The 72,089-nt window shown below is 44.5% G+C and overlaps 2 long non-coding RNA genes across 2 annotated transcripts; both read right to left on the reverse strand.

The window, feature by feature from the left end:
* Window positions 1-13,758: 13,758 nt before the first annotated feature.
* LOC114816231 lies at window positions 13,759-26,209 on the reverse strand. Its single transcript, XR_003763996.1, has 3 exons — window positions 26,114-26,209; window positions 25,769-25,871; window positions 13,759-14,126 (listed from the first exon to the last, which is right to left on the reverse strand). It is a non-coding gene; the product is annotated as an uncharacterized LOC114816231 (long non-coding RNA).
* Window positions 26,210-31,409: 5,200 nt separating this feature from the next.
* On the reverse strand, window positions 31,410-35,493 carry LOC114816230. Its single transcript, XR_003763994.1, has 4 exons — window positions 35,454-35,493; window positions 33,042-33,111; window positions 32,588-32,685; window positions 31,410-32,248 (listed from the first exon to the last, which is right to left on the reverse strand). It is a non-coding gene; the product is annotated as an uncharacterized LOC114816230 (long non-coding RNA).
* Between the last annotated feature and the right edge of the window lie 36,596 nt (window positions 35,494-72,089).

Below are 72,089 nucleotides of genomic sequence, written 5' to 3' on the forward strand. Positions count from 1 at the left end.
TAGAGTAGAGTAGAGTAGAGTAGAGTAGAGTAGAGTAGAGTAGAGTAGAGTAGAGTAGAGTAGAGTAGAGTAGAGTAGAGTAGAGTAGAGTAGAGTAGAGTAGAGTAGAGTAGAGTAGAGTAGAGTAGAGTAGAGTAGAGTAGAGTAGAGTAGAGTAGAGTAGAGTAGAGTAGAGTAGAGTAGAGTAGAGTAGAGTAGAGTAGAGTAGAGTAGAGTAGAGTAGAGAGTAGAGTAGAGTAGAGTAGAGTAGAGTAGAGTAGAGTAGAGTAGAGTAGAGTAGAGTAGAGTAGAGTAGAGTAGAGTAGAGTAGAGTAGAGTAGAGTAGAGTAGAGTAGAGTAGAGTAGAGTAGAGTAGAGTAGAGTAGAGTAGAGTAGAGTAGAGTAGAGTAGAGTAGAGTAGAGTAGAGTAGAGTAGAGTAGAGTAGAGTAGAGTAGAGTAGAGTAGAGTAGAGTAGAGTAGAGTAGAGTAGAGTAGAGTAGAGTAGAGTAGAGTAGAGTAGAGTAGAGTAGAGTAGAGTAGAGTAGAGTAGAGTAGAGTAGAGTAGAGTAGAGTAGAGTAGAGTAGAGTAGAGTAGAGTAGAGTAGAGTAGAGTAGAGTAGAGTAGAGTAGAGTAGAGTAGAGTAGAGTAGAGTAGAGTAGAGTAGAGTAGAGTAGAGTAGAGTAGAGTAGAGTAGAGTAGAGTAGAGTAGAGTAGAGTAGAGTAAGTAGAGTAGAGTAGAGTAGAGTAGAGTAGAGTAGAGTAGAGTAGAGTAGAGTAGAGTAGAGTAGAGTAGAGTAGAGTAGAGTAGAGTAGAGTAGAGTAGAGTAGAGTAGAGTAGAGTAGAGTAGAGTAGAGTAGAGTAAGAAGTAGAGTAGAGTAGAGTAGAGTAGAGTAGAGTAGAGTAGAGTAGAGTAGAGTAGAGTAGAGTAGAGTAGAGTAGAGTAGAGTAGAGTAGAGTAGAGTAGAGTAGAGTAGAGTAGAGTAGAGTAGAGTAGAGTAGAGTAAAGTAGAGTAGAGTAGAGTAGAGTAGAGTAGAGTAGAGTAGAGTAGAGTAGAGTAGAGTAGAGTAGAGTAGAGTAGAGTAGAGTAGAGTAGAGTAGAGTAGAGTAGAGTAGAGTAGAGTAGAGTAGAGTAGAGTAGAGTAGAGTAGAGTAGAGTAGAGTAGAGTAGAGTAGAGTAGAGTAGAGTAGAGTAGAGTAGAGTAGAGTAGAGTAGAGTAGAGTAGAGTAGAGTAGAGTAGAGTAGAGTAGAGTAGAGTAGAGTAGAGTAGAGTAGAGTAGAGTAGAGTAGAGTAGAGTAGAGTAGAGTAGAGTAGAGTAGAGTAGAGTAGAGTAGAGTAGAGTAGAGTAGAGTAGAGTAGAGTAGAGTAGAGTAGAGTAGAGTAGAGTAGAGTAGAGTAGAGTAGAGTAGAGTAGAGTAGAGTAGAGTAGTAGAGTAGAGTAGAGTAGAGTAGAGTAGAGTAGAGTAGAGTAGAGTAGAGTAGAGTTAGAGTAGAGTAGAGTAGAGTAGAGTAGAGTAGAGTAGAGTAGAGTAGAGTAGAGTAGAGTAGAGTAGAGTAGAGTAGAGTAGAGTAGAGTAGAGTAGAGTAGAGTAGAGTAGAGTAGAGTAGAGTAGAGTAGAGTAGAGTAGAGTAGAGTAGAGTAGAGTAGAGTAGAGTAGAGTAGAGTAGAGTAGAGTAGAAGTAGAGTAGAGTAGAGTAGAGTAGAGTAGAGTAGAGTAGAGTAGAAGTAGAGTAGAGTAGAGTAGAGTAGAGTAGAGTAGAGTAGAGTAGAGTAGAGTAGAGTAGAGTAGAGTAGAGTAGAGTAGAGTAGAGTAGAGTAGAGTAGAGTAGAGTAGAGTAGAGTAGAGTAGAGTAGAGTAGAGTAGAGTAGAGTAGAGTAGAGTAGAGTAGAGTAGAGTAGAGTAGAGTAGAGTAGAGTAGAGTAGAGTAGAGTAGAGTAGAGTAGAGTAGAGTAGAGTAGAGTAGAGTAGAGTGGAGTAGAGTAGAGTAGAGTAGAGTAGAGTAGAGTAGAGTAGAGTAGAGTAAGAGTAGAGTAGAGTAGAGTAGAGTAGAGTAGAAGAGTAGAGTAGAGGAAGAGTAGAGTAGGAGTAGAGGTAGAGTAGAGTAGAGTAGAGTAGAGTAGAGTAAGAGTAAGAGTGAGTAGAGTAGAGTAGAGTAGAGTAGAGTAGAGTAGAGTAGAGTAGAGTAGAGTAAGAGTAGAGTAGAGTAGAGTAGAGTGAAGTAGAGTAGAGTAGAGTAGAGTAGAGTAGAGTAGAGTAGAGTAGAGTAGAGTAGAGTAGAGTAGAGTAGAGTAGAGTAGAGTAGAGTAGAGTAGAGTAGAGTAGAGTAGAGTAGAGTAGAGTAGAGTAGAGTAGAGTAGAGAAGAGAAGAGTAGAGTAGAGTAGAGTAGAGTAGAGTAGAGTAGAGTAGAGTAGAGTAGAGTAGAGTAGAGTAGAGTAGGTAGAGTAGAGTAGGTAGAGTAGAGTAGAGTAGAGTAGAGTAGAGTAGAGTAGAGTAGAGTAGAGTAGAGTAGAGTAGAGTAGAGTAGAGTAGAGTAGGTAGAGTAGAGTAGAGTAGAGTAGAGTAGAGTAGAGTAGAGTAGAGTAGAGTAGAGTAGAGTAGAGTAGAGTAGAGTAGAGTAGAGTAGAGTAGAGTAGAGTAGAGTAGAGTAGAGTAGAGTAGAGTAGAGTAGAGTAGAGTAGAGTAGAGTAGAGTAGAGTAGAGTAGAGTAGAGTAGAGTAGAGTAGAGTAGAGTAGAGTAGAGTAGAGTAGAGTAGAGTAGAGTAGAGTAGAGTAGAGTAAGAGTAGAGTAGAGTAGAGTAGAGTAGAGTAGAGTAGAGTAGAGTAGAGTAGAGTAGAGTAGAGTAGAGTAGAGTAGAGTAGAGTAGAGTAGAGTAGAGTAGAGTAGAGTAGAGTAGAGTAGAGTAGAGTAGAGTAGAGTAGAGTAGAGTAGAGTAGATAAGAGTAGAGTAGAGTAGAGTAGAGTAGAGTAGAGTAGAGTAGAGTAGAGTAGAGTAGAGTAGAGTAGAGTAGAGTAGAGTAGAGTAGAGTAGAGTAGAGTAGAGTAGAGTAGAGTAGAGTAGAGTAGAGTAGAGTAGAGTAGAGTAGAGTAGAGTAGAGTAGAGTAGAGTAGAGTAGAGTAGAGTAGAGTAGAGTAGAGTAGAGTAGAGTAGAGTAGAGTAGAGTAGAGTAGAGTAGAGTAGAGTAGAGTAGAAGTAGAGTAGAGTAGAGTAGAGTAGAGTAGAGTAGAGTAGAGTAGAGTAGAGTAGAGTAGAGTAGAGTAGAGTAGAGTAGAGTAGAGTAGAGTAGAGTAGAGTAGAGTAGAGTAGAGTAGAGTAGAGTAGAGTTAGAGTAGAGTAGAGTAGAGTAGAGTAGAGTAGAGTAGAGTAGAGTAGAGGTAGAGTAGAGTAGAGTAGAGTAGAGTTGAGTAGAGTAGAGTAGTGTAGAGTTGAGTAGAGTAGAGTAGAGTAGAGTAGAGTAGAGTAGAGTAGAGTAGAGTAGAGTAGAGTAGAGTAGAGTAGAGTAGAGTAGAGTAGAGTAGAGTAGAGTAGAGTAGAGTAGAGTAGAGTAGAGTAGAGTAGAGTAGAGTAGAGTAGAGTAGAGTAGAGTAGAGTAGAGTAGAGTAGAGTAGAGTAGAGTAAGAGTAGAGTAGAGTAGAGTAGAGTAGAGTAGAGTAGAGTAGAGTAGAGTAGAGTAGAGTAGAGTAGAGTAGAGTAGAGTAGAGTAGAGTAGAGTAGAGTAGAGTAGAGTAGAGTAGAGTAGAGTAGAGTAGAGTAGAGTAGAGTAGAGTGTGTGTGTGTTCCCTATCATTCTTAATCATTAATGTCTCTATTACTTTTATCATAAATTTTATTGGTCTTTGTCAGTGTTATGGTCTTGTCACTGTTAATTGATTTCACTTATTTGGAATTAACATTCTTGAGTTGAAAAAAGAAAATAAAATTATTGAGGTCTATAATCAAGTTGGATTAAAAGTTATATTTCTCTTCTTTAGATTTGAGGCCCTCTTCTTTATTTAGAGCTTTTTATTTTAAATTGTTATGTCAGAGGAGGGATTTGAACCCATGCTTCTATTGTTTAGAAGGCTAGTACTTTTCCCCTGGGCCACAGGAGGCCTCAGGCAGGAATTGGCTCGTTCCTCTTATTTCAAGCAGATGCCCTTGTTAGAGGCAGAAAAAAAAAACAACCAATCTCTAAAGCACCTGTTTTCTCTTGCCGGAGAGCTTAAGGGGCCAAGCCGAAAAGGCAGGAGATGTGAAGCAGCTTGTGGAACACCGGTAAGTCCTCTGTCTTTGAGTTCTAAGGTTGTTGGTTCAAATCTGTGGGTTGGTCTGTAAATGTGATGTGTGTGTATGCCTGTATAGAATTAGGTAATGTGATTGCATAAATAAGGTGATGTGTCTAAGTGTCTGTGTAAAGTTAAATAAGGTGGCATATATGAATGTCTCTATAAAGTGAAATAAGATTATAAATGTGTGTGTATATGTGCCTTAAAATGAAAAATGCATTTCCTCTTTGTCAGTACAATCAGAAGTTAAAATGCTTTGTCTTTAAAGGTCTCTATTCAAAGAAAAAAAATAATTTCTCTCTTTTTTTTTTGTGGAAGAATTTCTAAGTACAGAGAGGGAGATCAAGAAATCCACTTGGACTCTGTCCCTGTCGAATATTTCTCGATTGAGTGCTAAGGGTGTGCAGAGCACTGCAATAAGTGCCTGGGAGAGTACAGTGCAACAAGCAACAGACACCATCACCTTAGGGAGGGAGATGGGCATTAAAATTCTTCGATAAATGACAGATACAGACCAATGAAGCAAGTCTCACGCCCGACGAGGGCAGAAGTGGGACTTGCGTGAAAGTGTCTGCACAGGCGGGACCTTTGAACAGAAATCTTCCTGTAGAGAAGCCATGTCATACATCTTGGGCTAAGTAAACATACACCTGCTTAGATGTTACCTACTTCCCACTCTTTACCTGCCAAGCCTTCTGTGGCATTTTCCTCATCTCTATGTGCACGTCTCCTAAGCGGGAGGGTGCAGAATGCTGAAGGTTGTGCCGCTCAGGTAAAAGTTGTAGTTCTACTTGGTCCGTCATCTCTCAAATTGTGTTTTCTTTTTTCTTTAGAGTTAATGAGGCTCATTGAGGACAGCTCTAATCAATTAACAGTCTTAAGACAATCACATTGACCACTACCGGTTACTACGAGGCCTGCCCTGTACTAAGCTCTCAACCAAGACCACACATCACCTGGAGCTCTAAATGCGAAATTCCGGTCCACCTACCCACCTCGAGACCGAAGGTCGCCGTGGGCCGGGAACATATCCCCCAGTTCCTTCGGACTCTCCCCATGGCTGGGTCCAGCATCCCAACCGTGGCATGGGCTTGAGCATGCCGCCGATGGTGCTCATTATATCATCTCCATCTTCGAGCCCCAATGGTCTATGCCTTCAGGTGACCGTCCTGGCACTCAGAATGGGGCTCGGCGGTTAGGATTGAGCTGTGCACACAGTAAGCACTACATATAAGGTAATCATCGTTAGTACTTGCCTCCCGACGGCTTGGCTCATATCCCCAGAAGTGTCTGATAGTCAAACTCGGCCAACCCGGTGAGTTCGGGGGGGGGGGGGGGTGATGGTTCCCAGGAAATCCAACCTCAACTCACCCCTCCCAACGAGCGCGGCGCTTCTTGGGAAAATCGTCATCCATTCCCTCCTCCTGGCGGGTGCGGTGGACCGCCGGACCAAACGGACCACAACGATCCCCGACCCGATGACCTAAATGAGGAGGCAGACGTTCGTAAGGATGAATCACTGACTCACGATCTATATCACTTATAGATTCGGAGATGGGTGCCGTGGGACTGGGGCCAAGAGCGACTGCCCAGACCTCCCAGATCCCCCCACTTCCTCTACTATCGCTCCCTTGTGCCTCTCACTTGGATCCACTTACTTTATTCTCCTCTCCTTCAGCCCCAGCACACTCACACCCAGAGCCTATGGGAATTGATTGATATCGACTACTATTTCCACCTCTAGACTGTCAGCTTTGTGTCGTATTGGACTTTCCTGACCGCTCAGTATGGCGCTCGGTGCACAGTGAGCACTTCGTCATGGAATGAATGAGGAGATTATATCCATATATATGTTGTTTTACATATATTAAAAAAATGCAAACAGCTACCACGATGATCCAAACACTTATCCAATATCCCTCTCTAACTATGGCACCAACCTCCTCGCTGATCTCTCTTCCTCCTGTTCTTCCCACTTCGGCCCATACTTCACTCTGCTGCCCAGATGATTTTTCACAAAAAAAGCATCCAATCCCTGTCTCCCCACTCCTCCAGAACCCCTGGGAGTTACCCATCCACCTCGACATTCAAAAGAAACTCCTTACTGTTGCCTTAAGACTCAGCTCCTCCTAGGTCACTTCACCTATTCCCCGTTCCGACCCAGCCCACACACTCTACTCCTCTAATGCCAACCCGCTCACTTGTACCTCCATCTCTTCTTTCTCTCGCCACCCACCCCTCTCCCCCATCCCACCTCTGGCCTGGAACGGCCTGCCCCGTCCTGACAGACAGCAGCTCTCCCCAGATTCAAAACCTTATCAGGTCATTTCCCCTGAGAGGGCTTCCCCAGCTAAGCCCCTCGTTCCCTCTACTCCCTCTCCTTTCTGGGTCATCTACCTGCTTTGATATGTACCCTTGAAGTGCTTCCTCTTCACCTCCACCTTTTCTCCAAACCAATGATGGACTTAGCCAGTTGAAATGGATTTCCTTGTCTTTTTCTCCCTCTGGACTGTAAGCTCACTGTAGGCAGGGAACATGTCGAGCAACCCTATTACACTGTAACTCCCCTCCCTTGCCCCCCCAAACACTTATTACAGTGCTCTTACTTGCTCCTTCATTCATCCTGCCTCCCATCCCCCCCCACGCCACACAGGTATCTACCCGTATCATGCCAGGCAACAGCCAGGTAGGAGAGAGTCAAAGGTAGACCGCTTTCATACTTTTACTGAGAATACTCTCAGATATGCTATCAGAATGATGGCGGATGGAAGCGGGTCATTCAGGAAGAGAAGCGTCCGGGGCATCACTACGGGTCAGAGACAACGCGAAGGCATAAGAACGAGTACGGATCTGGAAGTTCTTTATTCACTTGTATTAATATCCATCTCCCCCCCTTAGACTGTGAGCTCCTTGGGGGCAGGAATGTGTCTGTTGGTTGTTAGAGTGTACTCTCCCAAACACTTACTACGGTGCTTTGCACACCGAGTTCCCGAAGGGTTCTTGGTTGTTTGTTCGTGGTATTTGCTCAGCGATAACTGTGTGTCAGGAACTGTCCAAGCGCTGAGTTAGCCACAAGAGAGTCCAGTTGGCCAGACTCCCTGTCCCGCATGGGGCTTCACCATCTTAAGTCCCATTTGACTGATGTTGTCATCGAGGTGCAGAGAAGTTAAGTAGCTTGCCCAGCGTCGCACAGCACTTGAGTGGCGGAGCCTGTATTAGAACCTTCCGACTCCCATGCCCGCGCTCTATCTACTAGGCAGCGTTGCTTCCTTAGGGTCCCATCTGGCCAGGGGCCTGGGGATGGCCCCCATGTCACCACAGACACCAGCGCCCCCAGACTTATTTATCAAGTGCTTATTCTGATGCCCAACGATGTGCTAAGCACCAGGGGAGGTACCCAATCATCAGGCCGGGCACAGTCCTATCAACCAAATGCACGCTATATGCAGAGTGCCGTCCTGAGGCTACCGTGTTTAATTCCTAGCTGAGAAGCCGGACGTGGGCTTCTCTGTCCAGCAGTCCACAAGCTGGGCCTCTGCACATGGAGTCGCTTGTAGGCTCCGTCCCAGGTGGGATTGAATAGGATGAGGGTTCATCGCTACCCGGGGAAGAGGGGGCCTTGGGGCTTCCTGGGCCGTAGACAAAGCTTCTACCGCCTACTGGTCCAATGGTCCTAGTGGTCCAGGCCGGGGCTGGAGGAAAACATGGCCACGGGGACCTTTCCTTACCAACCCACACGGCTTTTCCATCTGCTTCCTGGCGAGACTGCCGGCCCGCCGGGTCACGGGACCCGGGTCCTCATCATGTCTCTGACGCTTGCCGCGCGGTGCGACCCCAAGCATGTCGCTTCACCTTTCCGGGACCCCGTTTCCTCAATTGTCATATGGGGATCCGATGCCTATCCATCCATCGATCCTACTTATTAAACCCTGGCTTTGTGCAGAGCACACTGCACTAAGCGGTTGGGACAGGACGATAGAAGAGTGGGTAGACACATTCCCCACCCATAGCGAGCTTACAGTCCAGAGGAGGAGATGGATGTTCATGTGAATAAATAAATACATTACAGAGATGGAGAGACTGCTGTGGGGCTGAGCGGGTGAGGGGAATAAAGGGAGCCCATCAGGGTGACGCAGAACAGACCGAGAGAACAAATGAGGATGGGGAAAACTTCTCGGAGGAGATGCGTCCTCAGTAAGTCTTGACCAGGCAGGGAGCTGTTGTCCATCGGATAGGAAGAGGGAGGGCAATCCGGGTTGCAGGGGGAGAGCTGTGAGGTGAAGGAAGGGGGTGAGGTGATCGAATGCTTTAAAACCAACGGTAAGGAGTATCTGCTCGACGCAGAAGGGGACGGGCAACCGCTGGAGGTTCTTGAGGAGCGGGGAGACAGGAACTGAATGTTTCTGTAGAAAAATCATCTGGGCAGCACAGTGATGTCTAGGCTGGAGTGGGGAGAGGCAAGAGGCAGGGATTGAGGCGGTAAAAAGGACAAGTGCTCAGCTAAGTGGGCTACCAGTTGGGATGGAGAGGAAAGCCCAGATTTGACTGATGGCATGAAGGTTAAACTGACAGGATCAAGTGACACACTGAATATCTAAGTTGAATGAGAAAGAGAGATGATTTTTCTACAAAAAAAGTTCAGTCCCCGTCTCGCTGCTCCTCAAAAACCTCCAGTCTGTCAGAGGCAGGAGGCAGTCAGTCAGTCATTGGTGTTTACTGAACACTTAACTGTTGTACAGAGCACTGTATTAACCACCCTGGGAGAGGACAACACAGGAGAGAGACACATTCCCCTCCCAGGACCAGCAGGCCCTCCCTGCCAAACCGGAAGTCCAGTGAGGGGTGGGCGCTGTGTCCGACCAGATCATCTGATGTCTAGCCTGGCTTTTGGCGGTTAACGCAGGTCAAGAAGCTGTAATGCCAAGCACTATACTAGCCACCAGGAGAACCACGAGCTAACCCTATCAGACACCACCTGCCCCAGAAGGAGGTTCCGAACTGAGGAAGGCGGAGAACGGATCCTGAATGCCTGTTTTCAGAAGGGGAAAGAGAAGCCAAAGGAAGGGAAATGACTTGCCTGGGGCTCCATAGCGCTCGACTCCCCATGTTGCAGATGAGGGAACGGAGGCACAGAGAAATTAAGTGACTTGCCTAAGGTCACACAGCAGGCACTCAAGTGCTTACTGCACGCAGAGCACTGTACTAAGCAGAGGAAAGAGGCCACACTCCCTGCCCAAAATGAGCTTACCGTCCAGAGGGGGAGACGGACATTAATTTAAATCCCTAATGTACATTAATTCACTCAATTAATTCAATCCTACTTACTGAGCTCTTACTTTGTGCACAACACTGGAGTAACCACTTGGGAGTGGACAAGACAACAATTCTGGACCATAAGGTAATTGTGAGCCGGGAATGTCACTATTCATTGTTGAATTGAACTTCCCCAAGTGCTTAGTACAGTACTCTCTGCACACAGTAAGTGTTCGATAAATACCACTGACTGAATCAATAATAAACGGCCACATTCCCTGCCCACGAGGAGCTAGAGCGGTCTAGAGTAGGGGAGACAGATGGCAATAGAAATAAATAAATGAAGTATTTGGACATAAGTGCTGTGGTGCTGGGAGGGGAGGAATGTGGGGGTTGGGGATGGGGATGGGGGCTGAGGGGGAAGGTCAGATACCCCACTAATGGTGGATAGAACAGGGCAGAAGTTGTTGACCAAACTGTAGCCAGGGAATGTTCCCCAGTTATTTAGGGAATAAAAAGGAGAATGATATTTGTCTTTTACTAGGTCTTTCCCTGTCATGAAAAAGAACCAAGAAAGGTAGGCGCGCGTTTCAGGGGACATCAGATATTCAAGGGCAGGGGGAGTGTCTCCTGCCTTTGGGACTGTCCCAGACATCTCCTATGGTGCTCTGCACCAATAAGCCTTCCCTGACTAAGCCCCCTCTCCTCTTATCCCATGCTCTTCTCCGTCGCCCTGACTTGCTCCCTTCATTCATCCCCCACCTCTTCCCAGCCCCACAACATTTAACTCCAGATCTGTCATTTATTGATTGCTATTAGTGTCTTTCTCCCCCTCTAGATGGTCAGCTCATTGTGGGCAAGGAATATGTCTGTCTACTGTTAGATTGTACTCATTCAAGCATTTAGAACAGGACTCTGCACTCAGCAAGTGCTCAAGAAATGCAATTTAATGAATGAATGAATGATGGGAATAATATTTATGCCGTTAGTTAAGCGCTAGCTGAAAGCAGAAAAGCATTAAATACGACTGAATGAAAGTTCAGAGAGGAAAACAAAAATCAAATCCTTGTAGACAAGCGGTGTGGTCCAGTGGCTAGAGCATGGGCCTGGGAGTTAGAAGAACCCTGCTCTGCCACTTGCCTGCTAGGTGACACTAGACAAGCTGCTTCACTTCTCTGAACCTCAGTTGGACTTTGGACATGGACTGTGTCCTCTGATTAGCTTGTATTGCTCCCAAACTGGCACACTACCTGGCACACAGCAAGGACTTAACAAATACGAATTAAAAAAAAAAAAAAGAAGAAGAAGCACTGGGATTGGCTCCACTTTATTCACCCCTCCCTCAGCCCCATAGCACTTACGTATGTGTCTAGAATATAGTGATTTCTATTCATGTCTAGCAGTGCCTCAGTGACATCTATAAAATGGGGATTAAGAGAATGATCCCCACATGAGACAGAGACTGTGCTCAACCAGATTAACTTGAATCAACCCCAGCACTTAAAGTAGTGCTCAGCACATAATAATTATAATAATGTTGGTATTTGTTAAGCATTTACCATGTGCAGAGCACTGTTCTAAGCACTGGGGTAGATACAGGGTAATCAAGTTGTCCCACATGATGCTCACAGTCTTAATCCCCATTTTACAGATGAAGCAATGGATACAGAGAAGTTAAGTGACTTGCCCAGTCACACAGCTGCCAAGTGGCAGAGCTGGGATTCAAATTCACGACTTCTGACTCCCAAGCCCGTCTTCTTTCCACTGAGCTATGCTGCTTGTCTACATATTAGGTGCTTAATAAGTACCATAATTATTATTAAGACTCCCTTCAGTTCTCGCCTGGGAATTCTTTCCCATTGCTTGGCATGGTGTTCTCTCTGCACAAGGGAGACAATAATGCGTAATAGTCCTCCTTTTCCTCGTCCCTCTCCACCCTACTCCTCCCCCTTCCTCTTTCTTCCACCCCTTCTCCTCTTCCATGCCCCAGTGAGAAGATGCCTCCTGGAAAGATCAAGAGAGCGTAGATGGCACCGTGCAAGACCATCTACACTCTATCATCGACTCCTGCACGGGTTCTCAGGTTCAAAGTCGCAGGGCCGAGAGGCGCCCGCCAGCTTCAACAGGAGACTTTGTCTTTGTAACTTTTGCCTCTTCTATTCATCTCTCCCACCCACTAAGCTAAGTTTTTTGAGGGGCAGTGGGAGAAACAGCCTTGTATTTCTCTTGTAATAACAATTGTCATTATTAATAACTGGGGTATTTGTTAAGTGCTTACGCTGTGCCAAGGACTGAGAAGCAGCATGGCCTTGTGGATAGAGCACAGGCCTGGGAGGCAGAAGGACCTGGTTCTAATTTCAGCTTTACCTCCTGTCTGCTGGGTGACTCTGGGCAACTCACTTCACTTCTCTTTACTTAACTTCATTTGGAAGATGGAGATGAGACTGTGAGTCCCATGTAGGATGGGAATTGTGCTCAACCTGATTAGCTTGTATCAACCCCAGTGCTTAGAAGAGTGCCTGATACATAGTGAGCGGTTAACAAATACCATCTCTCCCATCCACTAAAATCACTTTTTGGAGGGTAAATGGGGGAAACAGGCCTCTACTTCTCTGGTAGGAATTAGAATAATCATAATTCTTGGAATAATGAATACTTGTGGCATTTGTTAAGCACATACAATGCACCAAGCACTGTGAAGCAGCATGGCCTAGTGGAAAGAGCATGAGACCGGGAGTCCCAGTGACCTGGATTCTAATCCCAGTTCCGCCACTTGTCTTCCGTGTGACCGAGGGCAAGCCACTTCACTTCTCTGGGCCTCAGTTCCCTCATCTGGAAAATGGGGATTAAAACCTGAACCCCACGTGAGACAGGGACTGTGTCCAACCCAATTAGCTTGTCTTTAGCCCAGTACTTAGAACTGTGCCTGTGACAAAGGTAAGGGCTTTACAAATACCATTCAAAAAATATTTAAAAAGACATTTCTCTCCAGGGATGCTAGCTGCTCATAGTAGCGGGAAACAGAAGGTCCTCTCCCAGAATTTACCTTCACTGTAGACGGAACCACCTTCCTTCCTATCTCCCAGGCCCTTAACCTTGGTGTTATCCTTGATTCCGCTCTCTCATTCAACCCACAAATTCAATCCGTCACCAAACCCTGTCGCTTCCAGCTTCACATCGCTAAAATCTGCCTTTTCTTCTTCATCCAAACTGGTATCACATTAATCCCATCACTCATCCTATTCTGCCTAGATTACTGCATCTGCCTCCTTGCTGACGTCCCAACCTCCTGCTTCTCCCGACTCCAGTCGACACTTTACTCACCGCTGCCCAGATCATCTTTCTACAGAAACCATCAGGACAGGTCAAACCCCTCAAACCTCTCAGGTCAAAAATCTCTAATGATTGCCTATCCATCGCCTGATATATCAAACAATAACTCCTCACCATGGGTGTTAAAGCACTCCATCACCTGGCCCCCTCCTACCTCACCTCGCTTCTCTCCTACAACTCAGCCCACACACTTTCCTTCTCGGGTGCTAACCTTCTCACCGTGCTTCCATCTCACCTGTCTCGCCAATGATCCCTGGCCCATGTCCTACCCCTGACCTGGAATGCCCTCTCTCCTCAAATCCACCAGACAATGACTCTCCCCTCCTTTGAAGCCTTACTGAAGGCACATCTCCTCCAAGAGGCCTTCCCAGACTAAGCCCCACTCTTCCTCATCTCCCACTCCCTTCTGCATCGCCCTGACTTGCTTCCTTTGCCCTTTCCCCCTCTCCAAGCCCCACAGCCCTTATGTCTAGTTCTGTAATTGTATTTATTTATGTTGTTGTCTGTTAATTTGTATAGATGGCTGCCTCTCCCATCCCTGTCCCCTACTCCCCAAGACTGTTAGCTCCTTGTGACTGTCGCTCTTTATTGTTGTACTGTACTTACCCAAGCACTTAGTACAATGTTTTGCACAAAGGGCTTAATAAATACGACTGAATGACTGACTGACTGAATGAATAAAAACAAAGGCCCTGAGCCCCTATCGAGAGGGCGGATGGGTTTCGAGCATCCTCTTGGGCCAGTCCGTGTCCGGCTCGGCTGCCCAGACTGAGGTGCCTGGGTTGGCAGGAAAATGCTGGATTCCTCATCTTTCCTGGGGGGACCCCCATATCTGAAGTCCCCCTGGGGCCTAGGCTTACCCTGGCACTTCCTCAGTGGTGTGGGGCACGCATCTCAGGATGGCCTCACTTCTTGTCTCCATGTCAGTCAAAAGTTATTTAATTTCTTTTGTAGTAGTCTAAAAACATGCAAATGAGAGTTCAGTTTAAGGCTGGAAACAAGAAGACAGAACCAAGGACCAAGGAAATGACATCTTCCTTTCCCTCCTCGTACTTTCCCCCTCCAACCTGACCCTCCTTGATGATTTGGATCAAATTGATCCCTGCCTAGATTAACACAGGCCCAGCGAATGTCCCGAAACATGCATCCATGTAGCACATAAAAACACAGATCGTTCACCCCCGGATCAGTGCTGGATCCCAGGAATAAATATCCCTTTGGAGTCCAGAAGGATCGTTCCTTGTCATTGCTCCTTCATGGCTTTTCTTCCCAAGACCTGCATGGTGACTTTCTGTGAAAAGAAAGAGAAGAAGAGAGATTAGTCCTGCTTTGCTGAGTCTAACTCCATGCACCCATGCCTACCCTTGGTGCCCTTGAAAAAAAATAAAAGAAGGAAAAGAAAGAGGTGGGATCTGTTGTTTAGAGCTTACTATGTGCCAGGAACCATATTAGATGCTGGGGTAGATCCAAATGAATTGAGTTGGACACAGTCCTACTTAGGGCTCACAGTCTTTGTCCCCATTTGACAGAAGAAGGAACTGAGGCACAGAGAAGTTAAGAGACTCGTCCGAGGTCTCCCGGCAGATGAACTGCGGAGCCGGGATGAGAACCCAGGTGCTTCTGACTCCCGGCCTGGGGTCCATCCACTAGGCCCACCGCTTCCCTGCCCCACTGCTACACAGGCCGACTCCTTCCCAAGTCCCTTCCTGGCTTTGTCTGCCACAGGTGCCAGGCCACGAGGAAGGGTTTCTTCCTTTTTTAGGGCACCAGGAGGCTCACTGCTGAGCCCAGGGGAGGGGACTGCTGAAGCACCGTTTTTGAGGCAGACACGAGCTAAGAGTGCAAAGGCAAGGGGATCCAAAAAAAAATAAAAATCTGTTCCAAGACATCAAGGGGAATCTTTGGTGTTCAGAACTCCCCTGGGTAACTCCATCCACTTCAGAGCCTTATTGAAGGCTCATCTCTTCCAAAAGGCCTTCCCTGACTAAGCCCTCTTTGACTCTTCTCTTGCTCCCTTCTGCCTCACCCTGACTTACTTGCTCCCTTTGTTTTCTCCGTCTCCCAGCCTCACAGCACTTACGAGCACACCTGTAATTGTATTTATTGATATTAATGTCTGCTTCCCGCACTCTAGACTGTAAGCTCATTGTGGGCAGGAACTGTGTCCATTTATTGTTGTACTGTACAATACCAAGTGCTTAGTACAGTGCTCTGCACACAGTAAGCACTCAGTTAATATGACTGAATGAATGAATTTCCATTCCCTTTGATGTGTCTGCTCACAGCTGAACAGTGAACCTGAGGGTTGGTTGATTCTGCCTCTTGCCAAGTGCATGAGAAATTGTGGACACGATCCCTTACCTTCAAGGAGCTTACAGTCAAACCTGGGAGGAGCACTGTCCTAAGCAACTGGGAGAGTCTGATAGCATTAGTAGCCACGATCCCTGCCTTCCAAGAGCTTACAATCTACTATGGGCAGAGCACTGTACCAAGGACTTTGGAAAGCACATTGGAATTAGTAAACAAGAGCCTTGCCTTCAAGAAGCTGAAGTCAGCTGAGTGCAGAGGGCTATGCTACACACTTGAGAGAGTGCAGTAGGATAGCATTGGAAGGCACCATCCCTACCATCCAAGAACTTACAGTCTAGTCAGGGAGACGCTCACCACGTCCAAAGCAGTGTGGTAGACACCGATAGGCAGGCCACTGAACTAGGCATCTATCATGTAGCATGAGAAGCAATGTGGCTTACTGGAAAGAGCACGGGCTTGGGAGTCAGAGGATGTGGGTTCTAATACCGGCTTTGCTACTTATCAGCTGGGTGACTTTGGGCAAGTCACAACTTCTCAGTTACCTCATCTGTAAAATGGGGATTAAGTCTCTGAGAACTTACAACCAACATGTTGACCTTCTATCTACTCCAGTGCTGGCGCAGAACAGTGTTTGGCCCCTAGTAAGATCTTAACAAATAACATCATTATTATTATTATTATGTGCAGAATATTGTGCTATACAGCTTTGTAAAGAGACCTCTAATGGGTGTCTACTGCATGCAGAGCACTATACTGGGCACTTACTGGTTGTAGAATGCTGGAGTGGATGCCTCCCGTGTAGATCTCTCTAATACCAAGCTCCTACTGGGGACGCAGCACTGTACTGGCTGCTTACTGGAGCCCTCAGACTCCTTCTGCCCTCAGTGAGAAAACCATTTTGATCAGAAGCAGCATGGCCTAGGGCATAGAGCCCAGGCCTGGGAGTCAGAAGGACCTGGATACTGATCCCGGGTTCTGCCACTTGTCTGCTGTGTGACCCTGGGCAAGTCATTCCACTTCTCTGGTCTCAGGTAGCTCATCTGGAAAATTAAGACCATGAGACCCATGTGAGACATGGACCTTGTCCGACCTGATTAACTTGTATCTACCCCAGCACTGAGAACAGTGCCTGGCAAACAGTAAGTGTTTAACAGATAGGAGAAGCAGCGTGGCGCAGGGGAAAGAGCATGGACTTTGGAGTCAGAGCTCATGAGTTCAAATCCCAGCTCTGCCCCTTGTCGGCTGTGTGACTGTGGGCAAGTCACTTAACTTCTCTGTGCCTCAGTTCCCTCATCTGTAAAATGGGGATTAAGACTGTGAGGCCCACGTGGGACAACCTGATTCCCCTGTGTCTACCCCAGCTCTTAGAACAGTGCTCTGCACATAGTAAGCGCTTAACAAATACCAACATTATTATTATAATTAATAATTAAAACATTATTATTATAATTATAATTAAAATATAATATAATTTATTTTGTAAAAGTACCATTAGAACAATAGCCCAGGTGATTACTGTCAACTGAAAAAGAAGTCTAAAATGTTTATTTTATTTCATTTCTGTCATTCATTCATTCATTCAATCATATTTATTGAGTGCTTACTGTGTGCAGAGCACTATACTAAGTACTTGGGAAGTACAATTCAACAATGAAGAGAGACAATCCCTGGCCACGGTGGGCCTATGGAGGGGGACAGCAGGTACATCTAATAACTTGGAGAAGCAAGAGACACAGATGGGTTAGAAAATCTGTCATTCAATTCAATGGCCTTAGTGAGCACTTACTGTATGCAGAGCAACTTACTAAGCACTTGGGAAAGTACAATATAACAACAGACACATTCCCTGCCCACAAGGAATTCATAGTCTAGAGGGGGAAATCCATGAGAATCATCAGGCCCAAGGTCTAGTTTCCATTATCGTGTCGTTCCTCCTAGATATCCCGGCCATGATTACCATCCCTCATGTGCACAACCAATAATTGGTCTTTTGCCTGGTTCTCACACTCACAAATGAGCAGAGAGGCCTAGTGGAAAGGACATGGGCATGGCAGTTAGAGGACCTAGGTACTAATCCAAATAATTAGTACAGTGCTCTGCATATTGTAAGCACTCAATCAATAGGACTGATTGATGGGTTCTGTCTGCGCTACTTACCTGCTGTGGAATCTTGACAAGTCACCTGATTGGTCTGTGCCTCAGTTTTCTCATCTTTTAAATGGGGAGTCAATACTTGTTCTCTCTCCTACTTAAACTGTGAGTCCTGAAAAGGACCTGATTAACTTGCATCTACCCCACTGCTTAGTACAGAGGCCTCGACTATAAAATGGGGATTAAGACTGTGAGCCCCATGTGGGACATGGACTGTGTCCAAACTGATTAACTTGTATCTGCCCCAGTGCTTAGTATAGTGCCTGGCACATAGTGAGCACTTAACAATGACTTAAAAATAAATAAATTAACAGTGCTTGGCACTTAGTAAGGACTTAAATACATGATTATTATTATTATTATGGAGGAAAATTGTTAACTCTAGGCTAGTCTATGTCAAATCGGGGTAAACCCGGATCAAATGATCTACACGGCTATTAGATTGTCAGCTCAATTGAGGGCAAGGAACCCAAGTGCTCAGCAAATGCTCTGCAACCACTAGACAACCAGCACTGCACACTACACCCGGAGGTGCCCGTCAGAGTGCTCCGCATCCAGCGAGTACAATGACATCCGACTCTCACCTCTCCATTGATTCTTTCCTCTCCTGACTAAGCACGGACCACCCTGACTATCCCCAGTGACTCAACACGGACCAACCCTCACCCCTGACTCCCCCCTGTCACCCAGCGTGGGCCTCTGCACAACCTCAACTCTTGCCTCTCCATCCCTGACCCTCCCCTCTCCATCACTGACTCTCTCCTCAGTGACCCGGCACAGGCCATCCGACACCTCTGACTCTCCCCTCTCCATTCCAGACTCTCCCCCAGGTGACGCAGACCAGACCATGGGGGCCTCTACATCTCCTTTCCTTCCCTGACTCCTCCTTGAGAGGCCCAACACAGATCCCCTGGCAAACACCCCTGACTCTCCCCTCTCTGACTCCAACTTGACCGGCCCGGCACGGACCATCCGACACCACTGAATCACTCCTGGACCAACCCATCCTCATCTCCGACTCCCTTCTGCGTCGCCCTGACTTGCTCCCTTTACTCATCGTCCCTCAGCACTTAGGTTTATCTGTAATTTATATATTTATATTAATGTCTGTCTCCTCTTCTAGACTGTAAGTCTGTTGTGGGCAGGGAATGTGTCTGATGATGATTATTATATTGTACTCTTCCAAACGTTTAGTACAGTGCTCCAAGCAGAGTAAGTGCTCAATAAATACGATTGACGGACAACCTGGCTGGCAGGAAACAATTCTACTCTGCCTAGAGTCTGTTCCCCAGAAACAGGTGATCCATGAATGAGACCACATCCTCTCATCATTGCTATTGGGGGACATGTGATACATCCCATAAATCCAAACCACCTACACCCTCTGCACTGGCTCTGACTGAGCTCCACAATGCAGTTGCCTCATCACAATTGTGTAGCTCATTTACAGGTCAGGTGTCATAATCCTAAAGGGAGATGCTTCATTCAAGAGTGTCTGACCTGATTAAACTTCTCTCAAGCCCAGTCTTTTTTTTTTTATGCACTTACTATGTGCCGGGCACCGTACTAAGCACAGGGATTGATAGAAGATAATCAGGTTGGACACAGTCCCTGTCATTCATTCATTCAATCGTATTTATTGAGCATTTCCTGTGGACAGAGCACTGTACTATGAGCTTGGAAAAGTACAATACATCCATAAAGAGTGACAATTCCTGCCCACAACGAGCTCATGGTCTAGAGTGGGGGAGACAAGCATCAATATAAACAAATGAAATTACAGATATATACACAAGTGCTGTGGAGTGGGGTGGGAGGGGGAGGGGAGAGAGCAAGTCAGGGTGATGCAGAAGGCAGTAGGAGATAAGGAAAAGTGAGGCTGAGTCTGGGAAGGCTTCTTAAAGGAGATGTGCCTTCAGTAAGGCTCTGAAGGGGAGCAAGTCATTTTCTGGCAGATTGGAGGAGGAAGGGCATTCCAGGCCAGAGGTAGGACGTGGGCCAGAAGTTGGCAGCGAGACAGGAGAGATGGAAGCACGGTGAGAAGGTTAGGACCAGAGAAGTGAAGTGTGTGGCCTGGGTTGTAGAAGGAGAGAAGGGAGGTGAGGTATGAGGGAGCCAGGTCACGGAGTGTCTTAAAGCCAACAGTGAGGAGATTTTGTTTGCTACCAAAGTGGACAGGCAGCCACTGGAGATTTTTAAGGGGGGGGGGTGGCATGTCCTGAATGTTTCTGTAGAAAGATGATCCAGGCAGAGGAGTGAAGTGTGGACTGGAGTGGGGAGAGGCAGGAGGTTGGGAGGTCAACAAGGAGCCTGATGCAGTCATCTAGGCAGGATAGGATGAGTGATTGTATTAACATGGTAGCAGTTTGGATGGAGAGAAAAGGGCAGTTTTTAGCGATGTTGCGAAGGTGGGGCCGATAGGACTTAGTGAAGGATTTAGTATGTGGGATGAATTAGAGAGTAGAGTCAAGGATAATGCCAAAGTGACAAGTTTGTGAGACGGGAAGGATGGTGGCACCATCTACAGTGATGGGGAAGTCCGGGAGGGGTGGGAAGATAAGGAACTCTGTTTTGGATATTTTAAGTTTGCAGTGACAGGAGGACATCCAAGCAGAGATGTCTTGAAGGCAGGAGGAAATGCGAGCTTGGAGAGAGGGAGAGAGATTAGGGGAGGAGGTGTAGATTTGGGTATCATCTGCAAAGAGATGGTAGTTGAAGCCATGGGAGCGAATGAGCTCTCCAAGGGAATGAGAGTAGATGAAGAACAGAAGGGGATGGAGAAATGAACCTCGAGGGACCTCCACAGTTACGGGATGGGAGGCAGAGGAGGAGCCCACCAAGGAGATTGAGAATGAACAGCCAGAGAGATGAGAGGTACAGGAGGTACCTGAAGGTATCGGGAGAAATATATCTATTTATATAGGATGCAGGAAGTATCAGGAGAGGTACAGAATCAGTGAAGCCAAGGTTGGATAATATATCCGGGAGAAGGGGGTGGTCCACAGGGTCAGAGGCTGCTGAAAAGCCGAGGAGGATAAGGATGAAGGAGGAGCCCTTGGATTTGACAAGAAGATCACTGGTGACTTTTGAGAGTGAAGGGGATGGAAACCAGATTGGAGGGGATCCAAGGAGAGAATTGGAGGAGAGGAATTTGAAACAGTGGCTGTAGATGACTCCCACAGGCAGTTTAAAAAGGAATGGCAGGAGGTGAGAACTGGAGGGAGTTGTGAGGTCAAGGGACTGCCCCACATGGGACTCACAGTCTTCACCTCCATTTTACAGATTGGGAGAACTGGGACATAGAGAAGTCAAGTGAGTTGCCCGACATCAAAGAGGAGGCACATAGTAGAGTGAGATTAAAAATCAGGTCCTTCTGACTCCCAGGCCACTGGGCCATGCAACTTCCATGCTCAGAACAGTGTTTGACCCAGAGGCTCTTAACAAACACCATAAAAAGAAAACTGAGACTCGCATTTAGAGATCAAAGGGGGTGATCATTCAGTCCCTTTGCTCGCTGTCACCAAGAACTGTTACTATTATTCTTATTATTATTATCTGTACCGAGTCCGCTGGGGGAGAGAGTCAGGAATGGGGAGAATCAGGAGTCGGATGGCCCATACCTCTCAGCGAGGATGCCGCTGTCAGAGTCCGAGCCCCGGCCCAGCCGGATGACCCGACATCCCTAATATCCCAGTGGGCGCCGGTAGAGGCCGCGGCCATCAGAGGTCGGGACCTTTCACCTTTCCTGCCGGGTGCTCTCAACTTGCCCTCTGGAAGCCGGAAGCGAGGCCTGCCACTCGGTTCATCGCGATGAGGCTGAAAATTCCAGGAGGGCAGAGATTGGGTCCGATCCAATGAGCTTTCATCTGCCACAGTGCTTAGTACGGTGCTTGACCTCGTGGTTAAAGCATGGGCCTGAAAGTCAGAAGGACCTGAGTTGAAATCTCGGCTCCAGCATTGGTCTGCTGGTTGTCACTGGGTGAGTCACTTTACTTCTCTGGACCTCAGTTTCCTCATCTGGAAAATGGGGATCAAACCGTAACTCCTTACCGTCGGCTTTAACGCTCTCAATCGACTCGCCCTCTCTTACCTCGCCTCACCAATTTCCTACTACAACCCAGTCTGCACACTTTGCTCCTCTCGTGCTACCTCGCTCACTACCTCAATCTCATCTATCTCGCCGCTGACCCCCTTCCCCACATCCTCCCTCTGGTCTGGAATTCCTTCTCCCTCCATCTACATTGGACCGCTACTCTCCCCACCTCCAAGGTCACGTCTCCTTCAAGAGGCCTTCCCCAATTAAGACCTCTTTTCCCCAGCTCACTCGCCCTTCTGCATCATCTCTGCACTTGGACCTGTGACCTTTGATCAGTCTAGGAAGAATGTGCTCCCAAGATCCTTCCTGAAGGTGAAATAGGACCAGTGGCTGGTGGCGGGGGAGGGGAAATCAGGCCGGAGTTTAATTGAGGGAAGGGGGATGGGGGATAATCGAGGGAGGGAATAGGGCAAGTGTCTGGTGTGGTCTGGGATTATGAGCCCATTACTATTAGTAATAATTATGATTATTATTAGGGTGTTTGTTAAGCGCTTATTATGTGCCAGACACTGTACTAAGCACTGGGTTGGATACAAGCCAAAAGGGTTGGGCACAGTCCCTGTCCCTCATAGGTCTCACAGTCTTAATTCCCATTTTACAGATGAGGGAAGAAAGGCACAGGCAAGTCAAGTACCCGTCCACATCGCAGACAAGTGACAGAGCTGAGATTAGAACTCATGACCTTCTGACTTCCAGGCTCATGCTCTATCCACCCCATCCAGCCAAACTCCCATCTCTTCAGGATAGGGTAAGTGCTTGGATCTGTGGGGCAGCAGTTTGGATGGAGAGGAAAGGGGAGATTGTAGAAACGTGAACGTAAAACCTCCAGGATTTGGTGACAGGTTGAATATTCAGGGTGAATGAAGAATGGGCCGAGGATAATGCCAAAGTTACTGGCGTGAGGGGCAAGGAGGATGGTGGCATTGTCTACAACGATGGGAAACAATGTGGAAGAGGAGAGTTTGGGTGGAAATAAAGAACATTTGGGTGGGAATACGAGTAGTTCTATTTTGGGCCTGTTAAGTTTGAGGCAGCGGCGGGACATGCGAGTAGAGATGTCATTCATTCGCTCATTTGATTCTATTTATTGAGCCCTGACTGTGTGCAAAGCACTGTACTAAGCACTTGGGAGAGTGCAATACAAGAACCAACGGACACATTCCTTACTCACGGCCTAGAGGTCAAGCTCACGGGAAGGCAGGTGAAGTGAAGCAATATGGCCTAGTGGATAGAGCACAAGCCTGGAAGTCAGAAGGACATAAGTTGTTATCCCAGCTCTGCCACTTATCTGCTGTGTGACCCTGGGCAAGTCACTTCACTTCTTTGGGACTCAGTGACCTCATCCGTAAAATGGGGATTAAGACGAAGAGGCTTATTAGGAGAGGGAATCTGCCCAATCTGATTAGCCTGTTTCTACCCCGAGGCTTAGTACGGTGCCTGACACATAGTAAGCACTTAAAAAATACCATTAGAAAAAAAGAAAGGGAGAGAGAGAGGTCCAGGCTGGAGAGGTATATTTGGGAATCATTCACATAGAGATGGCAGTTAAAAGCCTGGCTTAGTGGATCAACCACGGGCCCGGGAGTCCGAAGGACCTGGGTTCTAATTCGGGTTCCGCTGCATGTCTGCTGCTAGGCTAATAATTAGAATAATCACAATAATGATATCTGGGAAGCCCTTACAATGTGCCAGGCACTGTACTAAGCGCTGGGGTGGATACAAGAAAATCCAGTTGGACTTAGTCCACGTCCCACATGGGACTCACATTCTTCATCCCCATTTTACAGATGCGGTCATTGAGGCACAGAGCAGTGAAGTGGCTTGCCTAAGGCCACAAAGCCCACAGAGGGTGGAGCTGGGATTAGAACTCATGACCTTCTTACTCCCAGGCCCATGCTCTAGCCACTACACCATGTCACTTAACTTCTGTGCCTCAGGGACCTCATCTGTAAAATGGGGATGAAGAGTAGGGGCCCCTCATGAGACAGGGACTTGAATCAACCCCAGCACTTAGAATAGTGCTTGGCGCATATTAGGAGCCCTAACAAGTGCCGTAATTATTATTAAGGCTCCCCTCAGTTCTCACCTGGGAATTATTTCCCAGGGCTTGGCATGGTGCTCTCTCTGCACACCGGAGATGGAGATGCTTAATAGTCCTCCTCCTCCCCCTCCTCTTCTTCTTTCTTCTCCCCCTTCTCCTCCTCCCAATCTCCCTGCAGCTCCTCCTCCTCCGCTTCCGGGAAGGACCAAGGGACCGTTGTTGACACCATGCAAGATGCCAACACTCTCTATCATCAACTCCTGCACGAGTTCTCAGGTTCAAACTTGCAGGGCCAAGGGTCACCTGCCATCTTCAACAGGAGGTGATGTCTTCGTAGTTTTTGCCTTGTTTCCTCAACTCTCCCACCCACTAAGCTAAGTTGTATGAGGGTAAATGAGAGAAACTGTCTTCTACTTCTCTTGCAATAACAATTGTCATTATTAATAACTGGTGTAGGTGTTAAGTGCTTACTCTGCGCCACTGACTGAGAAGTGGCATGGCCTCGTGGAAAAAACTCAGGCCTTTGAGGCAGAAGGACCTGGGTTTGCCACCTGTCTGCTGGGTGACGCTGGACAACACACTTCACTTCTCTTTACTTAACTTGGTTTGGAAGATGGAGATGAAGACTGTGCACCCCACGTGGGATGGGGATTATGTCCAATCTGATCAGCCGTATCAACCCCAGTGCTTAAAAGAGTGGTTGATAGATAGTGAGCGCATAACAAATGCCATCTGTCCCACCCACTAAGATCACTTTTAAATGGGGGAAACAATACCATACTTCTCTTGTAGGAATTATCATCATAATAATACTTGGAACAGTTAAGAATTGTGGTGTTTGTTAAGCACATACTGTGCACCAAGTATTGAGAAGCAACGTGACCTAGTGGAAAAAGCATGGGCCCAGGAGCCCCAAGGACCTGGATTCTAATCCCGGTTCCCGCCGCTTGTGTGTTGTGTGACCTGGGGTAAGCCACCTCACTTCTCTGGGCCTCAGTTCCTTCATCTGGAAAACAGGGATTAAAACCGTGAGCCCCACGTGGGTCAGGGACTGTGTCCAACCCAATTAGCTGGAATCTAGCCCGGCACCTCGAACACTGCCTGGGCTATAGCTAAGTGCTTTACAAATACCATTCAAAAAACATTTAAAAAGACATTGCTTTTCCGGTATGCTATCTGCTCATAGTAGAGGAAACAGAAAGTCCTCTTTCCAGACTTTCCCCTCCCTGTGGATGGCACCACCGTCTTTCTCGTCTCCCAGGTCGGTAACGTTGGTGTTAACCTTGACTCCGCTCTCTCGTTCAACCCACATATTCAATCCGTCACCAAATCCTGTCAGTCCCACCTTCACAACATCGCTAAAATCTGCCCTTTTCTTTCCATCCAAACTGCTACCATAGTCATACAATCACTCATGCTAACCAGTCTAGGTTACTGCATCAGCCTCCTTGCTGACCTCCCCACCTCCTGCCTCTCCCCACTCCAGTCTACACTTCTCTCTGCTGCCCAGATCATCTTTCTACAGAAACCATCAGGACATGTCAACCCCCTCCTCAAATATCTCTAATGATTGTCTATCCATCTCCGTATCAAGCAATACCTCCTCACCAATGGTGTTAAAGCACTTCATCACCTTGCTCCCTCCTACCTCACCCCGCTTCTCTCTTACAACCCAGCCTGAACACTTCACTCCTCCCATGCTAACCTTCTCACTGTGCCTCCATCTCCCCTGCCTCACCCATGACCGCTGGCCCATGTCCCACCTCTGGCCTGGAATGCCCTCCCTCCTCAAAATCACCAGAAAACTACTCTCCCCCCCACTCCTTCAAAGCCTTTTTGAAGGCACATCTCCAAGAGGCTTTCCTAGACTACACTCCATGCTTCCTCTTCTACCACTCCCTTTTGTTGCCCTGACTAGCTCCCGTTACTCTTCCCCCCTCCCCCACCCTCACAGCACTTATAGATGTTTCTGTAATTTTATTTCTACTGATGTCTGTTCATTTGTATGGATGTTTGTCTCCCCCTTCCCTGCCCTGCCCCGCCCGTGAGCTTCTTGTGGGCAGGGATTGTCATTCTTTATTGTTGTACTGTGCTTTCCCAAACACTTAGTACAGCACTCTGCACAAAGTAAGCCCTTGGTAAATGCAACTGACTGAATGAACGTATCAAAGTCAAGGTCCCGAGCCACTCCGAGAAGCCACATGGGTTTAGATCCAGTCTGTGTCCGGCTCGACTGCCCAAACTGAGGTCCCTGGGTGGGCAGGAGGCGCCGGATTCCCCATCCCCCCTGCGGGGACCCCGTATCTGAAGCCCCCCAGGGCCTACCCTGGCTTACCCTGGCACTTCCTTGGTGGGTGGGTCATGCATATTAGGATGGGGAGGAAGAGAAGGTTTCTTTTCTTGTCTCCATGTCAGTCAAAAGTTGTTGAATTTCTTTTCTAAAAGTATGAAAACATACGAAAGAGGGTTTACTTTAAGGCTGGAAAGAAGAATACAGAATTACCATGACTAATCTGACACAAAAGAAACCACATCTACTTTTCCCTCCTCGTACTTCCCCCCCCCAACCTGACCCTCCTTGATTATTTCCATCAAATCGATCCTGGCCTAGATTAACACAGGCCCAGCGAATCTCCCGAAACACACATCCATGCAGCACACAAAACCACAGATTGTTCACCCCCAGATCAGTGCTGGATCCCAGGAATAAATATCCCTTTGGAGCCCAGAAGGATCGTTCCTTGACATCACTCTCTCAAGACCTTTCTTCCCTAGACCCGCTTGGTGACTTTCTGTGAAAAGAAAGAAAAGGAAAGAGATTAATCCTGCTTTGCTGAGTCTAAACCCATGGACCCATGTCAACTCTTCGTGCCCTTGGAAAAAAACTTACAGAAGAAAAAATAGAGGTGGTACCAATTGTTAAGGGCTTACTATGTGCCAGGCACTGTACTAGACACTGGGCTAGATACAAGTTAATCGGGTTGGCCACAGTCCTTGTCCTATGTGGGGCTCACAGTCTTCATCCCCATTTGACAGATGAAGGAACTGAGGCACAGAGAAGTGAAGAGACTCGCCCGAGGTCACCCAGCAGACAAGCTGCAGAGCCAGGATGGGAACCCGAGTCCTTCTGACTCCCAGACCCAGGATCCATCCCCTAGGCCCTGCTGCTTCCCTTCCCCACTGCTATGCGGGCCGACTGACTCCTCCCCAAATCCCTTCTCTACTGTGTCTGCCACAACTGCCGGACGCTGGGGAAGAGTTTCTTCCTTCCTTAGGGCAGCAAGAGGCTCACTGCTGAGCCCAGGGGAGGGGGCTTCTTGAGGTAGACATGAGCTCATAGTGCAAAGGGAATGAGATCCCCTCCCCCCAAAAAAAATCTGTTCCCGAGACATCAAGGGGAGTTTCTGGTGTTCAAAACTCCCCTCTGCATCTCCATCCACTTCAAAGCCTCACTGAAGGCCCATCACCTCCAAAAGCCCTTCCCTAAGCCCTCTTTTCTTCTTCTCCCACTCCCTTCTGCCTCACTTTGACTTGCTTGCTCCCTTTCTTTTTCCTCTCTCCCAGTCCCACAGCACTTTTGGGCCCATCTGTAATTTTATTCATATTAGTGTCCATCTCCCCCACTCCAGTAAGCTCACTGGGCAGGAAATGTGTTCTCCCTTCTTTTTTTTATGGTACTTGTTAAGCACTTTATTACATGCCAGGGACTGTATGAAACACTGGGATAGAAAACAAGATAATCAAGTTGGACATAGTCCATGTCCCACACGGGACTCAGAGTCTTCATCCCCACTTTACAGATGAAGTAACTGAGGCACAGGGAAGTCAGATGATTTGCCCAAGGTCACACAGCAGACAAGTCAGGGACTGTGGCCCACCTGATTATTCCCTCTCTTCCCCGGTGCTCAGGACAGTTTTTGGCTCATATTAAGCATTTCAATAGCACATTGATCTATTATGATTCAATGTAGGAAAGGTCACCACGTTGTCATAGGGGAGACACAAAGGATTCAACAAGAGCAGGAGCGAAAGCGAGGAACGGGAGATGGCCAGTGAAAAAGTGAGCAGTCTGAGTACACTATCATATCCCACCAATCTACATATCAGTATAGACCTACGTGAAGGAGTTAGGGAGACCTACTTAAATTCTAATAGAGCTATTGGGAATGCGGCAACTTAGGATGTGGGGAATTTATCAAAAAAGGCTTCCTGGAGGAAGAGGAGGAGGAAGAGTTTCATGAGGCTTTGAGGATGGGAGGAGAGGTGGTAATGAAAATAATAACAATCATAGTGGTATTTGTTAAAGTGCTTACTGTGTGTCAAGCAATGTAATAATAACAATTATGGCATTTAAGTGCTTACTATGTGCCAGGCCCTGGACTAAGCACTACTGGGGTAGATATTAGTCCCACAAGAGGGACACAAGATAAGTCCCCATCTTACAGCTGAAGAAACTAAGACCCAGAGAAGTGGTTTGCCCACGGTCACATAACAGGAACAGGGAGGAGCAGGGGTTAGAAAGAACTGTGGTATTAGTTATGTGCTTATTTCTATTCATGTCTGTCTCCCCCTCTAGGCTGTGAGCTCATTGTGGGCAGGGAATGTGTCTGTTGTTCTTTTGTCCTCTCTCAAGCACTTAGTACAGTACTCTGCACACAGAAAGCACTAAATAAACACTATCGAATAAGTGAATTAGAACCCTCACCTTCTGACTCCCAGGCCAGGACACTTTCCACTCGGCAACTCTGCTTCCCGATCTTCTTTAGATAGGAAGTCACAGTAGAAGACAATGGGGAGCAGTTTGGACTATTGGTACGAGTAGATGCCTACATTTGGGCTCACAAATGCTCACCAGGTTTTGCTCCAGTGATAACTGTTCTATTTGCCTAGTACTGTAGTAAGCCCTGGGATAGATCCAAGATCATCAGTTTGGACCCATTCTCTGTCCCACATGGGGCTCCCAGTCTAAGGGAGAAGGATAACAGGGATTGAATCCCCATTTTGCAAATGAGGAAAATGAGGCCCAGAGATCAATGGAGAAGGGGGAGTCGGAGGTGTTGGATGGTCCATGCTGGGTCACTGGGGGAGTCAGCAGTGGGGAGGGAAGACACAGGGAGGTTGGCTGGTCACACAGCAGACAAGTGGCAGAGCCAGGGTGAGGACCCAGGTCCTCTGACTCCCAGGCTCGTGGTTTTGCCACGAGGTCACGTGGGTTCTCAGTAACTCCAAATGGTTTAGGGTTACTGGTCAAGGTTTTGTCCAGACAGGATACTAACCATGAGTCCCCCCACACGCACCAATAGGGCAAAGCCCCTGGCTGAGCAGAGTTAGTCAGTCAGTCCTATTCACTGAGCTCTTACTGTGTGCAGAGCTCTGTACTAAGCACTTGGAAAGTGCAATTTGGCAACAGATAGTGACAATCCTTACTCAGCAACGGGCTCACAGTCTCGAAGGGGGAGACAGACAACAAAACAGAACAACTAGACAGGCATCAATACCATCAAAATAAATAGAATTATAGATCTATACACATCATTAATAAAATAAATAGAATAATAAATATGTACAGATATACACAAGTGCTGTGAGGAGAGGAAGAGGGTAGAGCAGAGGGAGGGATTAGGTGCCATGGGGAGGGGAGGGGAGGGGAGGAGGAGCAGAGGATAAAGGGGGGTGGACAGTCTGGGAAGGCCTCCTGGAGGAGGTGAGCTCGCAGTAGCCCTTGAAGAGGGAAAAAGAGGTAGTTTGGCAGATGAGAGGAGGAGGGGCATTCCAGGCCAGGGGTCGATGGCAGGACAGGCGAGAACGAGTCCTGGTGAAGAGGTGAGCAGTAGAGGAGTGGAGTGTGCAGGGTGGGCTGCAGACGGAGAGAAGGGAGGTGAGGAAGGAGAGGGCAAGGTGATGGAGAGCTTTGAAACCAATCGTGAAGATTTTGGCTTAACCAAAGGTTGATAGGCAAACCACTGGAGATTTTTGAAGAGGGGAGTGACACACCTAGCGCGTTTCTGACGAAAGACAACCCGGGCAGCGGAGTGAAGTATAGACTGAAGGGCGGAGGGGCCAGAGGATGGGAGTTCAGAAGGGAGGCTGATGCAGTAATCCAGTCAGGATACGATGACAGATTGTACCAGCTAGGTAGTGGTTTGGATGGAGAGGAAAGGGTGGATCCTGGTGATATTGTGAAGGTGAGACTGGCAGGTTTTGGTGACAGATCGGATGGGGGGGGAGAGGGAGAGTAATTGTCTGCTCCATATGAGGTGGTAGGGTGTTCTGGGCCAGAAACAGGATATGGGCTAGAGGTTGGTAGTGAGATAGACAAGAATCAATGAAGAGTGAGAAGGTAGCATTAGAGGAGCAAAGTGTGTGGACTGGGTTGGAGTATGAGAGTGGTGAGGTAAGAGGAGGCAAGGGGGTCGAGGACTTTCGAGCCAATGTTTGCTTGGCCCTGGGTGGGTCAGCCTCAATCAGCTATCCCCGACAGGCCAAGGGCCAACAGACGATCCTCCCTGCTCCCCCATCTCTGACATGCGGCTCCTCCTACCCATCTCCCTCCTCGGATCACCCCTCCCATCCCCACAGAACAGCTCAGCTTGAGGAATAGTGATTCTACAGGGTTCTGAAACTCCCCCAGATTTTCTAATAAATTCCCACACCCCCAGATCTCTCGGAAACAAGGCAAGTAGTAGCTGGGTGCAATCCTTAAGAGAAACTGACAGATGGTTGTTGACAGATTACCCTCCACCCAGTTAATGAATTGGGCCAGCTAATTTCTCACTCAAGTGCACCTACCAGGCTGCTGGGTAATTCGATTCTGCTGCTTTGGATGCTCCTGCTGATGGCAGGGGTGGGGAAACTTCAGATTTCTAAAGTTATGCAGACCCCAACTCTGCAGAGAATAAGTTATGACTTGCAGGAAAAGCCCTTGGACATCAGGTTCATGGATGAGGATGCATAGACTTTTCATGAATTAATCCGGGCTATTCGTGAGGAGCTCCACCTCGGGACTCGAACTTCTCACCCTTTCCTCAGGCTTTAACTTGGTGAGCCATCAATTGATGGAATTCATTGAGCTTTTACTGTGTGCAAATCACTGGACTAAGCCCTTGGGAGAGGACAAAAGAACAGAGTTTAAAGACCTGTTCCTGACCCACAACAAGTTTACAGTCCAGAGGGACAATCTAGAGTCAATCCATCAATGACATTTATTGAATGCTTTCCGGGGAGCAGAGCACTGTAATGAGTGTTTGGGAAAGGACAACATAACAGAGTTGAAAGACACACTTTCTGCCCACAACGAGCTTACCCAGCTGTATGTAGTGGAAAACAGGATGATTTGGAAGTTCTCTTTGCTGAGAAGTAAGGCTCACATATCCTACCTTTCTGAATGCTCCTTATTTTAAAATGGTATCAGTTAAACCCTTTCCTCTGTGACAGGCACCATTCTAAGCACCAGGGCACATACAAGCTGCTCAGGTTGGACATAGTTGAGGTCATGATCTTTAAAATTCATTTAAAACTCATTGAGGGCAGGGTAGATGCATCTGGATTAACTCATATCTACCACAGCATTTATGTCTGTGGTTGTAATGGTATTTGTTAAGCACTTTATGTGCCTGGCACTGGTCTAAGGGCCAAGGTAGATACAAACTCATCAGGTTGTACACAGTCCATGTCCAACATGGGGCACACAGTCTTTATGCCCATTTTACAGATGAGGTTACTGAAGTACAGAGAAGTGAAGTGACTACCCAAGGTCACAGAGCACACAAATAGCATAGACAGAACTAGAAACCAAGTCCTTCTGACTCCCAGGCCCCAGCTCTATCCAATAAGCCACACTGTTTAATGCTTAACATAGACCATAATAATAATGAGGATATGGTTGCGGCTATCATCAAAATAAATGACTCCCAAATTCATCTCTCCAACAATCTGCCATGTGACAGAGAAAAGATTTCTTTTTCCAGACTCAGGCATGACGCAGAACATATACATTTTATTCCATACAGATGCATTTGGGCTTACAGAGCCCAGGTCACCAAGGGGACCTACGGGGAGGAAGAAAGGAGGGGGCCAGAGCATGCCATTTCTGTTGATAGGATGGGGGGAAACCACTTTGCATCTTCCCTTCCTAGCATTTGCTGCTAGTCCTCTCCCCCCTTCATTCTGCTCATCCAGGAGGGATGGAGGACATAGGGTAGTCACACACGCATACACATAGATAGACACACCCTCAACTCTTCCTGCCCCTAAACCCCGCTCCCCCAGGGGCACCCCCCTCGGGCAGGAAAGGGAGTCTGTACTCTTGAAGCCAGAGCTGGGCAGATAACTCCCAACGGCCCAGGGTGGGAGGAAGTCACACCGACTATAGAATTAAGGGCCCCGGGGCGACTTCACATCCGCTCTGGAGGTCCGTCCTCGGAGCACCTGTCCAGAACTCTAGACTCCTGTTTCCATAACTCTCTACCCATCCAAAGAGGGGAAGCCCCTCTCACCCTGCTCTGGTCCCGGCCCTCGCTTTCATGCATGAGGCACACACATACACCTCCATCCTCTCCTAGAGTTGCAAGGAACTGGTTTGGCACCCATGATGCAGTGTTTGACCCTTGACCCACAAAGGAAATGGCATGATCTGGAAGGAGGGAATACATAGTTGCAGGCTGGGGGGCGGGAGGGGGGAGCAGCCTGGTGCCAACCGATTCCCTCACAGTGGGGCCGGCGCAATCTGAGTGTCCGTGGCATCTGGTGAATAGCTGGTCAGTCCTCCAATTCCCTCGGGGAGAGGTGGTCCGGTTCGGGGCTGCACTGCAGCTTCCTGAGGACAGATGTGAACATTGATTGGCTGATGAGGTGTGTTCTAGCTCACCGCGGGGGCAAGTGCCAGCCCAATCCTCCACCCAGGGAGTAGCAAGTTACATGTTGAGGAGTCTGCCTAGGGGTTACTACTGGGCCAGGTTAGGGTCAGTCACTGCTATACTTTGTGGACTATAAGGATGCAGTGGATTGTGTCGGTGTAATGGAAACAAGAATCTCTTCACTCTACTCTCTCAAGAGTAGAGTCTAGTCCTCTAGACTTAAGTGCTCAATAAATGTCATAGATTCTTTGATTCCTCCCACTTATCCCAAACAGAATCCTAATAGCCCGGACACTAACCGTCCTGTCAGCACCTACATATCCATGGGGAGGCGGGGATGGAGCAGGGGGCTGGGTCTCCCAGGATGCATCTGGGGCTCAGGCTCCTTCCTTGGTCCCTAAGGATACACTCAATCAGTTCTCAGGGCAATCTTGCTCTCCCCCCCTACTTGGGTCAGGGGGTGCTACCACCTGTGTCCAGCCCCATCTGCACCCCCACTCCAGAGCTGGACTGTCCCCTGCAGACTCACACCCGGGGGAGCGGGTGGGAAGAGAGAGAGAGAGAGCACACACAAGAGAGCGAGACAGAGCAGCTGCCACTCACCCACCCTGCAGAAGAGGCCCTGTCTGATTATCACCTCACAGCAGGACACCCCAGGCAGTCGGGTTCCCCGCCCCCCCCCCCAGAGTCTTGGCCCCTACCAACCTTCTCCCCAACTCCTCCCCCCCAACACACAAATCCCTAGGATCTTACCTCTGAGCAGGATTGTCTGGAAGACTTCTCCAGGGAGCAGAAAGAGGATGGGCTTCTGCCTTTTCTCCTCCTGCAGTTGAGGCACTGAATACTTACCCAGTGCCAGGCTGGTCCTTCACCCCAACCCCTCCTCCCCTCTCCCACAGGAGAGCCTGATGGAGGCATCTGACCCCAAGTTTGGTCTGACTTGAGTTAGACCCCACCTCATTAAGCACCTTCTTGGGCAAGTTGGGTGCAGGAGACAACCCCTGCCCACTGGGAGCTTACAATCTAAGACAGTCAGTCGATCATATTTGAGCTCTTACAGAATGGTGCAGAGAACGGTACTAAGCCTTTAGGAGGGTACAATAGAACAATAAAGTCACTGCAAGCCCTGCCCCAATAAAGCTTACCCTCTAGAGGCGTAAGGATCAGCTTCAGAACAACACAGTACAAATGCTTCAAAAAGTTCAACATTCCATAGCACGCATGGCCCCTGCTCTCACTAAGTTTCCAGTCTACGAGACAGACTTTCAAAGTGAGTCGCACATAAGTGGAATGGCATATACAAGGTCGGTACATGAAGTTGTGCACAATGAACCCAAGGTAAGCTTGAATCAGCAGGACGAGTAGGAAAAAGAGCAAATCAATATGCAGAGTGAAGGGTGGCAGTATTGCATTAAGACAGCATTAGTGTTTATCAGATGCTATTTGACAGACCATGGTATGAAAAGCAGGATGGGGTGAGATGCCTCAATTGCTAAAGACACACATTTCAACAGTCAATTGTATTTATCCAGCCCTTACCATCAGACAGAATCCCTGCCTACTATGAGCTTACAGTCTAGAGGGCGCGACAGACATTTAACATAAATTTCATCCATTTAAGTCGGAGCCAAGACGAGTTGGGGGAGAAATCATCTGAAAATATTCTGTAGACGAGGTTCCAACTCGAGGAGAGATTTGTAGTTTGGAACTCAGTTCCCCAGGTGCTCAATAGGGTGCTCTACATCTAATAAGTACTGAATGACTACTGCTGCTACAACGGCGGTGCTTGTGTTTGCGGCGTTCTGGGTCGGTCCGGCACATTTGAGCGCAGAGCACTCTTAGGTACTTGGGAGAGTTTAATAGAACAGACACATTCCCTGCTCACAACCAGCTTATGGTCAACTCCACACGGGTGCAGCCACTGAGCCCCAACTCATTGCTGGGCTTGAAGGGGCGGGGGGATGCTTTAATGCAGTCCGATGGGGGAGAAAAGGCAATGTGTATCTTGGGGTACAGGTATTGGGAAGCCCCCAAGAAGTCTCCAGACAGCAAGCTGAGGTCGGCACAATCCTGCCCGCGAGAGGCGCATGACAGTACCACCACCCCACCCCCCTTCCCCATCGGCGGGTCTCAGGTCCTGCCCCTGGGGGCTCACAGTCTGATGTTCCGATATGGACGCTGCCAGGACTGACCCACGGTGCTGAATCCACTGAGGATGGAGGAGGTTTCCAGTGGATGGGGACTGGGTGCGCACCCTCCTTATGGATGTTGGGGGGCTGGGGGCACGACGGCACAAGCCTCGTGGAAGCAGCACCTCACCTACCACATTCCTGGCACAGGGTCCCATGTTGACTTGTTCGAGATCACTGGCCTTGGGGACTAAGGTTGAGTGGAAATTCTAGCTAACTCAGGGCTGGCAAGAGCACACGAGGGCACCATGACAGAGAGACACACAAATACACACAGACACAGAGATCGTGAGCATGCACCCCCATGCACCCCATGGTTTTTGCCCCAACCCTCTCTCCCCCCACCAAGATCCTCATCTCTGGATCCAGAGCACCAGTTATGTCCCCTGAAGATAGACCTCGTATCATCACAACCCCTCAACTTCCTCTGCTCCAGAGACACTTGCTTGTCCCAACCAAGCAGACACTTCTCTTCCTTGGTCCCAGACTCATATCCAAGTCAGGAAAAACCAAAACCTGTGTAGCCCGTAGCATGCCCTGCCCCTCTAGGACAGGGAGTATTGGAACCAAATCAGAGGCTGGCCACAAACACTGTCACACACACCAGTGTCCAACATCCTACCTATCCCAATACTTCCAACAGAGCTTAACACACAGTAAGCACTTCAACAATACCATCACCACCACATCAGCATTATGGACAAGTCATTGGTATCCAAACACATTCTCCATACCACCCTCCGCCCTCTCCATAGCCCTCACATCAATAATGCAATTGACATTTACTATCCAATCCTGGCCATTCCCTCCACCCTGCTCCCCCATCACAAGCGCACAGGCGCACACCCACACAACTTCAGCTTTAATACCACCTAAATTGGTACAGTAGATATCAGTTAACCAAACACTAGATTATCAACCCAAATAAGTGATATGAATACACACACAAACACTATACTATTTATGGAGTACTTACTTTGTGCTGATCGCTGGACGAGAGAAGCAGCATGGTGTAGTGGGTAGAACACAGGCCTGGGAGTCAGAAGGCCATTCCACTTGTCTGCTGCAAGACCTGGGGCTAGTCACTTGGCTGGGCCTCAGCTCATTCATCTGGAAAATGGGGATTGAGAATGTGAGCCCCAGGAGGAACAGAGACTGGGTCCAACCACATTTGCTTGTATCCACTCCAGTGCCTGGTTCAGTGCTTGGCACATAAGCAGCACTTAAGACCACAATTCTCTTAAGCACTTGTGGTCTTAGGACAACTACAGCCCCCTCCCCAACCTCCAAAGTGTCACCATCACCCTTTCAGTCAATTACCCCAGACTTTGGTCTCCCCTCCCCACCACTCCACTTCAAATCCTTGAGCCCAGCTCATTCCTCCACCCTCCTCCAACACCAGAATCAAAGTCTCCAAGTAACCTAACCTCAAGCACCCAAGTCATTTCTGAGTTACCCATATGAAACTAACTCCCCCCACCTCCCCCTTTCATCCCCCCCACATACCACCCCATCCCCATTCTAGTCAACCATTAGCCCATCCTTAAATTGCCACCCCCATCAACACCACCAATTCAATAGGCATCAACTATCAGAGCTAAATTAAAAAGATAAGATAACCAAGGGGGTATCACAGGCCCTGTTTACCAAACCTCCAGAGAGGCATACTCCATCTCCTCTCCACAGCCTATAGGAAGTAGTGCCCACGGACCCTGCATGGGGTAGGGAGAGGGCCAGAAGCCTCTTGGGCTTTAAAGGAGCAGTGCTACTTGCCCCATTGAAGGGCATCTAATGGAGAGACTGCATTTCTGAGGGTGGGGCTGTAGAATTAGGGTGAAAAAAAAGGAAGAAGGTTATTAAGTGGAAGGATTTGCAACTGTCCACTGTTAAAGGAAAAGCATCCTTAGGTATAGACCCCTGCAACCCATTCACAGACTCCTTGAGGAGTGAGTCTGATTCTGATCCAGTTCTTTCCCAGCACTTAATGTAGGGCTAGGCACCTAGGAGGATATTCAATAAATGAGAGTTGATCAGCATGACATGGTGGATAGAACATGGGCCTGGGGAACCAGGGACTGTGTCCAACCCAATTTGCTTGTATCCACTCCAGCCCTTAGGATAGTGCCTGGCACATGGTAAGCACTTAAAGACCACAATTAATATAAGTACTAAGCACTTGGGTGAGTACACTATAACTTCTGACTGCAGCACCCCACCCTCAAGGTGTCACTAGCACTATTTCAGTCAATTATTCCAGACTTGGGTCTCCCCTCTGTCCCCCTCAACTTCAAACCCTTGAGCCCAGCCCATTCTTCAACCCCTTCATTCACCCTAATCAGTCAAATCACAGCTGATCAGAAGATAAGCTAATCAAGGGGGCAACCACAGACACTGCACACCAAACTCCCAGAAGGAAATACTCCCTCTCCTCTCCACAGCCTATAGGAAGTAGCACCCATGGGAGAGGGCCAGAAACCTCTAGGATTTTAAAGGGGCAGTGCCCTTTGCCCCATTGAAGGGCACAGAGGAGAAAAACTGGGTTTCTTGGGGTGGGGCTGGAGGATCAGGGAAGAAAAAGGCAGAAGACCATTAAGGAGAAGGATCTGCCACTGCCCCTTCAGCACTTAGAACAGTGCTTGGCACATACAAGGCACTTAATACCATAATTGTTTTTATTAAAAGGATCTGGAAAAACATCCTTAATTATAGACACCTGCAATCCATTTACATACTCCTGGAGAATTGGATCTAATTCTCATCCCATGTTTTCCCAGCACTTGGTATAGTGCTTTGCACCAAAGAGGATATTCATTCCATAAAAATGGAGCAGGATGTAGCGAATAGAGTACCAGGCTGGGAGTCAGAAGGTCATGGGTTCTCATTGCTGATCCACCACTTGGCTGTTTGAACTTGGGGAAAATTACTTTACTCCTCTAGGCCTCAGTTACCTCATCTATAAAATGGGAATAGGGACTAGATCTAAGCCAATTTGCTGGAATTCCCCCCAGTGCTTAATACAGTGTCTGGCACATCATAAGCAGTGTACAAATACCACAATTATTAATATTACTTAACATGTGGGTGAGTACACAGTAACTCCAAACTGCAGTCATCTTCCCAACCACTATGGTGTCACTACCACTCTGTCAGTCAATTATCCCAGACTTGGGTTTCCCCTCTGCACCCCTTGACTTCAAACCCTTAAGGCCAGACCATTCCTCAACCCCTTCAGTCACCCTCATCAATAAAGTCACCACTGAAGAGAAAATAAGCTAACCAAGGGAGCATCCACAAACCTTGCTCACCACACCTCCACAGGAAAAAACTCCATCTCTTCTCCACAGCCTCCAGAAAGGAGCACCCATGGGCCCTACAAAGAAAAAGAAAAAAACCCACTTCCTTCTGAGGCTTTAAACAGGCAGGGCCACTTGCCCCCGTGGAAAGCAGCTATTGGAGAGATTGGGTTTCTGGGGGTGGGGCTGTAGGAGCAGGGAAGGAAGAGGCTGAAGCCTATTAAGGAGAAGGGGTTTTGCAGCTGCCCATCGTTAAAAGGATTGGAAGAGCATCCTTAGTTATAGACTCCTGCAACCCATTTATTTACTCCTTGAGGTTGGGGTCTAATTCTCATCCACTGTTTTCTCAGCATTCAGGACAGTGCTTTGCATTCAGGAGGATATTCAATAAATAAAAAATTGAGGAGCATGGTGCTGTGCATAGAGCAAGGAGTCAGAAGCTCATGGATTCTAATCCCTCCTCCACCACTTCATTCATTCAGTAGTATTTGTTGAGTGCTTACTATGTACAGAGCACTGTACTAAGCACTTGGAAGGTACAATTCAGCAACGAATAGAGACAATCTCTGCCCAATGACGGACTTACAGTCTAATCCGAGAGGACAGACAGCCAAAAACAAGACAACATAATCATGATACATAGAATCAAGGGGATGTACATCTCATTAACAAAATAAATTGGGTACTAAAAATATATGCAAATGAGCACAGTGCTGAGGGGAAGGGAAAGGAGGGGGGAGGAGCGGAGAGAAAGAGGGTTAGCTGAGGGGAGGTGAAGGGGGGAAGGGGAGGGAGCAGAGGGCGGAGGGGGAGCAGAGAGGGAGCCGAGGGAAAAGGGGAAGCTTGGTCTGGAAAAGTCTCTTAGAGGAGGTGAGCTCTCATTAGGGCTTTGAAGAGGGGAAGAGAGTTAGTTTGGCAGAAGTGAGGAAGGAGGGCATTCCAGGACAGCAGTAGGACGTGGGCCAGAGGTCGACAGTGGGATAGGCGTGAATGGGGGACAGTGAGGAAGTGAGTGGCAGAGGAGCGGAGCGTGCGGGGTGGGCAATAGAAAGGGAGAAGTGAGGAGAGGGAGGAGGGGACAAGGTGATGGAGAGCCTTGAAGCCTAGAGTGAGAAGGTTTTGTTTTGTGCAGAGGTTGATAGGCAACCACTGGAAGTTTTTAAGAAGGGGAGTGACATGCCCAGAGCATTTCTGCAGGAAGATGATCCAGGCAGCGGAGTGAAGAATAGACTGGAGTGGGGAGAGACAGGAGGAAGGGAGATCAGAGAGAAGGCTGACACAATAATCCAGCTGGGATATTATGAGAGCTTGTACCAGTACCAGAGCTTGTACAAGTACCACTTGTCTGCTGTTTGACCTTGGTAAAATCACTTCACTTCCCTGGGCCTCAGTTACCCCTTATGTAAAAGGGGGATTGGGACTGTGAGGCCCATGTGGGACAGGGATTGGGTCAAACCTAATTCACTTGTATCTACCCCAGTGCTTAGTACAGTGCCTATCATTATTAAGAATGCATGAATCAATCAATGAATGAACTCAAGCTCTTTCCTGAGGCCTCTCTTCCATCCCTCCACCCCCACCAGTCCCCACTGTACCCTCCACTCTGTCTCTCCTTTTTGTTTCCTTTTTAATGGTATTTGTTTAGCGCTTTCTATGGGCCTGGGTGACTTTCAGGCCCAGGCCCTTTCCACTAGGCTGTGCTGCTTCTCTCCTTCCTGATTCTGTCCCATTCAGCTTCTGGGGAAGGACAAAAAGTATAAAAAGCAGGTAGAAGAAGCCAACTTTGTAAATGAGAGGACCTGTGTTCTCTCCACTTGGAGAGGCTCTCCTCCAGCTAAGGATTTAAACTGAATGGGCACAGAATTTACAGAATCGATGGATCTAAGGTGGAATTCAACCTCACAATGGTGAGTGTTTCACTTCCACATAGCCAAGGGCCTCAATCACTCAATCATATTTATTGAGTGCTTGCTGTGCATGCAGAGTACTGTCCTAAACACTTGGGAGAGGACAACATAACATTAACAGACACATTCCCTGCCCACAGCGAGCTGACATTCTCGAGGGGGAGATACACATGAATATAAATAAATTACAGATATGGACATAAGTGCTGTGGGGCTGGGAGGGAGGATGAATAAGCAGAGCAAGTCAGAGTGAGGCAGAAGGAAGTTGAGAAAAGGAGGACTTAGGAAAGGCCTCTTGGAGGAGGTGTGCCTCTAAGAAGGCTTTGAAGTGGGGAAGAGTAACTGTCTGTCGATATGAAGTGGGAGGGCATTCCAGGCCAGAAGTAGGATGTGGGCTAGAGATCGTCAGCAAGATAGATGAGATCGAGGTATATGGGGTAGGTTGGCATTAGAGGAGCAAAGGGTGCAGGTTGGGTTGTAGTAGGAAAGGAGAGAGGTGAGGTAGGAGGGGGCGAGGGGATTGAGTGATTTCAAACCAATGGTGAGGAGTTTTCATTTAATGCAGAGGTGGATGGGCATCCACTGGAGGTTCTAAGGAGCTGGATGACATGTCCTGAACGGTGTTGTAGAAAAATGCTCAGGTCAGCAGACTGAAGGATGGACTGGAATCGGGGAGAGATGGGAGGCAGGGAGGTCTGCAAGGAGAGTGAAGCTGCAATCAAGATGGGATAGGATGAATGCTTGGATTAATAGGATAGCAGAGATGATGCAGAGTGGAGGGTGGATAGGGGAAAAAGGGCTTCCTTCAGTCTTTCGAAACTGTAAGCTCAAGAGGGGCAGGGAATGTGTCTGTTAATTCTGTTACATTGTCCTCTTCCAAGTGCTTAGTACAGTGCTCTGCACAAAGCAAGAGCTCCATAAATACCACTGATTGATTTCCAGCTGCTAAAACAATTTCATCCCATCCCAAGTGTACCCTGAAAAGAGTTTGCAGAAACACACAACGTACCAGTAGTTTTTCGGTTGGGGAGGTGGTGGCCTCTGAGTAATAATAAAAATAATTGTGGGATTTATGGAGCACTTACTCCATGTCAGCCACTGTAATAAGCACGGGGATGCATACGAGCAAATTGTGTTGGGCGCAGTCCCTGTCTCGTATAAAACTCATAGTCTTTATCCCTATTTTACAGATGAGGGAACTGAGACCCAGAGAAGTGAAGTGACTTGCCCACTGTCACACAGCAGACAAGTGGCAGAGCGGAGATTAGAATTTAAATTCATTCTAATTACCAGGTCCGGGCTCTAGCCACTGGGCCAAACAGCTTCTCATCACCTCATTGCCTCCTGGATCCACTCTTATACATAGCCCTAATGAAAGTCCCAGGGTTGGCAAAGACACTTGGAAGATTGACTTTTTTGACCGTCATGGTGTAGATCATTTTCTTTCCACTCCTTCTTCAGTGTGCCATTATTTTATCCAAATGCACTCTTCATCTGTGCTCCTCATTTTAGGGAGATGGAATTTAGGGGAAATGGGGGAATTTTATGGCTCATTTAAGGCACATCTCCTCCAAGAGGCCTTCCCTGACTAAACCCTCATTTCCTCTTCTCCCACTCTCTTCTGCGTTGCCCTGACTTGTTGCCTTCATTCACCTCTTCCCTCAGTGACACAGCACTTTGGCCCATAACTGTAATTTATTTATTATCAGTCTCTCCCGCTAGGCTGTAAGCTTACTGTGGAAAGGAAATGTGTCAAATCCAAGTGCAAGGCAGAAGAAAATCTTCTCTTTTCTTCAGCGCTTGGTGCAGGTTTTTAGGCACAAAGAAAAAGTGCTTAGTAATTACCATCATTATTGTACACACCTTGATTCTGCTGCAAGCACGTGGAACCATTATGGGGAGTGAGACACACACACACACACACACACACACACACACACACACTCCCCTCCACCGCCCCCCCTTCCATGAAGCACTAATTTGCTCATCTTTAAATTCCACTTCTTCCTTCGGCTTATAAGGTATCTTAGTGTATATTTTTTCAACTAGATCATGAGCTCCATGTGAGCAGGGATTGTGTCTGCTAATTTTATTTTGCCCTCTCAGTCAATCAATCAATTTCTATAGCACTTCGGAGGAAGGTACTAAGCATTTAGGAGAGGACAATACAACAGAATTAGCAGTCACCTTCCCGCCCATAACGAGCTCCCAAGTCCTTGGTACTGTGTTGGGTAAATTCTACTCCAGAACTTTGTTCTGTTATACTCTCTCAAGCGCTTAGTACAGCACTCTTCACATAATAAGTGCTACATAATTGCCATTGACCGATAGACTGATTAATGACAGGCCAGGCATATTCATGGGCTTGAGCTGGGACTGACATCCCAGTGATCAATTTTTAGTTTGGAAATGCCTGGATTGGCTTCAGGTAAGTGCCAAGAGCACTTAGATCTTTCAGCTGGCTATCTGGTATTTTCAACCTTCCCAGTTTAACAAATGCTACTTTCCGTGGAATGAGTTAAGTCACTTAGAGAGATAGCCACTTCACCACAAAATGCAGATCCTAAGGTCCATCATGAGGTACAAAATAAATGAGGAATATGGGGTGGGCTCTAATAATATGAGGATTTGAAATCAAGCTTACACTAGCAAATGCTACGCCCTGAAGGGCAGAAAAAAACTTCCTTACCTTCAAAGTCCAGGTAATTGAATTTTTTGGCTTCAGTTAGTGGAAAGATTTGCTAGTTCAGGTCCTACATCCCCCTGCACATGACTACTAAGGACACTGAAATAATATTGAGATTCTCTAAAATCTGGTGAAACAGCCCTCCTCCCATCGTTCAGTCATATTTTTTGAGTACTTACTGTGTGCAGAGCATTGTACTAAGTGCTTGATTCCCCCATCATCCACCCTCCCTTTGGGGAGTGGGATTTGGTGGGGGAGGGGGAACGTAACCTTGTCTCTGATATCGAGAAGCAGCGTGGACTAGGCGACTAAACCCAGGCCCGAGAATCAAAAGGACCTGGGTTGTAATCCCAGCTCCTGGGAGTCAGTGCCGGTGGTGAAATATAACTGTGTCTCTGGTAAACAGAAGCAACTTGGCCTACTGGACAGAACCCAGGTCTGGGAATCAGAAGGACCTGGGTTCTAATCCCAGCTCTACCAACTGCTTGTCGTGTGCCCTTGAGCAAGTCACTTCACTTCTCTGGGCTTCCATTTCCTCAACTGGAAAATGGAAATTCTTTTTTTCCCTCAAACCAAAACTGTGAGCCCCATGTAGGACAGGGACTACTTGACTAAATTAACCTGTTACTAGCACTTAGTACAGTGCTTGACACACAGTAGGTGATTAACAAATGCCATTGAAAAAGGAAAAAAGATCAACACCCTGCCTTGTCCCACTCCAGGTGCTGGCCATCTTAGTTCATGGATGTCAAGATCTTCGGGGATGTGCTGTAGGCAGCCAATAAACAGGATGTATTTGTCTACATCCTTCTTGACCAAAGTGGAGTGAAGTTGTTTAGTGCAACAGGGCTCAGATGTTGGACATCCACCTCAAGGAGGGTGTGGCAGCCTGAGGCTGCTGGGGCCTCTTCCCAGTCTTCCCAGCCTCTTCCACTTTTTGCTTTTATAATATTTGTTAAGCACTTACTTTGTGCCAGACACTGTTCTACATGCTGGGGAAGATACAGCTCATCAGGTTGGACACAGTCCCTGTCCCACAGGGGGCTCACAGTTTTCATTCCTGTTCTACAGATGAGGTAACTGAAGCCCAGAGAAATGAACTGACTGGCCAAACTTCACACAGCAGACAAGCAGTGGAGCGGGGAATAGAACCCAGGTCCTTTCGTTCAGTCATTCCATATTATTTGTTGAGCGCTTACTATGTGCAGAGCACTGTACTAAGTGCTTGGAATGTACAATTTGGCAACAGAGACAATCCCTGCCCAGTGACGGGCTTACAGTCTAATTGGAGGAGAAGACAGACAAAAACAAGACAACATAATCACGATACATAGAATCAAGGGGATGTACACCTCATTAACAAAATAAATTGGATAAAAAAGATATACAAATGAGCACAGTGCTGAGGGGAGGGGAAGAGAGAGGGGGAGGAGCAGAGGGAAAGGGGGGAAAGGGGGCTTAGCTGAGGGGAGGTGAAGAGGGAGCAGAGGGAGCTGAGGGAAAAGTCTGGGAAGGCCTCTTGGAGGAGGTGAGCTCTCAGTAGGGCTTTGAAGAGGGGAAGAGAGTTAGTTTGGCGGAGGTGAGGAGGGAGGGCATTCCAGGACAGCAGTAGGACGTGGGCCAGAGGTCGACAGTGGGATAGGCATGAATGGGGGACAGTGAGGAAGTGAGTGGCAGAGGAGCGGAGCGTGCGGGGTGGGCAATAGAAAGGGAGAAGTGAGGAGAGGGAGGAGGGGACAAGGTGATGGAGAGCCTTGAAGCCTAGAGTGAGAAGGTTTTGTTTTGTGCAGAGGTTGATAGGCAACCACTGGAGGTTTTTAAGAAGGGGAGTGACATGCCCAGAGCATTTCTGCAGGAAGATGATCCAGGCAGCAGAGTGAAGAATAGACTGGAGTGGGGAGAGACAGGAAGAAAGGAGATCAGAGAGAAGGCTGACACAATAATCCAGCCAGGATTTTATGAGAGGTTGTACCAGTACAAGAGCCGTTTGGATGTAGAGGAAAGGGCGGATCTTGGTGATATTCCTCCTGGTCACCGGGATCTAACAGCTTTCTGCCTCCAGATTATCCTTCTTCTTCTCTCCCTGCATCCTAGTTTGCATGTTTCATTCTTCTCAAGTAGGTGGCTTCAAGAGAAGCACTGGGGCCTAGTGGGTAGAGCACGGACCTGAGTTCTAGTCCTAGCTCTGCCACTTGCCAGCATTTTGCCTTTGGGCAAGGCACCTTACTTCTCTGTGCCTCAGTTCCCTCATCTGTATAAAATCAGTCCATCGTATTTATTAAGCGCTTACTGTGTAAAAGGGGGGTGAAGACCGTGATCCCCACGTGGGACATGGACTGTGTCGAACCTGATTAGCTTGTATCTACTTCAGTGCTTAGTTCAGTGCCTGGCATATAGTAAGTGCTTAACAAATACCACACGTTGTTCAGAAGGGGCTGAGCATCACCTGAGGAGATAACTCAGGAAGCTTCCTCCAAGAGTCCTTCCCTAACTAAGCTTTCATTTCCTCTTCTCCCACTCCCTTCTGTGTCACCCTGATTTGCTCCCATTATTCATCCCCCATTAGCCCCACAACACTTACATACATATCCATAATCGATCAACGGATATTAATGTCTGTCTCCCCCTCTAGACTGTAATTTCATTGTAGGCAGGGTAGGTGTCTATTGATTTTGTTCTAGTGGCCTCTCCCAAGTGCTTAGTGCAGTGCTCTGCACACAGCAAGTACTCAAGAAAGACTATTGATCGTTTCTCACTGTGGCATGTACAGTTAATTGTCAGTGGTTATCAGGTTACAATTACTAGGGCTTTAATTGGCAGCAATCACTTGTAACTGTAGTTAACATTGTTCTTCCTTAATTTAAGACAATATTGATCTGTACATTTGTCAACTTGGTTGACACCCTGAATTGGGTCATTGGATTTCAGGGCTGCAGTAATGAAAACAACATCCCAATATTCCATTGTAAGGCAGATTAGGGAGGATGCCTGATAATACAGACATCTCATTGGCTGAATTTGCAACACCCATTTGTTTCTATAAAATTTGTGATCTCTGTCTTTGTGGAAAGATTTTCTCTGCATATTTCAAAGATTGAAAATATAAATTATGGGGGCATGGGCAGCAGTGATCCTTCATCCATTATTATTCACCATATTGGGATCTCTGAAATGAGAAATTGTTGTTGTCTTCTCAAGCTCCATGTTTTCATTTGTCCTCTACCTCTCAATGACTTTCATTGTCGTACAGTGAAAATGGCAATATTTAGTCATTACGGCTGAGATTGGATATAACTTTAAATAAACTTCAAATAGAAAAAGAATACCAGTACAGGTGGATAAGTACTAATTTGAAACATGTGATAAAATTGCATTGCTAAGCTGGGTATTTGTGGGTGTCTGATAATCTACCCTAATTTGACAAGTGACAACATATTTGATAAATGATAGTTGGCACTATCAGATGCTCTGACCAATGGCCTATACTTAAATTACACCCCAGCAAATTAACACTCATCATTCAAGCATCTTGGCCCAGTTGCATTCATGGTTAATTCCTTTCATTTTAGGAGTTTTTCTTTTTCATAATTTGATATTAATTGATTATGGTACTTGTTAAGCACTTTCCATGTTCCAAGAACTGTTCTAAACCCTGGGGTAGATGCAAGTTAATCTGGTTGCACACAGGCCCTGTCCCACATAGAACTCACAGTCTAAGTAGGAGGAATAGGATTTAATCCTTATTTTACATCTGAGGTATCTGAGGAACAAAGAAGGGAAGTGACTTACCCAAGGTCATACAGCAGATATGTGGCAGAGTTGGTCTTAGAGCCTGTGCTGTTTTCATTACTACTACTACTACTACTAATAATGTGTGGTATTTGTTAAGCACATACAATGTATCAGGAACTGTACTAAGCATTTAGGTAGATACAAAGTAAGTGGGTTAGACATGGTCCCTGTCCCACATAGGGCTCACAGTCTTAATCAGACCATGCTGCTTCTGAAAATTATGAAATATTTTAAAATCAATTAATCAAATAGGCAATATCAGATGATCCTAAATGTATCTCTTTAATGTTATGGATGCAGAGGTATTTCATTTGATTTCATTTAATTGCTTTAAACTATTCCATATGAGATTCTAATGACATAAACTGTGAGCTCCTTGTGAGTAGGGAACATGCCTGCTAGGTCTGTTGTGTCGTACTCTCCCAAGACCTTAGAGGAGCAGTGTGGCTCAGTGGAAAGAGCCCGGGCTTTGGAGTCAGAGGTCATGAGTTCGAATCCCAGCTCTGCCACTTGTCAGCTGTGTGACTGTGGGCAAGTCACTTAACTTCTCTGTGCCTCAGTTACCTCATCTGTAAAATGGGGATTAAGACTGTGAGCCCCACGTGGGACATCCTGATTCCCCTGTGTCTACCCCAGCACTTAGAACAGTGCTCGGCACATAGTAAGCGCTTAACAAATACCAACATTATTATTATTAACTCAGTGAAAAAAGGGCGGGCTTGGGAGTCAGAGGTCATGGGTTCAAATGCCGACTCAGCTGCTGGTCAGCTGTGTGACTTTGGGCAAGTCACTTAACTTGTCTGTGCCTCAGTTACCTCATCCATAAAATCGGGATTAAGATTGTGAGCCTCACATGGGACAACCTGATCATCTCATATCCTCTCCAGTGCTTAGAACAGTGCTTTACACATAGTAAGTGCTAAACAAATGCCATTATTATTACAGTGCTCTGAACATAGTAAGCACTCAATAAATATGATTGATTGATTGATATACAATGCAGTGTCATTCTTAGAGCCTCTAAAAGGATAGGTCAAAATTTATGATGGCTGAAAAGGAAAGTCTTATCACATGTGTTTCCTAAAAGTATCAACAGATTCCATTTTATTTCAATAAAAAGAAGGGGGCAGATTTAATATTCCTTTTACTTGAAATTAGCCAGGGAATTCCACCTGGAGATGTTATTTAGCAGGGCTTTAAAGGAGGAAGAAGCTAAGCTAAATGAGTTAGAAACAAATTTATTGTGATGAAGAATCAGGTGATAATAAGTTTGGTCAGGGAACTGAAGAACCTTAATTAAGGTGTAACAGAAGACAAAAGCAAATGTGGGGAAGATAATTCATGAAGAGCCAATAGTTCGATGTTTTTGTTTTATAAGAAAGGTACAATGTGGGAAGTATTAAAAGAAGGACGTGATCTATTCCAATCATCTGGTTTTGAATGATCATTTTTGCAACTGGGTAGATTTCTGAGGAGAGGGATCGTTGTGGGAGGAAATAAAAACTTGTTCCCAGGTAGCGTTTTTAAGAATGAAAAGAGTCTGAGCTGGGAAGTATGCAGAAAGAATTAGTAGAATTTAAATGTCACTGGGTTACCACTGGGAAGAAGATGATAGAGAAGTAACAAAGGGTACACTAAAGTTGTGTATTTGTGGAACGCGGAGGATTGTAGTATCATCACTAGAGAAGCAATGTGGGCTACTGCAAAGAGCATGGGTCTGGGACTCAAAAGACCTGGACTCTAATCCCACCTCTACCATTCCCCTACTATATGATCTTGAACAAGTCACTTAATTTCTCTGTGAAGCACAGGAAACTGTAAAATAGGAATTAAATATCTGTTCTCCCTCTCCCTTAGGCTGTAAACTCCATGTGGGGCAGGGGCTATATCTAACCTGATTATATTATACTTACCCCATTGCTTGGTACCCAGTAAACATTTAACAATTACTACAAAATAAGGAAAAGGAGAAAGTGTGAACTTTTATTTCTTTTTTAATGTGTCAGTTTATCCTTCAGATGTATATATCTCAAAGGCATGAAAGGTCAGACCTGGAGATGTAAATTTTTGAGCCATCTACCTGAAGCTAGTAGTTGAAACTATGAGAGTAAATTAATTCCCAAGAGAATAAAGGTGAAACAAACAGAAGACCCAGAACTAAGCCTAGGAGGACACCCATAATTAAAAGACATTAGAAGAAAGTGGAGCCAGGAAAGGGAATGTAAGAATGATCAGAGAGATTAGATGAGAACCAGGACTTCAAAAAAAATTTCTAAGAGCAGAAGATGTTAGGTGGGAGGGGAAGGGAAAGAAAGTTCAAGGAGGATTATGGCCAAGAAAAGACCAGTTTTTGGTTACTAGAGAATTGTTTGCCTGTATCAATTATGGATAAATTTATTTACAAAAACATACTTGCTGCATCCAGCCAGGACCACTCAATGCTGACAAGTATCAGTGAACTTGTACTCAGTGAAAAAATCCATTTTAAGGTATGGATTTATTACTATGTGTAGAGCACATCCAGCAATAATGAATCAGTTGGTAGGGTAAAAAAAAAACCCAAAAGCCCCTCAAGTTGTAATTTCTGGTTTAACTTTTTGTAAGTTTGAAAAGTATGCCTATTACTTTAATGGTCCCTGAGATTCAATTTGTGACCGACGGCATTTCTGAACACTGCCTAATTGGTCTCTGGAACTTGGAACGCTGAAGTTGTATGTAATTAAATTTATTTCGAACTACCAACAAATTATGTATGGTTTTCATACATAATAAAATTGAAGATTAGCCTAATGAAGAGATACCAGGATATTTTGCAGAACAGGCCAAAGTCAATTATTGCCTTATGGAATTGTAATAATAGAAATAATATATTTCACTCCATATTTCATGATTATTCCATCAGTATTAATTGCTGTGTATTGATTTAATGAATTGCTTCTTGCTCAGTAAAATGGAATGGGTATTTGAAATAAATTAGTTTGCCGTTCCCTGGTTAAATATTACACTAAATGTCCAACATCAGGTCTCTGGTGGTTGTACTTAATCAATTAATTCAGACTTCAAGATGCAAATAGAGATTAAAGGACTCTGCCACTAGCAGTTTTGGAGGCTTTAACTCGTCAAGTTCAGGAACAAAGAGCTCAATTTTATTTTTCTGTTCAAAAGCAATTAGACTGTCCTAGTGTTTTGTTCTGAATAATGTCAGGAAAATACATACAAAAAATTCATGTACTAAACTTCTATTCATTATCCTTACTCATATCTACAGCCAATTCTGCTTCTTCCTCTCTATTGCTGTGTTAGGAAGAGGAGCCTAGGTCTTTAGAAAGACATCTCAAAGCTCAATGTCTCAAAACTCAACTCAATTTTCTCGACAAGCACCTAGCTAAGCACTTAGTACAGTGCTTTGCTTGCAGTAAGTGCTCAGTAAATATGATTGAATGAATCACTATCTGGAAATGCTGACCTAAATAAAAAACAGTCATTTTTTCGTGTTATAGAGATGCAAATTTTTAAAAGACTATTGAAAGAAATTTCATTTCAAATACCAAGGAGAGGGGCATCTCTCTATGATCCCAATTATAAGATTCTAAGCTCTTCGAAGGCAGTGATCATTTCTACCAAATCTATTGTACTCTCTCAAGTGCTTAATACAGTGCTCTTTTCAAAGAGAATGTTCAAACCATGTCATTGATTGCTTTTCCTAAGATCTGACTCTGGAACAGGTACTCTGTAATACCCAAAGAACCAACATTTTGTGGCCTGTGATGCCTTAACTTGTTTAAGGAGACAGGGCCGAATTGGAAAAAATACTATATTAGGCTTCCTGTTCAAGACAATACCTCGATATGCCACTGAGATTTACTTTTGTTAGGATGCTGGAATGAAATGGCAATTCAATTTTTATTGTTGCGAGAAAAAATAACTGTAAATCAAAACAACTACTCTCCCTGTCTCGTGGGAAGGTAACGAACAATTAAAGACACTGCAGAAGCCTGGATGGACATCTGAAACTGGGATTATGCAGTTGATATTCTCAGGCCAAAACCATGTAAATGATCCTCTTCATCATGAAAAGTCATCGGCGCTTAAAGGGGATTCCTCATTATCACTGAAGCAAAGGGAGAGCACCACTCTGGAGAGGCTGCCATTTTGAGTTAGTCTCCAGTTACATATCAGTCAATGACAGTAACAAAAGTTGGGAAATATACTAATGTGTTTTGAAGAGTAAATCTATAAGTGGTATTTATTGAGTGTTTACTACGTGCAGGGCCCTGTACTAAATGTTTAGGAGAGTACAAACCCCAAAGTCTTACCTGTTCAGGACTCCCCTCTGCCCCGCCCTCACCCCAACAATAATAATAGCTCTGTTATTTGTTAAGCCCTTACTGTGTACAGGCACTGTACTAAGCAGTAGACTGAATACAAGCAGATCAGGTTGGACTCAATCCCTATCCCACATCAGGCTCACAGTCTCAATTCCCATTTCAAAGATAAGGTAACTAAGGCACAAAGAAGTGAAGTGATTTGCCCACGTTCACCCAGCAGTCAAGCGGCAGAGCCAGGATTAGAACCCACAACCTTCTGACTCCTAAAGACTGTGCTCTATCTGCTCTACCATGCTGCTTCCCATACCCAAGAGTAGGTAACAGGCATAAATAATATAATAATTCTGCTAATGATAATTATGATATTTGCTTACTATGTGCCAAAGGCTGTAAATACATGATAAATTAGTTGGATACAGTCCCTTTCCCACATGGAGCTCACTGTCTAAGTAGAAGGTAGCACAGGTATCGAATCTCCATTTTACAGAGGAGGAAACTGAAGCACAGAGAAGTGATTTTCCCAAGATTATACAGCAGGCAAGTGGCGGGGCTAGGATTAGAACCCAGATCCTCCGACTCCCAGGCCCGAGCTATTTCCACAGGGCCATACTGTTTCTGGTATTTCACATCACTTATACCCACTCAGATTTATTATCATCATGATAACCATCATGATATCTGAAATTAAACAAATGTTTTATTATGTTCAGTTATGTGCAATCTTGTTTAAACCTATCAGGAAGAAAGAACTAAAGAAATGTGTAAAGGTTTATTTATAATCATGCATTCAAGTAAATGCTATCTCTCTGTCAGAAGAGAAGACTAAATAGACTTTCAGCTACCTTAGACTGCACACCTGGGTGAGACAGAGGCCAAGTCTATTCTTTCTCTTCTGCAGTGCTTAGTACAGTGTTCTGTGCATAGTATGCACTTTAATACCACAGTTACTATTACTATTTTTGGAGGTGAGTAATTGGGAAAATATTTCGTCTATAGACCACTGGGGACCTGGAAATCAAAGATTCTTCAGAAACATGCCTATGTGAAATGGAATCACCACAACAGGAAAGAGCCTATCACAGTGAAATCTGTGTGGATGACACGATCATCCCAAGATACTGGAATTTTGGGGTTTATGTATTTTCTTATACCCATCCTAGGACTTACATATACACATGTAACCAACTGTTTATTTGGTAAGTGATTTTTGATTATTTCTTGTTTGTAAATATTTCTGGGCCTGTTTACTTCACTGGAATAGAAGCTCCTTAGGGGGCAGGGATGTTTCAATTTGACCTGTTTATGAGCTTCATTCAGGATACTACACCCAGTGAGCACTCAATAAATGCTAGTGTTCCCCTTTCCTTCCTCAGGCTCAGGCTCCATGGAAGAGAGGTGAACCCACGGCTGCATTCATTATAGAGCCTGCTTCCATGAGGAATCGCTTGGGCTGCCAGGGAGGTTTTCTTTTTTTACCCCACTTCAAATCATGGTTTGGGTTGCGTTCTGCCTTGTGGGGAGAGAGAGATGAGCCTTGTTGTCAACCCCGTGGCAAACATTGCTCCCGCATTGTGGAGAGGGACACAGCACCGCTGTGAAGCTGACATCCTTTCCTCTCCCCATGCTCCCTTCACCTCAGGCGCAGCCCAGGGGCCTCAACTACCCCTGCTTCAACACACCTCCACAGCGTGATGGTGCTTCCATGCCTGCTGGCAGAACCCCTTACCCCCTTTTCCATCTTTCAAAGAACCTTTGTTTATACTACAATTGTTTCAAAAAATAACTTCAGAAAATATGATCACAGTTCACTGAAGGAATCAGTATATTTGAGGGGAAGCAGTATGGCTTAGTAGAGAGAGCAGACGCCTGGGAGACAGAAGGACCTGGATTCTAACCCTGGCTTGGTCAATTGCTTTCTGTGTGACCTTTGTGACCTGTGTGACTTTCCTCCTTAGATTTTGAACCCCATTTAGGGAGAGACCAAATTAACTTGAACTTATCCTAGCACTTAGAACAGTGTTCGACATACAGTAGGCATTTAAAAAATACCATTAAAAAAAAGGAAAGTAGGGAAACAGCATGTCCTAGTGGAAAGGGAACGAGCCTGGGAATAAGAGGTCCTGGGTTCTAATTCCGATGTGCCACATGTCTGCTGTGTAACCTTGGGCTAGTCACTTAACTACTCTGTGCCTCAGTTCCCTCATTTGCAAAATTGATATTCAATACCTGTTCTCCCTCCTACTTTGAATGTGAGCTCTATGTGGGATTTGATTGTCTTGTATTTACCCCAGCTCTTAGAAGAGTGCTTGGCACATATTGAGCACTTAACAAATATCACAATTATTATTGTGAATTATTACAGTTATTATTATTGATAATAATAATTAGTAAATGGTTATATTAATTTGGGTTTTTTTTCTTCCCTTAGGCTACTTTTCAAATTCCAGAGGTGGGACAGTTGAATTGGAAATCACTCCATTCTCTGAATGAAGCTTTCATTGAAGAGCTTAATACAAAAAAACTTGAGAAATAAATAGTTAAAGAGTCTTCACTGATGAAACATGTGCTTTTGCCTATGACATTTTGAAAGCTCTGTTCCTTGGCAAAGACCTAGACAGAAATTCATTTGGTGAAGACAGATTCCATAGAGTAAAGCTGAGCTATTTTTTCGCTTCCAAACTTCAAAAACAATCTGCACATTCTTTTAAATCCTTAGTTCAAATCCAATGTTCTTTCTTTTCATTATTTCAAACTTTTTCTTAATAGTGGTCATTGGTTGTGCAATTACTTTAACTTCCAAAGCTTCATTTTTTAGGATTCTGTTAATAAATAGAAAGATAGAAACCATTTATGTCCTCCTGCAAAACATCACTGACTATGGAAAGAAAATTATTGTATTACTGGGAAAAAGCCATGTTCTGCCTAGCAAAAAGGAAGCAGGAGAGGAAGATAGGGATTTATAGGTCTAAGTATGCTAATTGAAAAATTTGTCTTTGATGGTGATCCCTTGCTTATTTGTCTGTATATCCATGACAAACTATATTACCATAAATGCTCTGGGCATTGCAGTTTACAAATCAGCAGACTTTGAATTTCTGCTTTGTCAACAATCAGAGAATACTGTTGAGCTAACTTTCTCTAAATAAGACATTAGGGGAAGAGAGATGCCAAGGCACAGGCATTGCATTTATTCAGGACTAAAGATCAATGGCAGAAGAGTCACAGACCTGGAAAAAGTCTGACTCATAATAGTGAAAATTTTCCCCAGTCTCCTATCTCTCTTTATACCCTGCTCTTCTTGAGTTCAATCCTTTCACTGACCTAAAATTTCTGCTAGGTTCCCATTTCTTCAATAGTGCTATTTAATGAGTAGTTATTTATGATATTCTTTAAGCACTTATTGAGAAGCAGCATGGCCACCTAGTGGAAATAATATGGGCTTGGGAGTCAGAGAACTTGGCTTTGCCAATTGCTTGCTGTGTGACCTTGGGCAAGTCACTTAACTTCTCTATACTTCATAGTTCCCACAACTGTAAAATGGGGTTTAAATACCTGTTCTCCCTCCTACTTGGACTGTGAACCCCTTGCAGGATAGGGACTGTGTCTTACCTAATTAACTTGTACCTACAACAGTGCTTAGAACAGTGTTTGACAAATGATAAGTGCTTAACAAATACCATAAAAGCAAATGGAGATGCAGTGTGGCCTAGTTGAAAACACTTGGACATGGAAGTCAGAAGACCTGAGTTCTATTCCTGGATCTGACATTTGCCTGCTGAGTGACTTTAGGCAAAACACTTAAAATCTCTGGGCCTCAGTTTCCTTTTCTGTAACATAGGGATTTATTATCTGCTCTCCCTCCTCCTTTGATTCTGTGCCCTGTAAAGGACAGGAACTGTGTCTGACCTGATTAGATTGAATCTATCCCAGACCTTAGTTCAGTGCTTGACACCTAGTAAACATTTAACAAATACCATTATTTTTATTATCATCATTATTATTAGCCAAGTCTCGAGATAGAGTCATTCATTCATTCAATCATTAATTGAGCACTTACTGTGTGCAGAGCACTGTACTAATGAAAGCATCACAGACCAGCTACAGGTCCTGCCCTACTTGGGGTTCACAGTCTAGTTGGGAGCAGGCAGATAAAGATAGGATAACAATGCATTTCAAGAACAACAGGCAACAAATTCAACAAGTCAAGATGCAATGCCAAGACACAATAATAATAATAACAATAATAATCTGCATTAATTTCTTACTGTATGCCAAACACTGAAATAAGTACTGGGTAGGTTATAATATAAAAAGTTTGGACAAAGTCCCTGTCCCACACAGGGCTCACAATCTAAAGGGGAAGGATAATATTGAACATATTCCCATTTGACAGATGAGATAAAGGAGGAAGAAGTTAGGTGATTGTTTTTTAAGTCAGAAAACAGCCAAAACAGACAAGTGGAAGAGCTGGGATTAGAACCCAGTCCTTCTGACACCCAGACTTGAGAGTAGAATTTGGAGGTGAAAATCCTCAGATTTCCCAATGTTCCAGAAAAATGCTCCTTAGCAACAAACCAACTTCAATACCCCCAGGATTCTAGGGGATGTAAAGGTAATCTTCAGGCATGTGGTGTCCTACAGTGCTAGAAGAGGCTGTTTTGGGTAGCTAACCCCAAACCCTACTGTTTTAGGCCTCTAAACCACATATGACTCAGTCTCTGTCCACCCCCTTCTATTCAAAGATAAGGAAACTTAATAATAATAATAATAATGTTGGTATTTGTTAAGCGCTTACTATGTGCCGAGCACTGTTCTAAGCGCTGGGGTAGACAAAGGGGAATCAGGATGTCCCACGTGGTGCTCACAGTCTTAATCCCCATTTTACAGATGAGGTAACTGAGGCACAGAGAAGTTAAGTGACTTGCCCACAGTCACACAGCTGACAAGTGGCAGAGCTGGGATTCAAACTCATGACCTCTGACTCCAAAGCCCGTGCTCTTTCCACTGAGCCACGCTGCTTCAATTTAGGGCCCAGTGCCCCAAAGGGTTGGATCAGTCTTCATCTGCACTCACAGGCTTCCCAACATTATTAAAATTGGACATGCGCACTGCTGCCTCATCCTCCCTCTGCCACATTAGACAAAGGGTTTCTGGGTGTCTCCATGGTGTGGGCCTCGGTGGTCTCCCTCTGGGGCGGTGGGCCCCAGGTCTCTGGTGTTGAGTATTTTAATGGGAAATAAGGGAGGCTGGCATCACATGACCCTCAACTCCCTAACCTTTGCTATCCAGCACCCATGCCATTGTTGCTGCCTGATATTGCTTACTGCCTGTGAACTAGGTGAAATGGAAACTGACTTGCTCTGGTTAAGACATAGGTTTAGGAGCTCTGAGGCAGCAGTGGATAGCTGAAAGGTCACAGCAAAGCATTAGGGCAGAAAATTCACATTTTAGCTATAATCCCTACTGCATACACCACAGATGAATAAGTGCCAATGAGTAATGACCTTAAAAGAGTCCCAAAAGACCAATATCCACTATTCAGATGGCCAAAGAATACCACTATGTTAACCAAAGAAAATTCAAGTGAATATCCCAGGATAGGAAGATAATTAATTTACCTAATCTGTTGGTTAACTAGGACAGCTGAATTCATTTTGCTTAATTTTTTTAATGACATTTTCACCTGATAAATTCAATGGGAAATTTTAAGTGGGAATTTGAACCATATATTCCTCTCAAGCCTTGCTAATCTGAAACTATTTTGTCATCTCTTCTATATTAATCCTAGAGAACATTGAAAACAGAAAACACATAAAAATCCAGAATATCCTTTATATGAATTGTGGGCATAATAAAGACAATATGCCTGATGTGGGATGCATAAAACGGAAATGAAACATGAAAGCATGTTCAATCAGTTTGTGTAAATGTTACATGGTAGATGGAAATAAATTTTAAGGACAAGTTTTACATAGTGTTCTCAGAGAGCCTGCAAAACTTTATTGTCCTTTTCCTTTCAAAACATGTTGTATTTATTTTATGGAACCATTCACAATGCTAAATTTTGATCTAAACTTTGATCCATGATAATTGAGTTGTAAACGGAAGAAAGTCCACTTTCCAAAACCTTGAATTAAAATGCAAATTGAAATGATTTGCTTTGATCATCTTAATTACTTCAATTAAGATTAATTTGTGCAAAAGATATCAACTCCTTGCTCTGGATCAGGCTTTTTGTCAAAAATCATGTAATAATAATAATAATAATAATGTATATTAAGTGCTTACTACGTGTCAGGCACTGTTCTAATTTCTGTTTCTATGGGTACTTGAAATGTTCCAAGTACACAGAAACACCTCAGCAAATGCATAAATTATTAGTATAGGTGAAAATCAAATTTATTTCATGCATTTTTGATGAAACGAGGGTGTGTTTTGCTACTTGTTTATCTGGGCTTTGACACACAATATTTACAAGTGGGAGATGCAGCATCTTTTCCAACTGTTAACTGATCATCCCCCTCTTCCCATCCTTCCCCTCATCATCCCATTCCTGCTTCCACAAAACAGATACAGATTTGGCCCTAGTAGGTGAGGAGTACCTATGGTACTTATTAAGCCCTTGCTATCTAAGCATTTCTAAGCACTGGGGATGATTCAAGTTAACCAAGTGGGACCCTGTCCATGTCCCACATGGGATTCACAGTCATAATCCTAATTTTACAAATGAGGTAACTGAGGCTCAGATAAATTAAGTGACTTGCCCAAGGTCACACAGGAGATGTGTGGCAAAGCCAGGAGTAGAACCCAGGTTCTTCTGACTCCCAGACCTGTGCTCTACCCACTAAGCTGCTGTTGTTGATGCCTGGCCTTGGATATATTACTGGCGTGACAGTCATGTAAACATAAGCCACCTTTGTGTTGTAGGACTTCTTTTGATCTTCCAATTGACATCAGGCTAGGTCAGTGGATTGTCAAATGTGTCAAATGAGTTTTCACTGAGTTTCCCACACTGTATCAGACCCTTGTCCTAGACTTCTTGTTTCAAATTTCCCTCAACTCTCCTAACATACAGCTGAGAATTGGAGGATATGAATATGAATTAGGCCAAGAAGCAGCCTGTCCTAGTGGAGAAAGCACAGGCCTGGGATCCATAGATCCTGGGTTCTAATCCTAGATACAACTGTTAGCTATGTGACCTTGGACAAGTCACTTAACTTCTCTGTGCCTCAGTTACCTCAGTGGAGATTAAGACTGTGAGCCCCATGTGGGGCATGGACTGTGTCCAACCTAATTATCTTGTATCTACTCCGGCACGTGGTATAATGCCTGGAACATAGTAAAGCACTTAATAAATACCATTAAAAATTAATAAACAAATAATTGGGTTGCTCCAGCTCCTGCTCTGCTTGCTATAGGGAGTTCCCCAAATGCAGAAATAGAGATTATCCTCTGTTGTTTGGGCTGCTGTGTGCTGGTGAATTTGTGATGAATATAATAATAATAATGTTGGTATTTGTTAAGCGCTTACTATGTGCCGAGCACTGTTCTAAGCGCTGGGGTAGACATAGGGGAATCAGGTTGTCCCACGTGGGGCTCACAGTCTTAATACCCATTTTACAGATGAGGGAACTGAGGCACAAAGAAGTTAAGTGACTTGCCCACAGTCACACAGCTGACAAGTGGCAGAGCTGGGATTCGAACTCATGAGCCCTGACTCTAAAGCCCGTGCTCTTTCCACTGAGCCATGCTGCTTCTCTACCCAATCTACCCAATCTACCCAAAGGACTGAAGGAAAAAAGCTGCTGTTCTTTGTTACTGTTTTGTAGTTTCTGATCAATCCTGGAAGTTTTTGTGAGCACGATTTTTTGCCAGGATGACCCTTTGATTCAGACTAGACATGCGTACAGTTTGGTGACAGATGCTCTCAATTAATGATCCGCTTTGTTGTTTCAGACATGCGGGGAATTAAACATCTTATTTCTGCCTTTGGCAATTGAATAGTCACACTGATGTGGAAAATGTGTATAAAGGCAGCATGTGATACCCACAGAATATGATACATTGGATGTTTAGAATAATCTTGGCCGTAGTCTCGGATTCACCATGGGGGTAAGTACCCTTCCGCATTAGAGAGATAGACTGGGTTTGGCAGAGGCAGTTCCAACTCTTAAGTGGCCATTTCTTTGACCCACGTAGCTCTGAGGAAGGCATTTAGCTTGATTCTGATATGATTCCCACGTCGCAGTCCACAAGGGCTGTGGTAGAGCCAAGGCCAGGGTATCTTCCTCTAGTCACAGGTGTGTTATCATTGCTATTGATATGGCTATTAGTAGTAGTAATAGTCATATATTTGTTAATCACTTACTATGTGTCAAACACTGTGCTAAGTGCTGGGATAGGTACAAATTTTTCAGGTTGGACACAGTCCCTGTCCCACATGGACTTCACAGCCTAAATTGGATGGAGAACAGGTACTGAATTCTCATTTTTACAATTGAAGAAACTGAGACACAGAGAAGTAAAATGGCATGCCCACATTCACACAACAAGCATTTGGCAGAGACAGAATTAGAACCTGGGTCCTCTGACTGCAGGCCCATGTTCTTTCAACTAGGCCATGCTGCTTCTCACTAGGCCATGATGTTTTTCCAAGTTACTTGGTAATCTCGTCCATGGTTTAGGACAGTGACTGTGAGTACCATAGTAAGTACTGGCTGAGTGGAAAGAGCACAGGCTTTGGAGTCAGGGCTCATGAGTTTGAATCCCAGCTCTGCCACTTGTCAGCTGTGTGACTTTGGGCAAGTCACTTAACTTCTCTGTGCCTCAGTTCCCTCATCTGTAAAATGGGTATTAAGACTGTGAGCCCCACGTGGGACAACCTGATTCCCCTGTGTCTACCCCAGAGCTTAGAACAGAGCTCTGCACATAGTAAGCGCTTAACAAATACCAACATTATTATTATTATTATTATTATCACAGTTATTATTATTCCAAAATCATAATTAGCAACTCTGAGCATTCTCCAAAATAATGGAGGTTTTTGTTGAAATCTGATGAATGCCTTCAATCCCTGGGCTATTTAGGGATTAGGAGAAACCTGATCATTGAGAACATCATTTCTGGTAATAGTAATAGAAAAGAAGTAGTAATTGTATTTATTAAGTACTTTCTGTACGTAAAACATGTACTAGCCGCTGGGAAAGAATACTTGGTGAGAATTAATCATGGTCCTTAATCCTCTAGATCTCAAAATATAGATGTAATGTCAAGGGGACCAGTGGCAGACAAGTAAAGAAGGAAAAAGCAACAGTGAAAGAAAAGGACAAGGATAAATACTCCCTGCACTACAGGCACAGGCCTGGGAGTCACAGGATTTGGGTTCTAATCCTAGTTCTACCACTTTGCTGTGTGACCCTGGACAAATCACTTAACTTCTCTCTGTCTCAGTTTTCTCATCTGTAAATTGGGGGTTCAATCCTATTCCCTCCTGCTCGAAACTCAAGTGAGACAGGGACAGTGTCCAGTGTGATTAACTCATATCTGTCCCAATGTTTAGAACAGGGTTAGACACATAGGAAGGGTTTAGCAGATTATAGAATTACTTAATTTAAAAAAGCAGGGGGTATTATGTCTAGTAGAACAGAGTTCCTGGCTTCTCAAAGCTCAGAGTGGGGCTATAAGGACCACCACAACTACAGCCATCCCAATGGTCTAGAGTGTGTGGAGTGACATTGCGGTGAGGTTGTAACCCAAAGCAACAGAAGATTTTCGGAAGGGAGAGTGGAGAAGCCATATTTTTTTTTCCAAGATGGTTTCTTTCTTACATGTATGTTCTTACATAGGCTTGTACCATATACATGGATAATAAGAGGAAAATTAATGGCATGAATGGCTGACTTCCTGGGACTGTAAATATTCTTAAATTCTTTTACAAGCCCATGTTCCCTAAGAGTCAGATGTCAAGCTAGCATTTAGGGGAACATTGTGGCTTATTATTCTATATAATATGTTAAACAAGAATTAGAGCTAAACCAATTAATGGAAGACATAGGCTTATATTTAATCAACATATGTGGTATTTTGGCATTTTGATATCTGGTTCTTTTTGTGTAACTCAAGAAAACAAAAGCAGTGTCAGTTTAGTTATCTAATTGGAGGCTAGTGCATTGATTGCACTCTAGATAACTTCATATCTCTAAAATGCAGGCGAAGAAAAACACATTTGTAGAATACCAGCTGAACCAAAAACATGACCTACCTCTTTTAGGAAGCTGTTCCCAATTAAATTTCATCTACCCAGGTCATATGCTCCCAAATAACATCTTAACTCTTTGGCACTGAAACTTTCCACTGCACTTCTTCATTCAAATCAATTCGGCTACTTAAACACTTCTTCCTTCCCCCTCAGATTTGTAAATTAATATGTATCTCTTTAGTATAGAATACCTCTTATTAAGCTTTTCATCTCTAATCAGTGCTTCACCAACACCCCTTTTCCCTCTGCTGCCTCTCTGATCCCCACACCTCCCCTCAGCTAAGCCCCGTTTCCCCCTTTCTCTCTGCTCCTCCTCCTCTCCCTTCCCCTCCCCTCGGCACTGTGCTCATTTGCTCATTTCTATATATTTTTATTACCCTATTTATTTTGTTAAGGAGATGTACATCCCGCTGATTCTATTTATTGCTATTGTTTTTGTCTGTCTCCCCCGATTAGACTGTAAGCCTATCAATGGGCAGGGATTGTCTCTGTTGCCTAATTGTATATTCCAAGCACTTAGTACAATGCTCTGCACATAGTAAGCGCTCAATAAATACTATTGAATGAATGAATGAATGAAATGTATCTTAAAGTCATCAACGACAAAACAAATGCTGACAGTTGAATTTTAAAGGACTAAATAAAATTATTATTTCCACCCAAATCTGTGGCTTTCACGTGATAGTTTTGTCAACAAATGTATTTATTTATTTTGGTCACATTAATGGAATCCAAAGGAAATGAGCTAAACCAAAGAAAATCATTTCCTAGTGGCTGAAAAATGTTAAGTATGTAAATTCGTATATACATATTCGCCAAGTTATGTATGTCTGCATAGACTCACTGAGATTTGTAATGATACATACCCTTTTCTGCTTCTTTGGGAAGATTCAGAGTTCTTCGAAAACAATTTAAGAACTTGACAAAACCCATCTGTGTTGCAAAATTACTTTTTGTTTGTAAATTGGGAAGAGTAGCAATCTATCTAAATCAATGTCAGGTTACCATTAAGACTTGTTTATACTGTCAAATTCATGAAGAATTGAACAATTATCCTATGAGTTTGGATCATAAAAATGGTCACTGGAGATCATTCTAGACTAAAATGGCATTCTGACCATCTGAATTCAGAGGATAATTATTCAACTCTCTATTTCTAGTTGGCTTATTTCAGTGACCACAATACCACTTGTTCCAGTGATCTCATATCATAATTACCAGATTTAATGGTGGAGATGTATATAAACCACAAATAAGATATAGAACTGGGGTGCAAATCATGCAATTTGATATCCTTGTGGGAAAAAAATCAAATATCCTTACTCAAATTTTGGCTTCTCATTACTACTTCCTAATAATGATGGTTAGTTTGCTTTGGAAGAAAAAATCATTTTTTTTTGTTTGTTAAAGAACCTTGAAGAGGATAATCAGTTTGGATACAGTCCATGTCCCATGGGGGGGCTAAAAGTCTTAATCCCCATTTACAGATGAAGTAACTGAGGAACAGAGAAGTGACTTGTCCAAGGTCATACAGCAGACAAGTGATAGAGCCGGAATTAGAATTCAGCAGTGATCATAACTACCAACTCTGTTATATTGTAATTTCCCGAGCATTTCATACAGTACTCTACACAGACGAAGTGCACAGTAATTATAATTGATTGATTGATACGAGAAGCAGTGTTCCCTAGTGGAAAGAACATGGGAGTGGGTGTGAGGTGACCCAGATTCTTCCCAGTTTCTTCAAGTGACCATGGATAAGTCACATAACTTCTCAGTGCCTCAGTTTCCTCATCTGTAAAATGGGGATAAAATATATCTTTTCCCTTGCTCTTAAACAGTTTTAACATGAGGTAACAGAGGCACAGAGAAGTGCCCAAGACCTGCCCAAGGTCTCTAAACAGACAAGTGACAGAGCCGGGATGAGAACCTAGGTCCTTCTGACTCCCAGGCTGGTGCTTTATCCACCAAGCCATGGTCTTAGCTCCCTACATATCAAATATTAATCTTTAATTCATTCCAGAGGCTACATGGCTTCCTATGATGATGTAGAAGCAAAGCAAGAACACACTAGGAGTCTGGTCCTTTTGTCTAAGCCTTGACAATCAGGAATGTACAGCCAAAGAAAAACTGTACACAGCCAAAGGCAATTTAGAAAAGTGAGATTTTTTTTGGCTTGGCTTGTTAGGACATGCATCAACCTTCCTTTGAAAATGTGGCCAATTGGGTTGGAAATTCTCCTTTAGATCCTCTTTTTCAGAACCAAAAGGAACAAGTCAATATATAAAGAAAATCATTACTGGCAATGGAAACTGTTCCTTAGAAAGAGGAAAAATGAGGACTTTTTTGTTGTTTTGTTTTTCATTACCTGGTGTCCTCCATTGAAGTCCAAAAGAACTTCAGATATTTGGCTAAAAATACGGAGGCTAGGATCAACCCCTAAATAATTTGCTCAGTTAAGACAACCAAACAGTTGTGGCTCAACAGTTTAGTACAAGACACAAAGATAATGTTCCCATTACTCATGCAGAAAGGGCTAGAAAAGGATGAAAATGTTTAAGATTTAATGATTGAGAAGGTATTTAAACTGGGTTATCTGGTTTCACTCTGATTCATTTCAATCTTGGATTATAAATCTAATAATAGTCCCACAGGCTTGCAATATTTTGAAATGCTTGCTAACTAGAACAATTGTAAAGCTAATAAAACATTGTGCAAATGTTTTCAAGTATTTATAAATTTGCACTCCGTTATGGAAGAATATACCCTGATGTAGTCATGAATTAGTGTTGAAAACTAGTGAGGGTGAGGAGCATGAATCCTCCATCTATTGAGAAATATGCTATTTTAGTTCATTCACTCCAAATAGCATTCTTACAAAGCTATAGGGGAACCTTTTTCTGAACCTAATTACAAGAGATGTCCAATGGCAGCACTCAACAGAACTCAGTAAAAAACATGTGATGTAACACAACATAAGCTGATGATGTCATAGAGGAGCCATTTTTACAAAAATCTACCAAACTGAGAACATTTCACTGTGATAGTCTGAGCTCATGATTGCTCCCTAACTTTTACATTCCCCTGCCAGGTCCCTGTGGCCATGGCTGTCTCTTCATAACTTACCTTGTGCCAATCACTGTTCTAAATGCTGCAATAGGTACATGATATTCATACCAGACATCATCTCTGACCTAGACAGGGCTCACAGTCTAAAATGGAGGGTGAATAGGCATTTAATCCCTATTTTATAGTTGAGGAAATAAAGGCACATAGAGGTTAAGTGAATTGCCCAAGGTCACCTAATAAGCAATTGGCGGGGCTGGAATCAGAAGTCATGTTCCTTCTACTAGGCCATAAAACCTCTGATTTATCTGTAAGATCAGTTGCCTTGACCTCCATTTAAAGTCTCCATTTCAAAACTCTTAGTGGACATGCATTGTGCATATGTTTCTATTATAGACAACCTAGAGCCCATGTTCCTAAAATACTCCATGACTTCATACTTGGGGACTCATCAAATTAATAGTATTGTCGTACCATTTTAGGTGCTAAAAATGAACAGATGTAAAGAGAGAATGCAGAGTTTTATGGGTCAATGTGGTAGCAATAACTCCTCAAAAGAATATTTGATATTTGTGCCATGCTTTTTCTAAGAACCTTACAAATGGTCCCCAATGAATCTGCTATGAGATAAGCATAACCATTACCATTAGCTACTCATAAATAGAAAAAATGAATCATCAAAAGTAATTTATTCAGTGCCATATAGTGAGTCAGTGACGGCTTCACAATTGACATGCCAGAGTTTCAGATGCCTCAATCCTGGTCCACCAATAAAGCAAGCATTCCTTAATTGGAAACACCATTATGACACTTTCTCATAGCTAGAAAAAATAGGTTCTTCTAGCTGAGGAAGGGGTAACGTGAGCAGGTCCAATTCTACAATTTTGTTTTACAATCTCAGTAGGTTTGTGATTTCTCCTCCTGCTTTCATTGGCTTATCAATGTAAAATGGAAATAAAATGGAATTCACTGACCAGAAATGCAAGCTACGAGGTTAATATTTTAAAGGCCCAAAGCAGCATTGATATTCATTTTTTAAAAATACCTTTAAACTTTATTATCAACAAATTTACTGATCTTCCAACAATAAATCAGACTGTATCACTACTGTATCACCCCTGCCAATATGGACAGAAATGGGAAGTTCTCACAGTGTGGCTTGGTGGACAGAGCTTGGGCTTGGGAGTCAGAGGACTTGGGTTCTGCCATTTGTCTGCTGTGTGACCTTGGGCAAGCCACTTAATTTCTCTATGCCTCAGTTACCCCATCTGAAAATGAAGATGAAGGCTGTGAGCCCCATGTGGGACAACCTGATTACCTTATATCTACCCCAGTGCTTAGAACAATACTTGGGACATAGTAAACGTTTAACAAATACCAATATTATTATTATTATTGTCCTTACCAATGTCTCTGGTCACTATGCAAGAAAAATAAGTAGAAGAATTGCCCTTTCTCATTTATAAAACTAATAATGACTACAGTAGTTCCAAGAATCAGTGTAAGCACTTAACAAAAACCACAATTATAAGAATAATAATTATAAGGGCAAAGCCTAGAAAGAAATAGTGGAAAAGGGAAAGACCTAAGAGTCAGAGGACCTAGATTCTAATCCTGGCTCAGCTATATGCTTGCTGGGTGATCTTGGACAAGTCTCTTAACTTCTCTGTACCTCAGTTTCCTCATCTGTTAAAGTGGGATTAAATATCTATTCTCCCTCCTACTTAGGTGACGAACCCCATATGGGACAGATTTTATATCCTGTATATACCCTAGCACTTAGTATAATGTTTGACAAATAGTAACTGCTTAGAAAATACCTCAATTATTATTACAAAGTTCACATATGCCCTTCATAATGTACTGAACACGTGACTACCTACACACCGCACTCATCCCTAACAAAAATATGTTGGGAAGTCCTTAGACCTGGGTTCCAATCGCAGCTCCACCACTTGTCTGCTGTATGACCTTGGGTAAGTCACTTAACTTCTTTATACCTCAGTTTCCTCATCTGTAAAATGAGGATTAAGACTGTGAGCCTCACTTAAGACAGGGACTTTGTCCAACCTGATGAGCTTACATCTACCCCAGCACTTAGTACAGTGCTTGAATCATAGTAAATGCTTAAGAAATACCATAAAAACAGTGATGAATAAGATATTCTATCAAAGTATATAATCAATTCCTAAATGCACATTCTCCTTAAATTCTCAAGGCTGAGGCCCTTCATTGTTAATGGTTGGAGACTACGATACCAATAACTGCTAAAATATAGCATATTCTTTTACTCTTTCAAAACCCTAATATACTTCATTGGTATGGATATGCTATTCTTATTCATACTGGAACCAAGAGATGTGGTATGACTAAAGCTACGGAGATAATAAGTACGGGCCACAATGGAAGTACTTTTCCCACATCCATCTGTTCCCCATAGCAGGTTTGTGGATTACATTCTGTCCCAAGGTAAAAGTGCTAAAATTACTAGCAGATTATTGAGCTGGAATGAAACACAGGCTATTTTAAGGTAACTTCCCCATTTACATATGCCTTTCTTTCTGCAATTTTTATTTATATCCAGATTTATCTAGCACTTTTTTGTTGTTGTTTTATCTTTTAATCAAAGTGTACAATTCACCCTGAGCTCTGGAGAGACATGAATCAGAGCTGGCCAACAAGAACAGAGATGTCAAATCCGAGAATGGGGAAAACTTAGGTTTCAAATAATTTCTTGAATCAACCAATCAATCAATCATATTTATTGAATGTGTAATGGATGCAGAGCAGTGTACTAAGGGCTTGGGAGAGTACAATGTAACAGAATTAGCAGACATATTCTCTGCCCACAATGAGCTCACAGTGTAGATGGGGAGGCAGACATTACTAAAAATAAATAAATTATGGCTTTGTAAATAAATGCTGTGGGGCTGGGAGCGGGGACGAATAAAAGGAGCAATTCTGGGTGATATAGAAGGGAGTGGAAGAAGAGGAAATGAGGTCTTAGGGAAGGCTTATTGGAATTGATGCATCTTCAACATGGCTTTGAAGATGGAGAGAATAAATGTCTATCGGATATGAATAGAGAAGGTGTTCTAGGCCAGAGTCAGGACATGGGTGAGAGTCTGAGGTGAGATAGAGGTACAGTGAAAAGTTTGGTTTTAGAGGAGCAAAACCAATTATAAGAATAATAATTATAAGGGCAAAGCCTAGAAAGAAATAGTGGAAAAGGGAAAGACCTAAGAGTCAGAGGACCTAGATTCTAATCCTGGCTCAGCTATATGCTTGCTGGGTGATCTTGGACAAGTCTCTTAACTTCTCTGTACCTCAGTTTCCTCATCTGTTAAAGTGGGATTAAATATCTATTCTCCCTCCTACTTAGGTGACGAACCCCATATGGGACAGATTTTATATCCTGTATATACCCTAGCACTTAGTATAATGTTTGACAAATAGTAACTGCTTAGAAAATACCTCAATTATTATTACAAAGTTCACATATGCCCTTCATAATGTACTGAACACGTGACTACCTACACACCGCACTCATCCCTAACAAAAATATGTTGGGAAGTCCTTAGACCTGGGTTCCAATCGCAGCTCCACCACTTGTCTGCTGTATGACCTTGGGTAAGTCACTTAACTTCTTTATACCTCAGTTTCCTCATCTGTAAAATGAGGATTAAGACTGTGAGCCTCACTTAAGACAGGGACTTTGTCCAACCTGATGAGCTTACATCTACCCCAGCACTTAGTACAGTGCTTGAATCATAGTAAATGCTTAAGAAATACCATAAAAACAGTGATGAATAAGATATTCTATCAAAGTATATAATCAATTCCTAAATGCACATTCTCCTTAAATTCTCAAGGCTGAGGCCCTTCATTGTTAATGGTTGGAGACTACGATACCAATAACTGCTAAAATATAGCATATTCTTTTACTCTTTCAAAACCCTAATATACTTCATTGGTATGGATATGCTATTCTTATTCATACTGGAACCAAGAGATGTGGTATGACTAAAGCTACGGAGATAATAAGTACGGGCCACAATGGAAGTACTTTTCCCACATCCATCTGTTCCCCATAGCAGGTTTGTGGATTACATTCTGTCCCAAGGTAAAAGTGCTAAAATTACTAGCAGATTATTGAGCTGGAATGAAACACAGGCTATTTTAAGGTAACTTCCCCATTTACATATGCCTTTCTTTCTGCAATTTTTATTTATATCCAGATTTATCTAGCACTTTTTTGTTGTTGTTTTATCTTTTAATCAAAGTGTACAATTCACCCTGAGCTCTGGAGAGACATGAATCAGAGCTGGCCAACAAGAACAGAGATGTCAAATCCGAGAATGGGGAAAACTTAGGTTTCAAATAATTTCTTGAATCAACCAATCAATCAATCATATTTATTGAATGTGTAATGGATGCAGAGCAGTGTACTAAGGGCTTGGGAGAGTACAATGTAACAGAATTAGCAGACATATTCTCTGCCCACAATGAGCTCACAGTGTAGATGGGGAGGCAGACATTACTAAAAATAAATAAATTATGGCTTTGTAAATAAATGCTGTGGGGCTGGGAGCGGGGACGAATAAAAGGAGCAATTCTGGGTGATATAGAAGGGAGTGGAAGAAGAGGAAATGAGGTCTTAGGGAAGGCTTATTGGAATTGATGCATCTTCAACATGGCTTTGAAGATGGAGAGAATAAATGTCTATCGGATATGAATAGAGAAGGTGTTCTAGGCCAGAGTCAGGACATGGGTGAGAGTCTGAGGTGAGATAGAGGTACAGTGAAAAGTTTGGTTTTAGAGGAGCAAAGTGGGTGGGCTGGGTTGTAATAGGAGAGCAGCAAGGTGAGGTAGGAGGGGAAAAGGTGATCGAGTGCTGCAAAGCCAATGGTAAGGAGTTTCTGCTTGATGCAGAAGTGGATGGGCAACCCCGGAAGTTCTTGAGGAGAAGGGAGAAATGGAGTGGACATTCCTGTAGAAAAATAATTGAGGCAGCAGAGTAAAGTATGGACTGGAGTGGGGAGACACAGGAAGCAGGGAGGTCAGCAAGGAGGCTGTTATAGTAATCAAGGCAGGTTAGGTTAAGTTTTTGAATTAAGGTGGTAGTAGTTTGGATGGAGAGGAAAGGGCAGATTTTAGCCAAGTTGTGAAGTCGGGACCAAGAGGAATTAATAAGAGATTCACTGTGTGGGATGAATGAGAAAAATGAGTCAAGAATAATGCCAAGATCATGGGCTTGTGACACAGGAAGGATGACACAGGAAGGTGCTGTCTACAGTAATGGGACAATCAAGTGAAGGACAGGCTTTGGTTGGGAAGAAAAGGAGTTCTGTTTTAGACATGTTAAATTTGAGGTGTCGGTGGGACATCCAAGTAGAGATGTCTTGGAGACAGGAGAAAATGCGAGCCTGAAGAGAGAGAAAGAGAAGGGCTGGAGATGCTGATTTGGGAATCATCCATATAGGGGTGGTAGTTGAAGCCCCGGGAGCAAAATAGTTCTCCAAGCGATTGGGTGTATATGGAGAATAGAAGGTCTTCTAAACTGAGTCTTGAGAGATTCCCACAGTTAGAGGATGAGAGTCAGAGGAACCTCAAAAGAGATGAGAATGAATGGCCTGAGAAATAGGAGGATAATCAGGAGAGGACAAAGTGAGTGAAGATGAGGTTGGAGGTTGCAATGAAGGCAGCTGAGAGGCCAAGGAGGATTAAGATAGAGTGGAGGCTGTTAGATTTGGCAAGAAGGAGATAACTGGTGTTCTTTAGCAAGAAGGAGATAATTGGTGATCTTTGAGAAGACAGTTTCTGTGAAGTGAAGGGACAGAAGCCAGATTGAACGTATGTATGTTGAATGGAAGTTTCCTCATGTCCTTAAACTCACATCTGAATTGTCAGTATTCAACATATTCTTATTCTAAAATAGGCAACAATGCATGCAACCCAATCACTTTTAAGCCAGCTGAATCAGCTCTTTTCCAATTCATATAGTTGAAGAAATATAATTCTAAAACTAATCTAAAACTAACACCTGATCTAGTCTATCCTCTGCTCCTAAACTGTTCCTGTAGCAATAGGAAATAAAGATGGTTTCCAAACAATAATAGGACTTACAACACACACGGTTCTGAATGTAGCACAGACAGTGAGAAGAAAACAGCAATCAATTTTATCCTAAACTGGTACCAATGTGGCCTGGAAGTTAGGAAATACCATGCTTATATTCATTTTTCTCAGACGATTTGGATCTTGCTGGTACTGTGACTAGTTGTTCCCCAGGAAATGGTGGCTTCTTTGGGAATCAATCAATGGTATTATTGAGCGCTTAGTGTGTGCCGAGCAGTGTACTATGTGCTAGGGAGAGTACAGTGCAACAGATTTAGTAGGCGTGTTCCCTGCCCAAAAGGAGCTTAAGGTATAGAAAGGAACAGAGGAGAAACCAGCTCATTGTGTTTTGCTTATAGAGAGAGAGAGAGAGAGAGAGTTTAATTTGTTCTCTGGGGAATTCCTCCAACAGATTGTTCCTGAGGCAGTGGTTATATGGGGAAACTACTGAAGAGAAACTTTTCACTTAAAGACAATATAAATAAACCAGGAAAACAACACTCCCAAGACCACTTACTATGATGGGATGGCAGGGACTATGTTACTGGCTCAATGTTACTTTGTAATATTTCTTGAGTTGAATTTAAGAAAGAGTAATTCAACAAAGATTCTCCAAAGAATCAACCATGCAACAGAGGAAAGTAAAGTAATTACTTTAACGTAAAGTTAGAGGAAATGATCTAAAAACAGATAAAATATGTTACACATTCAATTGATTCCTGTGTTTGTATTAAATTTTGCCCCATTAAAAAATCAATAAACATTTAGTTAGCTGATTGCATCTGAATCATAAACTAAGGCTTATTTAATTCCAGTCAGATTTATGAGTTCAACCAAAAGCAAAATTCTTGATGTGGCCTTTGAAAACACTAAAGCAATTAAAGAAACTGATAGTAATGGTATTTATTGTGTGCTTAACTATGGGCTAATTACTGTACTAAGCACTGGGGTAGATACAGGAGAACCGTGTCAGACATTGGGTTCACTGTCTAAGTAAAAAGGAGAATGGATATTTAATCCCCATTTCACAGTAAAACAACTGAGGCACAGAGAAGTTAAGTCATTTGCCCAATGTCACACAGCAAGAAAAATGGCAGACAGAATTAGAACCCAGATCCTCTGACTCCCAAGTCTGTGCACTTTCCACTAGGCCATGTTGCTTTCTTACCCCCTACACCTTTTGAAACATAGATGCTTCTGAGCCTCAGGACTCAACATCAGGATCTGAGGCAGAGGGAGGCTGAGCAGGTATAGTAAAAACCAGTGGTGCTCTGTAGGTCCTGGACAAGGAAGAGAGCAACTGAAAACTGAAATGTCCAGTATAAAACCAAATAGCCACCCTAGCTATAGGCTGGTCCCCCAAGTCTGCCCAGAAATAAACTGCCTTTGGGGGATGGGATCAAGGCCATCTGCCCATCCCACTAAAGTCAACTTGATATTGGTGCCTGTAGACATGACTAGAACTGAATCCATCAACTCATATGTATCTGAAAAGGTGTAAGACTAGGAGTTATTGAGTCCAGAGGAAACAATAGAGCCCAGGATACATAAAGGGACCTTTGTAGTCTAGAAGTACGATACAAGGAGATATAGAAGTGCTATTGCAAGCTGGAGAGATGTATATATGTGTATGCCATATTTAATGCAAATAGATGTTTGGGAATGTATATTTAACTCCCACAGGAAAGTTGATTTCCAATGCACTGTAAAAAATACTACAGAACATCTTTCACTGAAGTAATGCCCTATGCAACAGTGACTTGGCCCAAATGTGGCAAGATGCAGAAGGAAATCAGGAATTTTAACCCAGAACACCGTGTACCCTGTAAGCTGTGTCTTTTGATTACTATGCATTTTAAAGGATTATATATTTTTTTCAAAAACAGATGCTGTTCCTTAAGCATTCTGCGAAACAAAAGAGATTTTGCAAAGACAAAATGGTCCTTGAGGATTTAGGAAATAGGATTTTTGTACATATCCAAGGCCTCATAATCTCTCACCCCAAAATCCTTGTGTTTAGGCATACACCTTAAAATGAGCAGTCCCTTCCAGCATTAGGGTAAATAAACAGGTGGAAAAATGACTTTTTCTTTCACACTGCAAGGGATTATTCTTTGCTCCTTTTTTCTTACCATTTTAGTTCTGAACTGACACCTCAAACCAAT

Source organism: Ornithorhynchus anatinus, chromosome 13 (genome assembly GCF_004115215.2).
Source record: "Ornithorhynchus anatinus isolate Pmale09 chromosome 13, mOrnAna1.pri.v4, whole genome shotgun sequence".
Lineage (NCBI taxonomy): Eukaryota > Metazoa > Chordata > Mammalia > Monotremata > Ornithorhynchidae > Ornithorhynchus > Ornithorhynchus anatinus.